Consider the following 72,089-nt stretch of genomic DNA (forward strand, 5'->3'; position numbering starts at 1 on the left):
TTGTGTCTTTCTACTAGTCCGGCGCTCTGAGCATGTCTGGCTGAATGGAACCATTTGTCAATTCGTAATGCTGTACATATCTGTAGAATTACAGGGGCGACAAAATGTGGACCATTGTCCGACCAGATAACACTTGGCAAACCGAACCGTGGAAAGTATTCTTTTAACATGATTTTTGCAGTAGTCACAGCTGTAGCATCTTTAACAGGGAAAGCCTCAACCCATTTACTAAAAGCACAGATAACCACCAGTACATATTTCTTATTATCGCATCGTTCCATTTCAATGAAATCAAAGTGGATCACTTCAAAGGGGACAGAGGGTGGGCCAAAATTACCCCTTGGAGTTACTGTCCCCTTTCCCACGTTGTGTTGCATGCAAATCATGCACTCCCAGACATAGCGCTGGGCAATTTTCGAACTTCTGTCATTTACCCAAACCTTCTCTAACATTTTTGTCATTTTCTGGCCACATACATGCGTAGGACCATGGGCCATGATGACCATCATCATGACATATGCGTCAGGGAGTTGCCATTTCCCTTCTACTATGTCCACCCAACACCCATCATCATCAAGTTTCCCCAAGCCTTCAGCCCACCTTTTGGATTCTTCTAACGTGGCATCAGCTTGAATATCCTGTACAGACCCAACACCCTCATCTATTGTATAAGCATCTACAGATTCCCTTGAAACATACATCTCCGTAAGGGGATCGATAGCAGTTTGCCTAGCTATCTGATCAGCGAGGGCATTCCCTTTCCCTATATCATCTGTAATCTTTCGATGTGCTGCACATTTCATAACTGCTAACTGAGTAGGGAGCGCAAGCGCTGAGAGTAGTTGTACTATTAGGGAGCCATGTTGAATTTTGGTGACATGCGAACTTAGGAACCCTCTCTCTGACCAAAGTCTCCCAAAGTTGTGGACCATCCCAAAGGCATACTGACTATCAGTATATATATTTACTGCAAGCCCTTCGGAAATTGCACAAGCTCGGGCCAATGCTATAATCTCTGCGGCCTGCGCAGAATTATGCGTGATTCTCTAAGTTTCCACAACAGTGCTCAATGTAGTGATCGCATAAGCAGCTGTGGATGTACCATTCGGAAGTTTGAAGCAGGAGCCGTCACAAACCAGCTCTCCTTGCGGATTATCCAAGGGAGTATCTTTCAAATCAATTCTACCCTTTGTCTCTTGTTCGGTCGTATACAAACAGTCATGTGGCACTTCATCGCCGCAAGTAGCATCTTGTGGGAAAGGTAGGAGTTCAGCCGGATTAAGGACACAACACCTCTTAATTTGAATGTGAGGAGCAAACAAGATCAATTCATATCTTGTCAACCGTGCAGAAGTGAGGTGTTGCGTTTGAGTTCAGTTCAGTAGAACATCTACAGAGGGAGGCACCATCAGGGTTAGATCATGGCCTAGGACCATTCCCTCACTCTGTTTTACAGACGCGGCAGCAGCAGCGACAGCGTGCAAACATCTTGGCAAAGCACATGCTACAGGATCAAGGGCTGAAGAAAAGTAACCGCACGGCCTATTCTTCCCTCCATGTTCCTGCGTTAATACAGCCAAAGCACATCCATCACATTCATGAACAAACAACACAAAGGCCTTTTCATAGTTTGGTGTGCCCAAAACTGGTGCAGAGCATAATGCAGTCTTAAGCAAGTCAAACGACTGCTGGTGTACCGCGTTCCATGGCAATGGCGAAGAAATGCCCTTCCACAACCTACAGTAAGAAGCCATACCTATCAAGGCTCTAACTTCCTTCTGTGTATTTGGGACAGACATACCGGAAATGTGTTTTATTCTTTCAGGTGTCAATCTTCTTCCCTCCTTTAACAGGAGAAAGCCTAAATAGGCGACATCCTGACAACAATATTGACATTTTTTAAGCGAAGCTTTGTGACCATGCTTAGCTAGCTAGATGAATAAGTAATTACACAGTGCCCTCCTTACAGGCACTCTCAGAGTCAGCAGTTAGAAGCAAATCATCAACGTACTGAAGCAAAGTACAGGTAGAGGGCAATTCAAGGGTATCAAGTTGTTCTTTCAAACCCCTACTATAAATGCTAGGACTCTCTGTGTACCCTTGAGGTGCACGAGTAAATGTAAACGAGCGTCCCCCTAAGTTAAACGCAAACAAATATCTACTATACTAAAGAACGCATTCTTTAAGTCCACAACACTAAAGTAAGTAGCTGTAGCTGGAATCATCGTTAGGATTGTCGTTACATCAGGCACAATTGGAAATTGTGGTGCCACAAATGTATTAATGGCACGTAAATCAATTATGAAACAGAATGGAATTACATTATCGCCTTTCTTGTACACGGGTAAAATCGGACTGTTACACAAACTTCCTGAAATTTCTTCAATCACCCCGCGATGCACAAAATCGGAAACAATACATTTCAAAGCTCACTCGCCCTCAACCGGAATCTTATACTGGGGAATGCGTGGCAGCTCAATTCCATGTTTCAAGACTATTTTGACAAGCTCAATCTGCAAAACACCGACATCATTGTCGTCGACAGCCCACAAGCTCTCTGGTACATCAATGAATTCTGGAGGCAAAGGTCTAGTCAAGAATTGCGAGGCAGAAAATTGCTGTGGTGAAATCGTCAAGCGCACTCCATCAGAAGAACAATAAATCACTGCATTTAATTATTTTAACAGATTCAACCCCAGCAAGTTCTCTCCGCAATCCAAAGTCAACAGAAATGGACAATGGTCCGTAAAGGGACCCAAAGAAATAGGTACCGGCATAGAAACTGGCAAACAACTGGTGTACCAGAAAACCCTACAGAAACATTGGTTTGCCCTGACAGTGGAATGTTTGGAACCCGCGAATGATCAATGGAACACTTCTGTGCTCCATTGTCTATCAAAAACTGATGTTTCCTATTTCTCACCACCATTTCAACGTAGGGACCTTTCTGATTGACGGGAATAGGTGTAGGTGCCAAACCCTGCTTCGGGCAATCCTAACGAAACAGAATATCATCAAAAGGAAGTTCTTCAGATAAATATGCAGCGGAAGGATGATCAAATATGTTCCTGGTGTCCACACTCGGAGTCTGATTGTCCTGCGAAAAAAGGTTGCTGCGGGTCCTGTGTAAAATGACCTCTACCAGGGCCCCTTATGCCCGGGCGACCTATGGATCGCCTACCCATATTACCAAATGTACTATTCGACCTTTGTTGAAGGACGGGGCATTGTGCTCGCCAATGACCCTCTCTACGACAATAAGAGCACTGGTTAATGTTCACAGGACCCAAGGGCCATTCCCCTGCGGGACATACTGACCTCTAACTTGAGAACTACCCCCTCTGGGGACCCTAACAATTTGCTGCAATAGCACTTTAGTTTTTAAATCGCCTTTCCGTTTTTCAATCCCATCTTTTTCATTATTGACACTGTTCTCATAGTACTGAGCCATGTGCAGTACTTCTGATTGTGATTTCGCCTACCAAGCGCTCTCTGAAGACATAATTTGTGACTGGATGTCAGGCAGCAATCCACGTACAAATTTGTCCACAAATAATTTTTTTCCAGACTCTGTGCCTAAGTCTTGTCCACTGAAATCCGAGAATACCTGTTCGAACCGATTAAAGAACTCGGTAGCACCCTCAGACTTTCCTTGGACACAGGCCGTAAGCTTGTCCCAAATAATACTCTTTTCGGGAATTATGGTTTTTAATTTAGCAACAATTCTATCAGGCAGAGTTAATATCACCTCAGATGGTCTTTCGCCTGCTGGCCTTTCCCCATCGAGTCTAGTTATATTCACCCATGTATCTCCCAACCTGGGTACGTCGTCAATAGTTCTAACTTGTTTCCATAAATCTACGGGCAGGAGTACAGGAAACAACAAATCAATGTCACCTAAGGTGAACACTGAGGACTGCAAAACGGATTATATCTCTTTATAGAACCCTGTTAGATTTTTCCTAATATCAGGAATAGATTGCCTAATAGTATTCACTTCCTGTCTTGAGAACGGGACGTGAACGAAAAGCGATACATAATGTGCGGGAATGTTCACAGCAACTATACCCTGTGCAGCATCGGCCGCAACCTCAACTTTCGGGACAAATGTCGGAGGAACCTCTCTCATAGGCAACTGAGAAGTAGGTGACTCCGAACGCTTACAAAGCAACAGAGCCAAGTCGAGCGCTAAAGCAGTCGAAGAAGTGTCAAGTGAAAAAGCTCTCTTATAAATGCTCAATAACTCTGTGGGACAACTAATCTTCCTTTTTACACACTCATCCTGCAGGTACTCTACCATTACCTGTATCACTTTCCTCTGCATTTCTAGCGTATATTGACTATATGTGTCATATACCTCAACTGGAGTTATCGATATGTCTGAAATCCATCTAATCGCGTCTTTCTTACAAATTCGTATTTCCTCCGATATCGGTTTCCGACACGGAAGGAACCGTTTCTGTACATACATATTTTCCTCTTCGTCATCCTCATTCTGTAACTTTTCTAACTCCTTTCTATACCCAAACAACCTCTCGACATGCTCATTTACCTTCTCCACAGTGTCTCTAGAAAGCGCTAGAGTATTTAGATCCCTTAACCCTTGTGGAAAATCTGCATTATTTAATCTTCCCCACATTATACATAACTGAATCCCTAAACCTTCAATAAAAACATTTTTCTCAGGAAAATTATCCGTATTACAAAGTGTGGCAAAAACACTAGCTTGATCATCCTTCTCCATACAATGCTTAGCCCATGCAATTAACTCACGTTTCTTCTCCGGTGGTACGGTATTGCGAGTGACAACCTTTGTTCCTGTACCTTGATCGATTACAAGCGGCTCAGGACCACTTGGAAGAGAGGGAGCAGGCATATTTGATGAAGGTACTATAACCGGTGCGATAAAAAGAGGTGGGGGAGCTGGAGGAAGGGGAACATTAGGCAGAGCAAGAAAAACGGGAACAACAACAGGTGGAGCAGGAATAACAGGAGGAAGAGGCAACATACGAAGGTGGCGCAGAGGCACCAGGCCTTTGTTCATTTAATATTTTGTCAATTAACTCATCAGAAATATGAAGATCTTCAGAAGGATAGATTTTCTGAATACTGAGTGAAAAAGCCCTATCCATATTTTTAGTCGCCTCAGACTGTTTGTCCTGATCATATAACAACGCTTTTTCAGCATTTGTTTTATGACGGCATGCATGTTTCTCTCTACTTTTAAGTTGTTGCAACGCTTCTTTTTTCCAATTCTGCAAAACATCAATTGCTGCAGGTCTAGCCTTTTTCTTTAATAGAATTGACTCTAAATACTCAATACAAGGGATTTCAAAACTACCATTGATTGGCCATTGAAGTTCGGCTGCATGTCTGGTTTGTTTGTGCCAAATGTCATTAAATACTATACTTCCAATGCCATGCTTACAGTACATAGTACATGCCGGCGACCCCTCCTGTGGTGCGGGACGGCTAAATTCCAATGATTGTCTATCACTGCGGAATAATGCCCTAAAGCAGGTAGACAATTTCCCAGGCATATCTCAAATTCTTGGTGTTACCTGGTCAATAATTGTGTCTGCAGATGTAACGCTCACCTGATTCCCACAGAGGCGCTGATCCCGGCTGGGCTGCTATCGTTTCTTCAATTGAGAAGCGTAGAGCTCGGACGACTCTCAGGACTGGGCTTCCTCTTATCGAATGTCTGACTTGCAGGGTAAGTTTTCTGGAGGTGGAAGAAAAAGGGTTAATCACCGTTTGATGGGATTCCTTCTCCCACCAATCGCCAGTTTCTCCCACAGCCTAGCTTTCTACTTGTCTCGGCGAGCTCTCACCTTAGGCGTATAAATGCTGAGCTCTCCATCCTGCGTCTGGTCCAGGGGTGCATGGATTCCAGTTACGTCACTGGATGAGTTCAGTGTTGAGGCTCAAGTCTTTTGCGGCCTTAGTTGTGGCACTGGTGCTGGGATGCCGAAGAGCGATGCCGCCGTTACTGCACGAGCGGATGCCTGTAAGTATACTGTAGTCTGTAGGCTTTAAAAGATGGGCACCTCAATAATGTCCCTTTTCCTTTGTTTCAGGCCTCGGGATGCTGTGGGCGTAGTTTTCCGTTGCCGCTGCACGTGCCGATGCACGTAAGTATAATGTTCGTTGGCCGCTTTTAATGGCACCGCTAATAATGTCCTTTTTCTAGTTTTCAGGTGCCGGGATGCTGCGGGCTTTATATCCGTTGCCACTGCATGTGCCGATGCACGTAAGTATAATGATCGTTGGCCGCTTTTCATGGCACCACTAATAATGTCCTTTTTCTAGTTTTCAGGTGCCAGGATGCTGCGGTTGATGCGGCCGCTTCTGCGCGTGCAAAAACTGGTAAGTTAAGATGAATGAGACTGCCTTCACCCGAACCCCTTTTTAATTATGTCCTTTGCCTTTCAGGTGCACAGAAGCTGCCGAAGAGAAGGCCGTGGTTAGCTCCGTTGCAATCACGGATGGATCAGGTAAGCGGGCGCGGCTGCGAGCGAGTTGCACTTTTCTAACCTTATGTTTATTCTTTGCAGGTTTTGCCGGTGACTGGATTCCGGGATCTGGTAAGTATTGTTCTGTGTCTTTCTTCATCCACAGGTTGCTGCGCGGAAGCTGAAGATGACTCTGGACCTGGAATGCATGAGCCGACTCGGTGAGCGTCCTGCTGCTGCTGCAGAATAACGCGAAGCACAAGTTTTCCATCGGGCGTGGTTTAAATAGCAGAGAAGTGCTTCCAGTGTGTGTTCTTCCACCGGTTCCACCCAGGTAAGAGAAGAGTTCCTGAATGGAGGGAATAGTTCCTCGCGGCCCTGATGGCTGGGGACTTCAACCAGACTGGATTGTTCTGGGTAAATATGTAGCATGGTCTGCCTCAGGTAAGTCCACCCAAGCATTATTACACTGTTTATCAATATGAGCCTTCATAAGCCTGGCGCCAAAGGCGCCAGGACACGGTCCAAAGGCCCCCTGTAGGGGTCTGCTGGGTCCGGAGTAGTGGAAGACGGGTCTGCTTCCGAGGGCGCTGGGCCAGTCCTGGCCCCTCGGGAGTAGCGCCCATGACAGCAGATACAATGCGCCAAAATTCAAATTGTCAAAGTTGAATTAAGAATCGGGTCACGACTCACCTGACGAAACCTAAGGAGGTCCGATCGGATTTCTAAGAAACTTACCTAACTAATCTTACCTCGTGTATGGTGATTTCGGCAAATCTGCCCGCCTCGATAAGTGGACCCTCATCAAGATGCCGTCTCGGACCACACGCTTATCGTCCAAGGATCGGGTCGTGCAGCGCTGCTGAGGTGTCGCGTCTCGTTCAGGGGGCCCCTTATGTCACACCGTCCGATCCCGGTCTGATAGCGTGCGTCAACCTTCAACAATCCGGCATCAATCTTGAGGGTCCCTATTCGGGCTCCAACTGTGAAAACAGAATCAAAATATCGAGGCTGAGTACCCCAAAAGGAAATACACTGAACACGGGTTACAATGGAACATACAAAGTACTTTATTTTATACTGAATCCAGTTACAAAAACAAAGCAAAAATCAGATAGCTATCGGCTCTCAGTACAACACAACGAACTCCAGCGTGGTTCAGTGTGTTCAGTGAGAGATGTTGTACATTAGAATGCATTCGCTTTTTATACACTTGGTGGGCGCGATGTCCAGCCCCACTTCGGGTTAATATTCCTTTTAATACATCACCGATCTAGGGTTTGTGCCAAGTCTCAAACAACCGCATATAACTGGTTTGCCTTTAATACATGTATCAACAAGCCTATGCAATAACTGTGTATTCTAAGATTTTCCATGCAGGCCTTATTAAACATTAATACAATGTAGTTAAACAGATGTTCTTCGTTCAGTATTTGAATACATTGTCTCAACATATGCTTGTGGATTAGTTTCATTGCACGAGTAATCCTTCTACACATAGGTCAACGAAGGACAAGGTCTCAGCTCACGACCTCAACAAGAGGCCTGCAGGCAAGTTACACATTAGCTATGTACAGAGGTCAAGACGGCCATGTTGTATTCTGGAATGACATTATCCACCATTTTAACTCACAGGGTGACTTTTACACAACGAATCCTAAAATGGCGGTTTGACCTAAAATGGCGGTTTACATGGAGTTAAGGTCAGGACCTTGCAACACGGATTTCTTTTTTAAGCCACTTTCGAACAGCTTGGCGTAGGCCAATATTAATATATTTATTACAATTGGAGGCACGATATATTTTCTCTTTCGACAGTCCAAAACACCTGGAGAGCCAAAGGTTGCAGAACCCTGACCTAAATATAATAGGGGGGTATAATTTACTATTGCTACACCAGGCCTAACCATTTGGGGAATATTTGTTTTGATTTTGGAACCCTGTAGGTGGAGCAAAATGTATTTTATTGTTCATTTATAGCGCTCTAAATACCCGCGAGTGGTTTCTAAGCACAGGATTGGGTTTCAAACCTGTGCTGCTCCGTGTTGTCTTTCTTCCACTACGAACGCATTGCCCCTGAGCTATCCTTCCTCCCCATGAAGCGCCATGGAGGGGGGAGGTGAGAGTCTTTTGTGAGAATACTTAGACCAACTGCTCCAGCACTGGACGGTGTGTATTTACAACCCTGCCAGCCATTAAGCGTGCATTACTCTGCAAAAGAAGAAAAAAAAGGAAAGAGGAGAAACCAGCCACAGAGGCCTTCATTGTGTGCAGGCTCCAGGGTCCAAGCGGGCCCTCGCAGATAGGCCCTCAGCCTGCTGACCATCCTTGCAGCCCGTTCAGGAGCTTACTTTTCCATTTTGGGACTGTTATAGTTTTGCTTAAGAGAAACCATCATTGGGGCTCATTACAAGTATGGCGGTGTTGGAAAGATTTGGCAGTAACGGAGTTACTGCAACTTTTCCCGCACCGCCATACTACGAGTAAGGCCCTGGAGTGGGGGATTTTCCTCCAGTATCAAGCCGGATGTAATTCCTCCCATTTTCCACAGAAAATCTGCAAAAATTGGTGGAATTACTGCAGCGGTAATTCCAACTGCGGTAATTCCACCAAAAATACTGCATAGAGTGCAATGGACTCTAAAAAAATAGGGATTAACTCTGCCACCGTCACTTGTAAGCCGACTGTACTTCCGCCGGGCCAAGTGGCGGTAACAGTAATTCCGCTGGGTGGTATTCTGGTGGATTTACTGCCACAATACCACCCAACTCCTAAGGAGGCCTATCATGCCTTTAAACAAGGGTCAGGGCCAAACTGAGACATAAAGGCGATGCACAGCATTTTCTGAGGCGGACAATAGTTCATGAAGTGAAGAAAAAGAGCCAAGAAAAGAAATATTTGTTACTATTTCAACTCATGTAATTGAGGTTAAGGTAAAAAGTTGTAATATATGTATTCTTGTGCCCTTCTCCTTATTAATGGTTATTTGTTCATCCTATGTTTATGAAGAATTATGAAGAAAAGGTGACTTAAAATTCAGTCAGGCACTTTTATAATATGTCAGTGTTTCCTGTGATGCAAGGGTTAAGTCTTTCTGGTGCGTAATGGAGGGGGGGAACTATGTGTATGATTTTTACCCAGAAGGTACATAATAATAATGATAAAACCAGCTATTTCACCAGTGATAAAATCAGGCTTACACTGAAGCAGAAACAGGGGCGTGTTGGCTCTGGTGATGTCAGGCTTGGTTTACGCAAATGCGCTCTACCAAAGCCTTCCTTTGTTCCTCATTTCTCGCCTCCAAATTCTGTAGAACGCAGCCGCTAGTCTTGTAAGAACAACTGGTCGCATGGACTCTATCTCTGCAGCGATAGTGTCTCTTCATTGGCTTCCAGTCCACAAACGAGTGATCTTCAAAGCACTGTGTATCACCCTTTGAGTACATACGAGTGATCGTCAAAGCACTGTGTATAACCCCTCGAGTGCAAAAGCGTGATCTTCATAGCAATGTGTATCACCCATCGAGCACAGATGAGTGATCTTGAAAGCAGTGTGTATCACCCATTAAACACAAATGAGTGATAATTAAATCGAAGTGTGTCCGTGATTGAGTAGAAGCAAATGATCATTCAAGCAATGTGTATCACCCATTGAGCACAAATGAGTGACAAACGAGTGACCTTCAAAGCAATGGGTATCACCCATGAAGCACAAATGAGTGCTCTTCAAAGCTATTTTATCACCCATTGAGTAAAAAGGAGTGATCTTCAAAGAACAGTGTATCACTCCTCCAGTGCCAAGGCGTGATCTTCAAAGCAATGTGTATCACCCATCGAGCACAGATGAGTGATCTTCAGAGTAATGTGTATCACCCATTAAACACTAAAGAGTGATCAGTAAATCAATCTGTGCCCACGATCGAATAGAAGCAATGGATCATTCAAACAATGTGTATTACCCATTGAGCACAAATGAGTGACCTTCAAAGCAATGGGTATTGCCCATCAAGCACAAATGAGTGATCTTCAAAGCAATTTGTATCACTCATTGAGTAAAAAGGAATGATCTTCAAAGCACTGTGTATGATCTTGAAAGCAATGTGTATCACGTATCGAACACAGACAAGAGATCTTCAAAGCATTATGTATCACCTATCAAGCACAAATGAATGATCTTGAAACCAATGTGTATCACCTATCGAGCACAGACGAGAGATCTTCAAAGCATTGAGTATCTCCTATCGAGCACATACGATTAATCTTGAAAGCAATGTGTATCACCTATCGAGCACAGATGAGAGATCTTCAAAGCATTGTGTATCGCCTATCGAGCACATACGATTAATCTTGAAAGCAATGTGTATCACCTATCGAGCACAGATGAGAGATCTTCAAAGCATTGTGTATCAGCTATCGAGCATAAACGAATGATCTTGAAAGCAATGTGTATCACCTATAGAGCACAAAACAAATGATCTTAAAAGCATTGTTTATCACCTATCGATCATAAATGAATGATCTTGAAAGCATTGTGCATCACCTATCGAGGTCAGACGAGTGATCTTGAAAGCATTGTGTATCACCTATCGTGCACAAACAAATGATCTTGAAACATTGTGTATCACCTTGTGAGCACAAACGAATGATCTTGAAAGCGATGTGCATCACCTATCGAGCACAGATGAGAGATCTTCAAAGCATTGTGTATCACCTAGCGAGCACAAATGAATGATCTTGAAAGCAATGTGTATCACCTATTGAGCACAGACGAGAGCTCTTCAAAGCATTGTGTATCACCTATCAAGCACAAACAAATGATCTTGAAAGCAATGTGTATCACCTATCGAACACAGACGAGAGATCTTCAAATCATTGTGTATCACCTATCGAGCACAAACGAATTATTGTGAAAGCAATGTGTATCACATATCAAGCACATACGAGAGATCTTCAAAGCATTGTGTATCACCTACGGAGCACACACGAATGATCTCGAAAGCATTGTGTATCACCTATCGAGCACAAAAGAATGAACTTGAAAGCAACATGTATCACCTTTCGAGCACAGACGAGAGATCTTCAAAGCATTGTGTATCACATAGCAAGCACAAACTAATAATCTTGAATGCAATGCGTATCACCTATTGAGCACAGATGAGAGCTCTTCAAAGCATTGTGTATCTCCTATCGAGCACAAACAAATGATCTTGAAAGCAATTTGTATCACCTTATGAGCACAGACAAGAGATGGTTAAAGCATTGTGCATCACCTATCCAGCATAAACGAGTGATCTTGAAAGCATTGTATATCACCTATCGAGTACACACAAATGATCTCGAAAGCATTGTATATCACCTACCGAGCACAAATGATCTTGAAAGCAATGTGTATCACCTATCAATCATAAATGAATGATCTTGAAAGCATTGTGCATCACCTATTGAGGTCAGATGAATGATCTTGAAAGCATTGTGTATCACCTATCGAGCACAAACAAATGATCTTGAAAGCAACGTGTATCACCTATCGAGCACAGATGAGAGATCTTCAAAACATTGTGTATCACCTATCGAGCACAAACAAATGATCTTGAAAGCTTTGTGTATCCCCCATCGAGCACAAACAAAAGATATTGAAACAATGTGTATCACCTTGTGAGCACAAACAAATGATCTTGAAAGCAATGTGTATCACCTATCGAGCACAGATGAGAGATCTTCAAAGCATTGCGTATCACCTAGCGAGCACAGATGAGAGCTCTTCAAAGCATTGTGTATCACCTATCAAGCACAAACGAATGATCTTGAAAGCAATGTGTATCACCTATCGAACACAGACAAGAGATCTTCAAATCATTGCGTATCACCTATCGAGCACAAACGAATTATCATGAAAGCAATGTGTATCACCTATCGAGCACATACGAGAGATCTTCAAAGCATTGTGTATCACCTATCGAGCACACACGAATGATCTCAAAAGCATTGTGTATCACCTATCGAGCACAAAAGAATGAACTTGAAAGCAACGTGTATCACCTAGCGAGCACAGACGAGAGCTCTTCAAAGCATTGTGTATCACCTATCAAGCACAAACGAATGATCTTGAAAGCAATGTGTAACACCTATCGAACACAGACGAGAGATCTTCAAATCATTGTGTATCATCTATCGAGCACAAGCGAATTATCATGAAAGCAATGTGTATCACCTATCGAGCACATACGAGAGATCTTCAAAGCCTTGTGTATCACCTATCGAGCACACACGAATGATCTCAAAAGCATTGTGTATCACCTATCGAGCACAAAAGAATGAACTTGAAAGCAACGTATATCACCTTTCAAGCACAGACAAGAGATCTTCAAAGCATTGTGTATCACCTAGCGAGCACAAACTAATGATCTTGAAAGCAATGTGTATCACCTATCGAGCACATACGAGAGATCTTCAAAGCATTGTGTATCACCTATCGAGCACACAGGAATGATCTCAAAAGCATTGTGTATCACCTATCGAGCACAAAAGAATGAACTTGAAAGCAACGTGTATCACCTAGCGAGCACAGACGAGAGCTCTTCAAAGCATTGTGTATCACCTATCAAGCACAAACGAATGATCTTGAAAGCAATGTGTAACACCTATCGAACACAGACGAGAGATCTTCAAATCATTGTGTATCATCTATCGAGCACAAGCGAATTATCATGAAAGCAATTTGTATCACCTATCGAGCACATACGAGAGATCTTCAAAGCCTTGTGTATCACCTATCGAGCACACACGAATGATCTCAAAAGCATTGTGTATCACCTATCGAGCACAAAAGAATGAACTTGAAAGCAACGTATATCACCTTTCAAGCACAGACAAGAGATCTTCAAAGCATTGTGTATCACCTAGCGAGCACAAGCGAATTATCATGAAAGCAATGTGTAACACCTATCGAACACAGACGAGAGATCTTCAAATCATTGTGTATCATCTATCGAGCACAAGCGAATTATCATGAAAGCAATGTGTATCACCTATCGAGCACATACGAGAGATCTTCAAAGCCTTGTGTATCACCTATCGAGCACACACGAATGATCTCAAAAGCATTGTGTATCACCTATCGAGCACAAAAGAATGAACTTGAAAGCAACGTGTATCACCTTTCGAGCACAGACAAGAGATCTTCAAAGCATTGTGTATCACCTAGCCAGCACAAACTAATGATCTTGAAAGCAATGTGTATCACCTATCGAGCACAGATGAGAGCTCTTCAAAGAATTGTGTATCTCCTATCGAGCACAAACAAATGATCTTGAAAGCAATGTGTATCACCTATTGAGCACAGACGAGAGATGTTTAAAGCATTGTGTATCACCTATCGAGCACAAAAGAATGAACTTGAAAGCAACGTGTATCACCTTTCGAGCACAGACAAGAGATCTTCAAAGCATTGTGTATCACCTAGCGAGCACAAACTAATGATCTTGAAAGCATTGTGTATCACCTATCGAGCACAGATGAGAGCTCTTCAAAGAATTGTGCATCTCCTATCGAGCACAAACAAATGATCTTGAAAGCAATGTGTATCACCTATTGAGCACAGACGAGAGATGTTTAAAGCATTGTGCATCACCTATCCAGCATAAATGAATGATCTTGAAAGCATTGTATATCACCTATCGAGCACACACAAATGATCTCGAAAGCATTGTATATCACCTACCGAGCACAAATGATCTTGAAAGCAATGTGTAGCACCTATCGATCATAAATGAATGATCTTGAAATCATTGTGCATCACCTATCGAGGTCAGACAAATGATCTTGAAAGCATTGTGTATCACATATCGAGCACAAACAAATGATCTTGAAAGCAACATTTATCACCTATTGAGCACAGATGAGAGATCTTCAAAACATTGTGTATCACCTATCGAGCACAAACAAATGATCTTGAAAGCTTTGTGTATCCCCCATCGAGCACAAACAAATGATCTTGAAACAATGTGTATCCCCTTGTGAGCACAAACAAATGATCTTGAAAGCACTGTGTATCACCTATCGAGCACAGATGAGAGATCTTCAAAGCATTGTGTATCACCTAGCGAGCACACATGAATGATCTTGAAAGCAATGTGTATCACCTATCGAGCACAGACGAGAGTTCTTCAAAGCATTGTGTATCACCTATCGAGCACAAACGAATGATCTTGAAAGCAATGTGTATCACCTATCGAACACAGACAAGAGATCTTCAAATCATTGTGTATCACCTATCGAGCACAAACAAATTATCGTGAAAGCATGTGTATCACCTATCAAGCACATACAAGAGATATTCAAAGCATTGTGTATCACCTATCGAGCACACACGAATGATCTCGAAAGCATTGTGTATCACCTATTGAGCACAAAAGAATGAACTTGAAAGCAACGTGTATCACCTTTTGAGCACAGACGAGAGATCTTCAAAGCATTGTGTATCACCTAGCGAGCACAAACGAATGATCTTGAAAGCTATGTGTATCACCTATCGAGCACAGATGAGAGCTCATCAAAGCATTGTGTATCTCCTATCGAGCACAAACAAATGATCTTGAAAGCAATGTGTATCACCTTTCGAACACAGACGAGAGATCTTCAAAGCATTGTGTATCACCTATCGAGCACAGATGAGAGCTCTTCAAAGCATTGTGTATCTCCTATCGAGTACAAACAAATGATCTTGAAAGCAATGTGTATCACTTATTGAGCACAGACGAGAGATGTTTAAAGCATTGTGCATCACCTATCCAGCATAAACAAATTATCTTGAAAGCATTGTATATCACCTATCGAGCACACACAAATGATCTCGAAAGCTTTGTGTATCACCTATTGAGCACAAATGATCTTGAAAGCAATGTGTATCACCTATTAAGCACAGACGAGAGATCTTTAAAGCATTGTATATCACCTATCGAGCACACACGAATGATCTCGAAAGCATTGTGCATCACCCATCCAGCACAAACGAATGATCTTGAAAGCATTGTCTGCCACCTATCGAGCTTACTATGATACAGGATCTGTGTTTTTCTCAACAAGAGGTTTGTGCATTACTGACCGGACTGAAAGCTTTTGCTGAAACCGTTGATATTTAAAAGAAGTAGACACGGTCCCAATTAACATATGATAGATATCTGCAAGCTTTGCCTCTCAAGATGTTTAGCACTAAAACTCCCATTAGCACTAGCCAGGTTAGTCAATATCTAGGGAACATGGGAGTTGTAGTCCAAAACATCTGGAGATCCAGAGGTTGCATAATTTAAGATTTACACGCGACCACTTTAAATTGTAGAAGCTTTTAAAGACTCACTTATTCTTAGACCCCGAAACCATGCTCTTGTTCTTATGGTGTAAACATTAGCGCCGGGAAGGGACTCAATCGTAATCACATGTTACAAAATCTAAATAATTGCACATAATAATTGAAGCAATAATAATAAAAATGTGTGTTCTTATGTAGAATGTCTTATTGGATGCGCTCTGCTTCTAGGCACTGTAATTATAAACGTTACTACCCAATGTAACAGTACTCAGTGCATCAACCTCGGAAAGATGTAGTCCTGACTAGCATTGGAATGGAGAAGGATCTTCATCACCTTTGCAAAGCACCGTGCTCAAAATGGTTAGGTTGTAACAATATGATATGGGTGCTTGCAGGGCACACCCATGCCAACAAGGCCTCTTGGAGCTGGCAGTGGTCCTCAGCACAACTGCTGGCTGGGAGCATTTAAGCCTTCATAGCTTAGTTCTCTAAATCAAATTAAATAGTAATTGTGTTCGCATAAAGACGTTGCAGGCAACGCCGTCCGCTGAACGTCTGCAACGCAGGGGGTTAACTGGATGCAGATGTTGGCCTGGGATGGTATTCCATACGCCAAAGCTGGCCTGCCTCTAAATGCAAAGAAAATATAAAGAAATGTACAAATTGGATGAGTTAGGATGAAAAACAGTGCAGGATTCCCGGAACAACCCGTTCTGCCTCCATAAGGAGTGTACACAAGGACAGACCGCAACAGAGAAACCACAGCGGATATTTGGGGGGTAGCCCCCCTCAGCAGGCTTCCTTCAGTCCCTGATGCCTATTTATTTCAGAAACAATGAAGAAATATAACTTTTAAATGGTGTGATGTGGGCTGCCTGCTGTGGCATTTGTGGTAGACGTTGTGTCACATAATACTGTGTTTCCCCTGCTCATTCTGGCTGTGCCTTCTAACCCACTGCAGATGTCCTTGGACATCCCTCCTAATCAAGGGTGTTTCTAGGTCTGGAAAAGATCTGGGCTGCGCTAATGTCGGGACGGTCAGGAATCAGGGCTCTCTTGCCTTTTGGTTGCAGCCCCTGAGCTTCTATCCGGGATTAAAACCAAAAGACCGGGGCTAAAGCCCCCTAAATTCCCCCAACCCCCTCTGCCCTAGCATTGCCTCTGCTTCTAATACTGCCGGTGTTAAAGTGCTCTTTAGAGGTGGTGGGCACTGTCAATAATAATAATTATAATAACAATGTATTTCTTATATAGCGCTGAAATAACAGAAGTCATTATTATCCCACAGAGTGGTACTCAATTTATCGACCTCAGAAGGATAAAAAGCTGAGATGACCTGCCACAGCATGCTGCGCACATATATCAATGGCAAGCGCGTAGCTCGCTGTGCTATCTGACCACCTATGTTGGCTGGAAGGTTGTGTCCTATTTTAAGGGAATCTGGGTATGATCCGCCAGGGATCCCTTGGCTTTCTGTCAGGGTTCTCATGTCCACCAGATTGTTCAGGAGCGCGGTTTGATTTTATTCTTCAGATTCGCAGGCAACCCCCTTGATCATCGTCTCCTTCCTCTCTTCTGTCATTGTTTTTCCCCCTGTCATGCCCTCCATCATCAATTGCCTCTTGCACGAGCTTCACAATGCAAAGAGTTCTTCGACCCACAGCAGGCCATGGTCATGCTGCCTTCTTAGGCTATCATGGCAAGTGGCTGTGGATCAAACCATACAGCGTTCAATTATCGACAGTCATTTTTTCAATGGCCGGAAAACCCATCAAAAATGATAGGGGGTGTGGGAAAGGGTGCATAAGGGGTGGGGGGCGGTAATAGTGTTACATTAATAGGGGAGGGAGATTGGGTGGAACCCCTCCAAAAGGAAACATTTTTCAAAGGGTTTTTTGCAGGGAGGAAAATTCAGCAGAAACCCCCAAATTACTGACTGTGTTGCTGGAAATGCCTTATGGAGGGACAGGGCCTCCTCTCCTTTTCCTACCACTTCTGTGTATGTGTTTTCTTTATGTTTTCTGCCACTGATGTCCCGCCTGGACCTCTGGCAATGCAGCTCTTCATTCTTATCTTTTGGTGAACATTACCCATGGGATACCCTTATGGCACCCATGGGTGGCGGTACACCCGTGTTCCCCTTATGCATGTTTTTAGGCACCTGTGTGTTGCCCAGAGAGCAGGGTATGGGCTGGTGTCAGCTACATGCTGTCTTGACAGTGGCTCCGAGTGTCCTCCATTTTTGGGACACCCAGGTCCTGCCAATAGAATCACTGGATTCCTGTTAGGAGGCAAAATGGCCCCTGTGGCCTCTTGGGTTCTATTGCCTTTTACCTTGTTTTCCCAAAGTCCTGGGAAGCCCTGACTCTGTCCTTTCCCCCTGACTGGCTGTTGGGTGGAAATACCATATATGGCTCTGGGGCTTCCCACTGTCAGACTGACAGTAGCCTTTCCAGGTGTTGTGTGTTGTGGGTACATCCTAGGGGTGGGACCTGTTTGAATAGAGTCTGAAGTGAACTCACATTCTCTGGTGTGGGTGTCTGGTTTCTGTGTGTGTGACACAATGAGTGAGAAAGCTCTGCCGGAAACTGAAATGAATCCAGTGTAGTTTGCTGAAAGGCTGGGTACTTGCTCCAATCCACATTCCTCTGTTATGGGTGTATGGGTGAAGTGAATGGCCTGAATGCCTGTGTGCCTTATTGGCTGCCTGCCTGCATGAATACCCTACTGTGTGATTGGCTGACTGAGCCTGGCTCGGGCAGAGTGAATGAGGAACAGACATGTATATCTGGGGACCTCTCACCAATTTGTGCAGAAGCTGAAGCCGAAGTTTAGCAAGAAGAAGCTGCTCCTTGAAGTCCAGCTGGAAGAGAAGTCTGCTACTGAATTTCTTCAACAATTTCGAAAGCTGTCGTGTCTCCCAAGGACTGATCAAGAGAAGAGACCTCTCCCTGAGCTACGAGGAACCATCGTGCAAAACTGCTAGTCTTCATCAAAGTATCCTGGTCCTGTGTGCCTGCCGTCCGGAGAAGGAGTCTTCGAAGTCCAGAATAGGCGTGCCGGAGATCTCGAGCTAGAGAAGTCCATGGGTATCGCCCTAGGTCTGGAGGTACATTTTGTGACTGCTGGGAGCTGTTGCTGTCTACTGCCCAGAAGAGAGGGTACCCTGGCATAGTGCTGCTGGACACCCAGAGCTGTGAAAGTTCCAAACTCTAAGAACATTTGACATCCTTGCAGTCACCACTGATCACTTTTTCTCACCAGACAAGCCCAGAGTCATTGGGTGCCGTGGATGGTCCGCCGGTGGGTTTCCCGCCACCAGAAGCTATTGAAGTCGTCCTGAGGGTCCAAACTTGGTGAGGTTCAAGGTCCACTCCAGTGGTCGAGTCCAGGTCACCAGAAGCTGTCCAGATGTCTGTGCTGTGGCTGCAGCACTGTAGAACCAAAAGTTGAAAAACCACGATATTCCGAAACACGACACCAAAAGTTACCTATGCACCTGTCACTGCCAGAAGTCATTGAAGGGTACCAGGGGTCTTATCTTCATCCACTAAGCCTTTAAGGAGACCACAGCAAGTTTCTTCTTCACAGGACTTCTACAGTCAGAGAAATCGTCGACCAAAGGTGAGCAACGTGAAGAGCCACACTGCTGCCATTCCGAAAGACATTGGTTCCTTTTTATTCTTGGACTCAGCTTCCCAGTGGCTCCTTCTCCCAAAGGGGGTCCATCCTCAGAAGGAATCATTGAGTGAAGCCGAGAAACTCTGCCACTTCACCTGCCAAGGCACCAAAGGTACTGTGTTGAGGAAGAGCATCTTCTAGTCACAGGAGTCATATAGGGGTCCCAGATTTGTCTTGGATCCTGTTCTCCTGTGGACTCTCAGGTACTTTGGGGTGGTAGAACCCTTTAAAAGAAATCACAAAGTTATTGAACAATATTGGACTGGGCTGTAAAAGACAAATAAATTACTCCCTAACTTTTCTTTTACAGCTTGCCCAGGTGGGTGGATCCTCACTCAGAATTACTTGTCTAGTCTAAAGAAAGTATTCTGCCACTATCCATAACTAATCTGCCTTTCTTTCCTATTCTATGCCTGTTACACCTTATTTAAGAATCCACCTTCCATTTAAAACTGCCTGCAGTTAGTGCAGTTCTCACTAAATGTAAGTAGTGGGTGGAACCACCTACAGTGTATATATATTTACCATTCTCTGACAAAGAGTTATTATTTATATGTATGTTTGGTATAGGTAGCAAAACTTATTTTATATAAAGACGCTGTGTTATCACCTAACATAGTGTGTGGACATTCATTTGTGGGGGCTTTGGGGAAACACTGTGCTTAAGAACCTGCCTGCATCACCTCCTGAAAGCCTAGGCCTGGCCTCACGTCCATAGCTACCAAATTGAGAGCCTTGCTGGGGTTGTTCTGTGCCTTTAACCTAACATACAGGGGGCAGAAGTACAGATACCCCCTCCACTCTTTACACTGACGATAAATGAACATAGAACTGATCAAACAATAAAGGGAATTACCTAGTTGTCTCAAGTTCTTAGCTAGTACTGTATCTCCAACGCCGAGCGCTGGCTCCTGTGATCGTCCCTTCATTCTTTCTGTGCAGTTGTGCTCATTGCGCCTTGTCGTGCACCTATGGGTGTCACGTACTGCGGACACCCAACTTGGGCCTCTCCTAAATAGGAGGCAGGCTAAAGCCACTCCGGTGGTCATGTGAGGAGTTCTGCTATACTTTCCCAAGAATTGAAAAATCCCTCTCTGGGGCAGCTTGATGCTCTGGAAGATCTTGTTGAGTGTGTGCATGAAGCACTCCAAGTCCCTGTTGCCTGGAGCCAGCATGGTGGAAATCTAGGGTGCTGGATGTTGAGGCTGTCTATGAATGACCTTAGTTCACCATCTTGGAACAGGGCACGTCATCTGTCTTCATGGATGTTGGCAGGCCATGAGTGGAGAAGACCTCTTCTAGCCTCAGGATCACAGCACCAGCCGCTGTTTAGGGGGCTGTTTCCACCTCGGGATAGTGGAAGAATTCCATGCACTACAAGTATGGTCTGTTGACCATCAGGGGAGTGAGCCGAAGTCTGCGCTGACATTCTCCCGGGGCTTTTCCCCAAAGGGCATGGAGCTGAGGTGGGGCAGTACCGGTTGCCTGACACGGGATGCAATGTGCTACGATAGCTTCGACCGCTTGTTCCAGCCCTAGGAACCCTACCTTGTCAGAGGCGGGTCTTTGTTTGGCGTGCCCTTTCATCCCCGTAGCAGCAGCTGTTCCTAAGGGACCGAAGGCTCATCCCTTTGACGAAAAAAACTCTATTTGCGGTGTTGTGCAGACAATGTGCGGTGTTGCTATGCCTTCAGGAATCCGTTCCACCGTGCAGTAGCTATCACTCCCTTGATGACCCAGATGAACTTATGACGGTTGTTTGCCTCTTTGATCGCTTCAATGGATAGGGCTTGTGGAACATTGCCTGTGGCTATCATAGTTTCCTGCTCTTCCTGGTACATGGCTGTCTGCACCTTGCTCGCTGTGGCTTTGGTTGGTTAGATAGGAAATCGGCAAGTTCCTCGTCACTGAGTGGTATTCAATGGCAAAATTCAATGCTTGTAGCTGCAGCACCCATTTCTCTATCCGCGGTGGAGGGTGCAGGGATGACCCATTGAAGATCGGGGTAAGCGGATTGTGGTCAACCAGAACCTTGATGGTTCGGCCGTAACGGTACAGATGAAAGTGGCGGAGTAGGGGAGAGCTCATCGAGACTTTCAGAGGAAATAAAATGATGGTTAAACTGTTTAAGAATAATTCATGGACCACATGGTAATAAAAAGGGTAAACTGGAAGACGAGGAGCACCTGCATGTTAATTTCTGTACACTTAAATACCCTCTGTGCAATTTTGGTTATTTACATTACGTAGTGAAAGAAAAAGGGGTAATCCTAGTGAAAACAGGCAAGTACACTTTTTTGCACTTCGCTGTGACAAAAGTGTAACTCCCTTCCACAATGTATGCTTGGGGGAGGCAATTCCAATTTATTCCCATTGGATCGGTCTGCTTTGGATCTGTTTCCCTGCAAACCGATTTCATCGCAACCCATTGGCTTGGGACCGATTTCCACGCTGTGGGGAACCATATCTTAATTTCAATGCCCCTTCTCTCTCCATTTCAAAAGTGGGAGACACCCCTGCAACTCCCGTTCATTCCCTTGTCCCTTTCCTACCAGTCCCAGTCATCCTCTCAGCCCCAACCCTGTTGCGCACACCTTTTTACGACACACACAGGCCTGACATTCTTACCCACTCACATGTACGACATACCATAGCTCCCAACCTTTTGTAGCACCAAGGCCGTTGAAAACATCCGATTTTCTTTTTGGCGGGTGAGAGCCCATCGAAGTGAATGGGCGTATGAGGGACTTGGCTGATGATTCAGCTGCTTGCAAGGCAGGTGACACCCGCCAAAAGCGAGTGAGTTCAGAGCTATGACATACACACATATACGCACACCGCTACCCATCTCCCAAATCCCTCCTTACCTCACTTCCGGCTGCCTTGGATTTCCCTCTTCCTCTTTAGCAGTGAACGCATGCGCAGTTCCTGAGAGGCTCCCTTTGGATGAAAGCGGCCTGTCGGTGAATTGTTTTCGCAGATTTCGGCCAGTTCGTCTGCTTTGTGCGGATACTAAAAATAGACGGATTCCATGGGAATCCGATGCTTTTACGCTAATCTGAAAATTACATGCTGGTGGAAAACACTCAGATTATGCATGGAGAGCGGGACAGGCAGGTGGATAGGGTAATAAACTCGGTGCCCACACCACACCTGAAAAGTTGTGAAATTGCTGCAAAAAGTGGTGTTGAAGTAGGCGTAACACATTCATGCCTGGTTTTTGCATTACTGTGCTCAGCGAACTTTAAAAATGAGCGCCATAGGCTTCATAGTCAGAAGTGCTATTTTAAGCACACAGCACCCTATGGGGGTCTCTGACTACATTTGAGATGTTGTGGGTCTTGCTCAGACCTTAACAAACCACTGAGAGGAGCGTAATGACGGCACTACCTATATTTTTTCTTCATTCTTCACTTATAGGGAGTGGCATGACCGGTGCCCCCACAGCCCCTGCGATATGGGGGCCCCATGCTGCCCATGCCCAGTGGGGGCCCAGTATGCAGTGGGGAGGGCAGGTGGGGCGGCCACATTTTGTGTTACGCCACTGCTTATAGGCCTTAAAGGCTTGAATGAATTTGTGTACGTAGGAGTGTGTCTTCAAGGCCAAACGCCCTTCATTTATGGGTGAACGCCCTCTTCTCTCACCCGTATTTTCTTTTCTGTGGTCTGCCAGGCTCTGTTTTACTCCAGCTCTCTCCGTGCTCTTTCCGCTTCGCCTTTCCTGTCCTCTTTCTTAAGTGCTTGCAAATACTTTACGAGCGTGGTTTGGCAGTCCCTGTGCTTGTCCCGGATGGAGTATGGGATTCCCACACGTTTCGGGAACAGGCGGTCATGACTCATCAAAGTCCTTGACCAGAGCGGCCTCAATGATCAGAGGAGGTGGAGCCGGCCGCACGTGAGAACGTATTCTACTCCGCTGCTTCACCCAATACTTGGTATGTCACGCAAGAAGGAACACTCCAATGTACTGAAGAGGACGTTTGACTTCTCCTGTAAGGACCTGGAAACATCTGGTCCCAAAGGTCTCTATCACTTACCGTCCTACTCTTCCTCACAGTACTTAATACGCAGAAGACACCTCGTAATCGCACCAGCATCTACAAAGCCCCTTTTTATTTCTTAGTTTCTGCCAAGCGCCCACCCACATCTTGGTATATTGTAGCTGCCATGCCTCAGCCAGTCTTGTAGCCTTCATCAATGGGGAGACTTGTATACCACAGCCCCCAGTGTGGGCAAGGTGGGTGTAAGTACTGTGACGAGGAAGAGCATGACTAGGGGTAATAAAGGTTACCAGTAAGTAATATAGACAGTACCCCCCACATCCCTCTTCCTCCTCCCGCTAATTACTATTCTGAAATGTACTAATTACTAGATCAATCAGCCGTTAAACCATGAGCACATCTACACAAACCACACTTGCACCTGTGCGCGGCACACCGAGTGAAAGCTTTATTAATGTTCGCCTATTGATCAATGTTGTTCAGCAGCCTGCAGGACGATATGCGCAAATGCCTGACCCGCCTGTCCTGGGACATTAACGTTGTGGTGGACCATAAAGTTGGAGGTAGGCACTGAGGTTGCTGCTCTACAGCTATCCAGAAGACTAGCCCCCACCTCTCGCCTCCACCCTTGAGTTTGCCATGCCCTGTGTGCAGCATATCTGATCACCGCTCAGGAGTGAGATCACTTCGTTCAGTGGCCTGCAGATGGACAGATTAGATGCCTTGCATCCACTTCCCATTGAACCGTGGATCACGAATAGGCTGCCTGAGGTCCTGTGAGCAGCCAACATTTCCACATACAATAGAAGGATTTTATACACATCCAAACCCTGCCGGAAAGAGACCAGGGGCATCCCGGCACTGGCAATGTCCGGAGGGAGGTGAAAAGTGGGGGAGACCTTAGGCCAACAGTGGGATCACAAAGCCAACGCTAAACTCTGGCTTAAAAATAACGACCGCTAAAGGCCCCAACTATACCAAATACTATGTATATTCATTGCAAACATCTTACTTATCTATACTGTAAGTCATCCGGCAGTGCTACATAAAAGATTCTGATGTAACATATCTCTCTTGTAAGTAAAAAAGCCTTGTAAGTAATGCTCGACATATGAGCCTGTAATATATGATGCTGTAACCTAAGAAATGTAATGCAACTGTAATATATGATCCTGTAACCTATGAATTGTAACGTATTCATGTACCTGTAACCCAAGATTTATTTCACTGAAAGCGCCGAGTTGCTTAACGGCCAGGCGCGCTCTATAAATAAATAAACAATACAATACAAATAAGGAAGGGAACAGACCCAATCTTCTCTGTCCTTCTTACAGATGTGATGGATGCCAAGAAAACTGCCCTTAAGTGTGAGGAACTTGAGAGTGGCAGGATCTAAAGGACCCTGAAGTGACATAAGAGTCAGGGCCAGATCCCAGGGAGGGATGAGAGATCTAATCCTAGGGGAATCCCTTTAACACCTTGGCCACCAAAGGGAAATCCTGCTCCAGACCGCGGGTGCCTGATTGCCCCAATGGCCGCCCACTCTGCATGGAGAAAAGTGTAAGCAAAATCCAAATCAAACCCATCCAGAAAGAAGTGTGAAATAACAGGACCCCCACATTCAACGGTGGGGACTTTGCTGGATCTGCACCTGGTGAAGTTCCCCAGTGTCTGTGGCAGGACACTTCTATGGACCCCTGTCTTGACCCTTGGATGGAAGAGGGGCCACCCCTGCAAAGATGTCAGAGAACACTCCTTTACAGGGACCATGCTGCCCGACACCAGTTATTGTTCTTCTGGCTATGATCGAGAGACACCACGGTAGGGAAATATTTGAGATGAGAGCCGGAGTTGCTTTTGCCAAACTGAGGAGGAGGGCACACTAGGTTCCCCGGGCAAGAAGGGAGTTATTAGGAGAACCCTCCAGATGGAATTCCTGAATTTGCACAGGAAGCATAAAAGTGACCTTCCGGAAAACGTCCGGGTGAAGGCAGAGACCTTGAGAAGATAGGAACTTCTGATCTGACTCAGTTCATCCATGCACCCCAGTCTCTACACCTCTGATATGGGAAGCTGAGAGGGAGACCACCCAGTTGAGAGAGACTGACCGAGTCCCTCCTTGACGATTGATGAATGTTATAGTCGTGGTGTTGTGCCCACAACCCAGTGCTCAAGCACTTACAGTCTACATCAGCCGTGTCCCTGTTGCTGCTCTTTACCTGGCTGGCATTGTAGGGGTTTCAATGATAGAATATTATTTACCCATCTACAGACTACTGTACCCCCACATTCCTGCCCAGAACCATGCTGAGGCTCACCGGTACTGCAAGCAGACCATCCTGGGCACCCCCTTACAGTTGCCCAACCCCTTGCCACCCCTCTTCTCCCAGCCTTTCTCCTTTATCCCCCTCCCCCTCCCCATCCTTTCCCTGACCTACCCCCTTCCCACTGCACTTCTTGACAATGCACTTGCATGATCTGAATGTCACATGGCCTATTGGGACCGTTACTGTTGTTTTCGCCTATGCCCACCCCCCTCCCCTCTTTGTCTTGTGGCGCCTGGAAACACCTTTTGCTGTATAGGCACCATACAAAGGTTCAATACAAGAACAAAATGTACTAAATCACACAAGCCAATGTCATTACTCCCTGATCGCTAGTGCTGATCGAAGCTCCTCTCCCAGGGATCTGCCAACTTACCCGGGCGAGGTGTTGGCCAACCTACTATTGCACCCCTGCCGGCAGGGGCCGAAGGACATCTCTAAATAATGCAGGAGCTCTTCCAAAGACCTGGGCCCAGCTGGCCTTTCTCAGCGATCTTGCTCAGAAGCATTGAAAGCAAAGAAGGACACGGACTGGTACAGGCATGACCTCCACAACACACCCAGATGTGTGAGGCGCATCTCAAGAAATGAGAAATAAAAAAGGGTTTGGAGATGCTAGTGGAAATTGTACCAGGGCAAGGAAGTGGGACATGGGGGTAACATTTCGGACAACAGTTTACCATATGTCAAAACAGTACAGGTCACTTCCAAGCAATGTCAGATCTTGTGTTATACACTTTGGTCTCAAAGCTTACAAGCGCTCCATAAATGGTTGGAAGGTTGCGAAGACCTTTATCGGGAGAGCAGACACCCTATGGTTTGATCACTTCTTTGCCACCTCTCCTAATTAACATGGTGCCTCATTACGAGGTTGGAGGTAGTCATGGCGCTACTAGAGCCATGACTACCTCCAATACCGGTACCGAGTCCGCCCTCGTTCAATGGGGACTTACCGGTCTATTCCGACCTTTCCGGGACCGGTAAGTCCCCATTGAAAAAGCCATTCCCCATTCCCATTTCAGCCCCCATAGGGCTCAATGGGAAGGGGGAAGGCGCTAATAACGGTACCGCTGCAGCCATTCAGGTGGCTAGAACACTAAGCCCTTGTGGGCAGAAAGAGATGGAGTGCAAAAGCAGAGAGTCCCATTGCATGGTAACATTTTACCCACCCCTAGTTCTAAGGGCATGACTTTGCCTTTTGGCAAATTAAGCTTTCATCTTCTAGACCCATTTTGGGGGCCACCTTAATTATAGCTTATTTCTCCAGCTTGGACCTTTGTATCATAAGTAGATATGGACAGCCTCATAAGCAACTCTTCCTAAGTATGATGCATGAATTTTCTGCACAGCACCGTTCCCCGAACCAGAGCCCGTGGTACCACACCGGTCATTCTATAGCTATGAATACCAAACGGTCTTCAGCTTCTTAAGAACTTGGTCGGCAAGTTTTACTGGCATGTTGTTTCCCAGGTGAAACCATGTTACCTGTTATTTTGAAGTGCCAGTATTCCGCTGGGGTGGCGTGGAGGTAATAGAGATGAAGACAAGAGTTACCGCTTGAACAGACAGGCTAGCAGGGATCTTGGGGCGCTCTAGTGGGGTTTGGTTCGGTTTAGTTTGAGAGCAATAGTGTTCTTCTACTCCTAGTGGAGGGTTGGTATGTTCTGGCCCAGATAAGTAATTCCACTAACCGCTTAACTGCAAACATAAAAAGCAAAACGTAAGGTATACCATCTGGCCCCATGGCCTGTGCCAGCTTAATCTTTGCAAGCTGCAACAGAGCTCTTTCCTTTGCAAATGGAGTTATATGCAGCTATAGTTATATACAGCGCAGGGGACCCTAGCCAATCAGGAGCTGCAACAAATTCTGTCCCTCTGATTGGCTGGAATTCCCATGTGCCCTTATTGGCCGACGTTTTAAGCGTCTTTGATTGGGTGCATTTCTTCACAATTATAGAGGCTATTGTTGGCCCAAGCACACATTCTGCACACCAGATAAAGTCGTCAGACTGCATGCCCAACCCGCCATTCTTCATTGTTGCACTTAGTTGTGAATAATAAACAATAGTATTAATTCAGCCACTTTCATTTTTCATAGTCAGTCGACACTTCTTACCTTGGGAGCCATATGTCTGAAGGACAGGGGAGGTCTAGGCCACCGGTGAAACCCAGCGCGCAAGGCTTCTCTAAAGTCTCTTCTAGATCACACCGGCAGGAGACACAGCCGGCATTGTCAAACTATTCCCACGCCACAATTTGATGAACCCAGTGTACAAGTGGATTCCAGAGACTCCCTTCTAAACCACACCAGCAGTAGTCGAAGCCTGCATTGCCAACATATTCCCACCACACGGATTCCACTGACGTGAGTGAGGGCGAAACCTGCCTATGGACTCTTCTATCTGAGAGAACCAAGAAAAGCACTGGGCTGTGGTCCGGTAATCGGCACAGCTTGGTATTCGTGCAGATGTTCTATTCTGCCCATTGTAAAGGCACAGGCATGAGCCACTGAGGGGTGCTTTAGGCAAGCCCAGCAAAGGAAGATGGCATTTGCAATGCTTGGTGGATCCATCAGTGCCCCCCACCCTTACCTGGTGCTATGATTGTGGTCTTGGGCTCTTTGGCATGACTCAGAATGAACAGAAGTGATATCGCATGCCCCTTGATCATCATACAATGGGCAAGGTTTGCTAGTGGGCCACATGGTTCCTAAGCGGATAGGGAGTATAATAGAGATTGGAAGGCATGTGAACACCCCAGCCTCAATAGAAGCTTTGAGTTTAACAGCACAGGAAGTACTACCATTGTTTGCTTTCTTGAAGGACAGTCAGCGTGGGAATGTGTAGGCTCCCCAAACGGTGGAAACCCCTTTGCTCAGAAAGGTCAACTAACATGTCTTTGGAATGATGTCCCCTAACACAGTTCTAGAATCCTGTGACAGCTCTCTCTGTGCCTTACAGGAGAAGAAATACCCATTTGCATGCCAGTCTGATGCTGCCCTCAAGCACAGGCTGGCACCAAAATGCTGGGCATGTTTCCTCCAAACAAGACCACCCAAACCAACACCAGTCGCATATTCCTGCCTTGATGGGCATCAATAGTGAAGTTCCCCGGGGGTGCAGAGTCTTTCCAGGTGCAGAGAGAAATGGGTCCACATTTGGATACCCTTTGGCATGCGAGGGTGGCACCCCCAGTGTTTCGATATTTGCCAATAATGTGAGAGTCCTGCTACTGAGAATACCCTGTACTATGGGATGGTGCACAGTTATGTCACGTTTGAACTCTGTGCCCTACCAGAGGAGAACTGTCCATTGCCATATCAGTCTAAGCCCGCCCACAGGGAGAGTCCATTCCATCCCAGGGGTGTTCTTGAAATTATTGCCAGCATGTTCAGGGCAGTCATTTGTTTCCTCTTTTACTTGTATGAAGAATGTGGCCCTGTGATTTCTTCCCCATGGATCGCAACAGTGTGGGACTCACCTGTACTGAATGTTCAGTCTGTAAGTTTCAGGCATGAATCTTTATGTCCCCCCAAAAAAACATTTGGCTCCTTCCGGTGTACCTTCAGTTCCTTGGTTTCTTACAACCGTATATTCTAGAAATCTTTTTTTTGTTCTTGATATTATCACAATTTACAAAAAAAACTAAAAATTCTCCTTTTCAATCCATCAAATACAAGCAGCATACAACAGTGTCAACAAAATATAATACAAGTTAAAAAAAGAAGAAAGGGTAACGCAAGTAATCCAATGAGAGATCTTGCAAAAGCAGAACATAGCAAAACAATCAAAACATCTCATATTGTTGTAATGATACAGAATATCCAAACCCCACTTTACACACGTGTCCCCGCACACAACAATACACAAACACACAACACAAGAAAAGACAGGACAAACAACATGAGCAAACACTAAATGCAAAAAGGGATGAGGTTGAGCCAAACCAACGGATTATTATTATCATTCATTCAAGATTCCATAACAGTGATGTTTTAAGCATATAAGTCATTTAGAATGTTTGTTTGTTTGTTTGTTTGTTTATTTGGTATAGCGCAGAACCAAACCCGAAGGGGTAGCTGAGCGCAAACAGTACAAGATTGCTTAAGAACTTAGTTACAGGAGAAATACACGTTATGCAGTTTGCAATTAAATCAAGAAAAATGCAGTTTATACAGTTCATGTTAGATCAACGAAATAAAGAAATGCGGAACTACGGTTCAGTCTAGTTGATCGGATGTCATTCAGCTGGTTGCGGCATCTAGTGTCTATGTGGGAGGGGGAGGTCGAGCTAAGTGTCATTGGCACGGATCCAATTGAGGACTTTTCGCCTGAAACTAGAGTAAGGTTGGTCCATTCTGAGATCCAAGGGGAGTTTGTTCCAAGTTTGCGCAGCTATGATTGGGAAACTAGAGCCGGCGGCTGTACTCTTTTTGAATCTAGGCACCACTAAGGTGAAGGCGTTAGTCAGTCTAGTGGGACGGTTAGAGGTTCTCTTGTGGATTCTGTTGGCCAGATAAGGGGGGGCAATGTTGTTGAGACATTTGGATGTGAGGGAGAGTATTTTGAGGGTGATCCTGTTTTAGGATTAACGAATTAACTAATAGTCTTCAACCACATTTATTTTAGCATATTAAACTTTTTCCCTAGCAGCCAATAGCAACATACTTTCCTAAAGATTGCTTTTATAGTCCTTGTGTGAACAGTGGATGCTGGTACTATCAACAGTCGTTCCTGCCTGTTTCTAGCAATGCTTGACATTCCTTGTGGCAATGGTTTTCAAGGCTTCCTGGAGTTGCTCTCATCCACTTTCCCCCACTCCATGAAATGTTTATGGTTTGGGCCAGCACTTAAAACTGGAAGTGAGTGGTTATCTAGGACACTCAGACCTTTATACCGAGGCCTGCCTCATGCATGATAGGTCCATCTTTGTATTATTTCATATTGCACAGAGGTTGGGAGTATCTCTCTGACCAGTACTGATGCCACTCTACTACCCTTGCTGTTGTTCCCCTGCCACCTTCTTTGCCAGGTTTCCCCTCTCGGGTTTGACTAAGGGCTTTGCTTACTGGGGTTGGACATGTCAACCAAGATGGCCCTTACAGATCATTCACCAATCAGAACACTTGGAAAATCACCTCCCCAGCAAACGTAATACACATAATGGAAGGGACATTTGCCAGAAAGAGCGACTCAATCACAACCAAGAGCCTTTGAGAAATGTTTAATTCGGCAAGAGCGCCGCACAGACACCCTTGTCATTCAATGAGCTTTCCATCTGGCTCATGTCCTTTACAGACTCCTTTTGGAAGCATGCTTTCTCAGTCATCCAATGAGCAGTTGGACTGTAGGCCTCCATGATGCCTCTGGCAATGGGAAACCTCACGGTCATCCCCTATAGTAACATCATGGTTCCAAGCCAGCAACCAGAACCCTAAAATCTATTGGTCTAATCACACATCCATAGACTTCAATGCCTCAAGACCTACTACCTATAGACATGCCGTGCCCCTCCCGCCCCAGAGTGCATGATCCAATCACGAGTCGGGAAACACACGCTATCTTCTCCATCTCCCAGACTCAATAAGATCAGAAGCAGCATTGTTGCGCAAACTGGACCTCACAACACCAGCGCACAACTGCTCAACCCATATCCCGCATTTCAACTTATAATGGCACCAAAATCCAAAGCATTCCATGCTGGTGACAATACAACTGCTGGTGTATAGTCAATAGAAGGCCCTGCCACATGACTGACAGTCGTAGGGTAACCTCACAAAAACCAGACACAGAAAGAAGAACCCACAAGGGAAAAGGGAAAAAGCTCAAAGCACCCTATAATGAGAAGAACAAGAGCTTTATTTTGTATGCAAAAAGGGAAATGGAGACAGGATCTTATAAGTCCACTGCCACCAAGCTCTCTGTCTTCATCAAAGCAAACATCACATTATAAACGTAAAAAATCATCATTCATGACACAATCGATATACAGTGTTCTTCCTCCACCCTCATTGGCTACTGCCTATTTACATGCTAATATTCACATATAGACGCCTCTCCTATTGGCTGTATCATCTTCTCGTCCACCTCTTCCACATGTGGGTGACGGCCGCTTCACCTTGGGTTACTGTAAAATGATTGGTTAGACTTTAAAATGCAGCACCCTGTCCTCAGGCCTAATGACGTGATGTGCACCCGGCCGTCACCATGAGCTTGGCAGATAACTTCGAGGTCAGCCTGGTCCTTGCAAATGAAGCAACTCTTTTCTTATCCCAGATACGCAGGCGCCCCCATCATGCCTCCCCGCTGCAATCTTATAAATGTTGGCATCAACCATTGCTCTCACTGCTGAAAATCACAGAGCTTGTTGTTCTCTGCTCCCCCTTTATCTAGGGGTAGGCCTGAAATCCCTACATGTCCCACTAATCCATCCAATTCATGAAGGATTTAGGAGTCTTCTTCCTGGACATCTGGTAGTTCAAATGGAATGACCATTATTGTGGGGGGGTGCTAGTGTCCTAAATCTCAGCTCGTGTTTTGACCTCTGCCCCTTCATACTGGGCTGAAGCCCTAGTCCAATTTGGCTGCTCGCATTCCTTTCTAATTCTACAAAGTTCTAAGTGGATACATTTGTGTGTGTGTGTGTGTACATGTGTGTTCTTTGCCGCGCCAGGGAATTGGAATGTAATAATCGAACAATAGAAGGAGAATCTTTGTTCTGTGTTTCCAACACAGCCTGCAAGGATTCAGGCCTTCTCTTGACTACAATGTTAGTTCATGTTATAGATGCAGTGTGCATGCAATGTGTTTTACACGACACTACCGCAAAGCAAATGCTTTGTTTCATACGTCTCCCGCCAGTCACCTTCACCCACACAATTCCCCCCTCCCTCCTACACCACCCTCTACACATTCCTCATGTGTTAATATATTTTCGGCAATCTAAATCATTTGGGAGGGGCTGGAATCTGAAAGTGTATCCCTACACAGTCCACGGTCGGACCCCTTAGAGGAATAGGGCTAATGCCCACCCAACTAAGGGAAAAGCTACTTAAGGTCAGGTAACATAAGTGGTCTTATGTAGAGCCCTTCTGCCAATAGTGTTGGCCTTGCAGTTCAGCCAATCCGGGGCTGGATGTTCTAAAGCAACTTACGACTTAATGCGCACAAATCCAAGATCCTACTGCTCGGGGTGTCTACCATAAGCCGCTTGCCTTTCACCTGCACATACTCCAGGGGCACCCCACCACACCAGGGAAGTCGGGCAAAGAATCGAGGTGCTTTTTGATGCAAATGTCACTTCACCCCGCCGGGTCAGTGCAGTGTCTAAAAATACCCACGACCATCTTCGCATACCCCCCAGGGTTATCCTGCGTCTCATTATCGGCAAAAGAGCGGAATATGTTATGGCATAAGTGATGAGAGGTCACATGCACATGTGTTTGTGCGAAGCTCCCAAGGAATATTCCCAAGCAGTTCCAATTGGTTGTGAATCTTGTAGAATACCTTTTGCAAACGATCAGGAGACAGGATCACATCACCCCAGCATTGACATCCGTCCACTGTCTCCCTATTGAGCCGACAGTAAACCTTTACCCTTAAAACCATTGAAATCCTGTGCAGAGTAGACTGTGTGATCTGGGATTCTTTGTACATGGACCTATTAATCTTGCTAAAAAAAAGGGGCGCTGCTGGCCAAATACAATAGGCGAGCCAGCCTATCGATGTGTCCAGACACAAGTAATACCTATTGCATTGTGCACTCTGTTTTTCCAACACTTTTCAGCTATCCACAATTCAACATGAAACCGTATTACAATACTGAACCAAAGCCATGTGTGCCAGTATCAATGCGCTTGTACAGGCAATAAAATAGACCAACCATTTGTGGTTTCTGTGTAAGCTCAGACATTCAGCATGAGATCGATAGACAAGTGAGGTTTTTTTTATTTATCTCCTCTGTAGCAATTTTCCCCTTTGCCAACACATGTTTCGACCTGTGTGGTCTTTTTCAAGGAAAATTTAAAAATGAATGACAGTGTCGCTCAAAAATAAACCACTCGGGGTCTTGAGGTGCCAATATGCAATTCTATGGCTAAGTGCCAAGGCGCAGTACATATTTCGTCTGTCAGGCCCAAGCAGTGGAACTCCCTCCCAGAGAAGTTGAGACTTTGAGAAGACCAATTTCAGTTCAGCTCAAAACCTTCTCGTTCTATGAGCATTTTCCCATGAAGCGGCTGCATGTTTCTTAAGCTCTCATCGTCCCCTCCCCCAAGCGGGCCATCATCTGGCATGATGTTCCCTATAGATTTCAATGCTTCTCTTTCAGTACCTAGAAGTCCGTATATACCAGTAATGGCCTGCGATCGCCACACCTTGGGCACTTGTATCATTGTCTGAATGTAATGACAAGTCAATCGTTGATTGGGTGCAGGAATACAAAGGTTGTCCGAGCTTCACGCGTAGCACACGTAGCAGACGTAGCCACCCTCTCTTTCCCACCCCCTCTCCTTTACTCACACCCTGCTCCCTGTAGATTGTCCACTTGCCTGCTGCCACTCGTCTGCTTTATTCCTCTGGAGCGGAATGTTTCAGCCTGAGGAGTGTTATAAAACACTCACATAAATAAGAGGATTAGTAAATTCTCGCCCCCCCCCCCCCGAATCAACAGGGTGCATGCATGTATCAATAAAAAGTGGATCAGGGTTGCACATGGCATATTTTCTTTTTGAAAGACTGAGTAGTACCCGTCAGGCAGTTTTTTGGGTAAAATGTGTTAAAATTGTGAATTTTTCATATAATTCTTTTTATTTCTGTTTGTCTTGTATAACAATACAAAAAGCAAAACTTGGGAGGCCCCAACATTGTACACCCACAAGCAGTGTTACATACTCTCTTACATTTTGAGACATCCCTGAAAGTCCTGATCATCAGGGGTGGGGCCAGTGAGAGCCACAAGTCGCGACAGTTTCGTCATTGCCTGGCCCGTAGAAAAGGAAAGAAATCGTTAACTGCAGAAAAACCAACACCTCTTTTCCGGTTTCCATTTCTTAAGCAACTAGAGATGGCAACTCAGCTTTCCAAAGATAATCTCAATTCTGTATATTCTCATTGAGCCATATTTTTCAGGATTGACATAGGTGCTCTAAACCTCTTCTGCCTTTCACAGACCACAAACGACCCTCCACTCTTTCGAGACCCACAAGAGTATTTCTGAAGCGTACCCATACAAGGTAAAATAGCTCCTTCTCCCTTTGTTAATTCCTCCCTGCCCATTGAGGTCAACTGAGGGTTCCATGGTCGTGTTATTTACCTCCCAAACTAAGACTCCTTCTTCCTCTGAAACATCTACAGGTCTAACCTCACCACTCATGAAGCTATGCAACTTTCCCCGAATAATCAAACCAACCAATGTAATTCTAACTAAGCGCCTCTGCAACAACTAGCTTGGGACATCCATATACTAGGGACGAAGACCATCCCATTTGTCCTCATATCAAACATCAACCAACAGCTTTGTAAATCAGATCTTGTCACCATCTCTAGTCCCCTCTTCGGGAATTGATTTCAAAAGATCCTCTGCTCTTTCAGCATCCCAAAAGATGTATTCCTTATCTTCCCAAATTACTCTTAATTTAGCCGGTCTCAGCAACCCTGTTTTTACTACTCGGTCCAGGAAAGATTACTTGAGAACATGTCTGGGAAAACGAGAATCTTCCACTGGTTATGTTCGAGATTCCCCTTAGCTTTTGCTGCTGATAAAATTCCCTCTCTATCTCGTTCATCTGAGAGTTTAACAATAAGAGTCTTCCCCTCTAGAGACTCCTTCTTCCCAGGGACAGAGGACATCTTAATTCAATATCATTTATCAACATATATGGGGTCATCCTCTGTTTCCGATTCAAGGAGCTGTGGAATCCAAGTAGAGGCAAAGGCCACTGGATCGTCACCCTCAGCAACAGGGGGGAACCCCATGACCATGATTAGTTTTGCTCAGAATGCATTCTTCAAATACTCCAGTCTACTTTCCATGATGCTGTTTCCCCTGATTGTAGCTTCTAGCTCGTTCTCTAGCTGATTCACAACTGGGAGCATCTGTGCACACTGTTGATCCACTTCATTGGTCCTCTGCCCAAGGGTTCGAGATTCTAGCGGTGCTACCTTCTCAGCCATTTTGTACAATTTGTTCTCTGGTTGTGTCATCGACTTTTCAATCCATCCGAATGCAGCAGTCACTGGGTCTCGTGCAGGGGAGGGCATTCTAGATCCTTCCTGACCTTGCGGCCTGCTAGATAAACTGTGAAGTGTAAAGAAGTAGGAATCAGCAGATGTGTTCCTTCTTTTTATTCCCCCGCCACCCCTGTTGCATTGTTGTTCTTCCTGTCCTACTTCTTAATCTACTTAAATTTAGGGATCCTAACTAGAATCTGTATGGGCCTTTCCTCTCTCTTCCTAGTACATCAAATGTATTGTTTGGCCTCCACAACTTCCCTGACCGTTTAGCCGGGGCGGGTCCCTCTGGCCGGGTGTTATCCCCGTTTAATTCTTTTCTGTCTGATTGAGTCCAATCTCGTTCTCTTTCTACCTTCCGCTCTGAGCCTGCACCTCTGACATGCGGGGTCCCTCAGCAATCTGCTTTGTCCCCTATTCTATTTATTGCTTATATTCAACCTTTGGTTGGGCTCATCCACTCCCACGGCCTCCGATACTACTCCTATGCTCACGATACACAACATTTTTGAATGGCTTAATCTGTCTCAGCCTGACACTGCTCTTCAACTACTGAGTTGTCTGGTGACGGTGGGTTGTTGGATGAGCAACAACTGGCTTAAATTGAATGGGGACAAGACCAAGGTGCTGGTGATTGGCCCTCCTTCTGTTTCGTCTCTCTGGAGCCCTGCTTTTTGGCCTCCTGCTCTTGGTTCCTTCCCAGTCCAGGTGTCATTGATTGATATTGATATTGATATTTTATTTCTATTGCGCTCGTACACAAGTGTTTCAGAGCGCGACAGGGCAAGGGAGGGGACCAAGGGAGAACAAAACAGCGATCTTACTAGGCCCAGTGACATTGAGAACGCGCAAGTGCATGGGAGAGGGGGAAGGGAAAAGTGCATGGAAGAGGGGAGAAGTGGAAAGTGCGAACCAGAGGAGAAACAGATAAATAACAATAAATAAATAATAAAGTCAACAAACAGTGGTAGTGCAGCCAGCAATTTGCAAGTGCTAGGTTTAAGGCCGCAGACAGGGTAGGTCTCATAAGTGCAGGAAGAAAAGGGGGGGCTGTAAGGGTACAGATAGAGACCCCAGTACAAGGGGTGGCCCAGAGGCAGTGCGGGAGGGTGGCAGGGTGAGCAAGTACCTGGGCCCGGAGGACAGAGGGTGGCCAGGTGCACGGTGCCAAGAGAGAACAGATCAGCAGGGGAGAGGGTGAGCAAAGGCAGAAGAAAAGAGGAAGGTCTTGAGGTGCTTCCGGAACCGGAGATGGTTCTCCTCAAGTTTTAGAGTGGCAGGGAGGCTGTTCCAGAGGGAGGCCCCGGCCAAAGACAGAGATCTACCCCAGCTTGTTTCTTTGAAAATCGACTGACCCTGAGGGAGTTGGAGGTAGAGGAGCGAAGAGCTCGAGATGGCAGGTATTTGCGGAGGGATAGCTGAAGGTATTTTGGACCCAGGCCTCAGAAAGCCTTGTGGACAATGCAGAGGGTTTTGAACTTAATCCTTGTATCCATTCACTGGGAGCCAATGGAGAGATTTCAGGGCTGGAGAGATACGATCCCAGGGCTTGAGGCCAAGGAAAAGTCTTGCAGTCCTGTTCTGGATTAGTTGCAGAGGGCGGAGAGTAGAGGCAGGCAGATTTAGAAAGAGGCTGTTACAATAGTCCAAGCTAGAGAGAACCAGAGCTTGAGATACCACGAGCTTCCGGGGGAAGGAGAGGAAAGGCAGAGTACCTTTGAGGAGGTGCAGTCGGAAATTTGACTTTTTAGAGATCTCAGAGATGTGGGCGGAGAAGGAAAGGGTGGAGTCAAAGATGACCCCGAGGTTCTTAGCCTCGCAGGTGGGGGTAGGAGGAGGGCCAAAGGAGGCCAGCCAGAGAGTGAGGGGAAAGGATGATGAAGGTGTGCCGATGAGGAGGATCTCCGTCTTGCTGGCATTCAGACAAAGATCATTGGCGGCACACCAATCTTGAATGACAGTTAGGCAATCAGAGATGAGAGAGGGAGAGGAAGTGGCAGAGGGCAGTCTGAAGATGAGTTGAGTGTCGTCAGCGTAGCACTGGAAATTTGAGCAGAAAGTGGCAATGCAGTGGGCGAGAGTTGCCAGGTATTGGTTGAAAAGCCAGGGCGAAAGGTTAGACCCCTTGGGAACACCACAGGTAGAGAGGAAGATAGATGAAAGGAAGAACCCAAGTTGGACCTGGGAGGTTCGATCTGAGCGGAAAGAGGTCAGCCAGGCCAGAGCCTGATCAGTGATACCCAGGTTTTCATGGAGACGGTTGAGCAGATGGTATGGTTGACTGTGTCGAAGGCAGAAGAGAGATCGAGGAGGATGAGGACAGAGGGAGTGTTAGAGTCAAGGTTGGACGGCAGATCTTCATGGATGTTCAGGAGAGCAGTTTCCGTGCTTCTGGCAGCTCTGAAGCCAGACTTTTGGTCATGGAGACAGCCAACAGAATTGGAATGAAGGTTAAGATGAGAGATGGCCAACTTTTCCAGGAGTTTGCACAGAAAGGGAGTAATTGAAATTGGGCGATAGTTAGCTGGACAAGAAGGATCAGCTGTGGGTTTCTTGAGAACAGGATGCACAAAGGAGTGCTTCAGAGGGGAGGGGAAGGATCCCGAGGTAAAGGAGTGGTTGCAAAAATCAGCAAGGGCCAGAGCGAGGGTGTCAATGTGGTCCTTGATGGTTTTAGAGGAACAGGGATGAACCTGTTTTGACGAGGCTTTCATAGATCAGACTTGTCTAGCGACCTCGTCAGGGGAGAAAAGAGGAAAGGACGAGAAGAATGGTGGGGGGGTAGCTAAAGGAGGGTCAACAAGCACAGATGAAGAGGGGAGGGGAGGGGTATGGGTGGAGAGGGTGGACAGGATGTCCTGGGTTTTTGAAATGAAGTGAGAGGCAAGGTCATTGCAAAGAGCCTGAGAGGCAACAGGAGGGGTAGAGACTGCAGCAGGGCTGGCCAGCTACTTGCAGATTTTTTATTTTTTTTTGTTTATTGGCAGGAGGTTAAGACAGGTCCAGCACAGTTAGCATGTTAGCAAAAGAAAACCAATATAACAACAACTATATGTATTACATCACAGCTAATATCGGCATCACACTTTTGAGGGGGTGAATATTGTGGAATAGTGTGCATGAATAGTGCATCAAGAAGAGTTAGGTTGGGTCGGTGAAGGGGCGGAGGACCAGACGACCCCATCCTTGCTGTTCAGGTAACTGCAGAATTCAGACCACACATTTCCAGGGCGGGAGGGCGTGGGCAAGGAACCGATGTTCTCCTCCACGTGAGTGCCTTCAACCAAATGTCGAGGGTAGGGGGGGAGCGGCGCCAGCATTGTAATATACTTTTTTTGGTGACAATAGCACTTACATACAAGAATTTTGACATTTTCCTTACATTTTCTCCTGACCAAATGCCGAACAGCAAGGCTAGTGGGTCCATCTCTACAGGGGAGCCAATTATCTCTGAGAGCACCTCCGTCACCTCCAACCAAAACTTGTGAAGCGCGGCACAGGACCAAAACATGTGAACGCGGTCTGCCACGTTTGATTTGCATTTCGGGCATGTATGTGTCGAAGTGAGCGTGAATTTTGCAACTCTGTACGGCGTGTAGTAGAGCCTATTAAGTAATTTGTATTGAATGCAGAGGAACCTGGCATTAAGTGATACTTTGCGCGTGTGAACACACATTTTGCCCCACATTTCGTCAGTGATCACCGTTTCGAGCTCCCTGGCCCATGCTTCCCGTGGTTCCGGGGAAATATTCTCTAGTTTGCCCATCTGTATTTTATATAGGGTGGATATTATGCCCCTACATCTATTGGAGTTTGCTATATACCAGAGTTCAGGCGAGTCTGGATGCTCCTGGGGGAAGGGGGGCCACATAGCCCGCACCGCTGCTCTCAACCTATAGTTCTGCAGAAAGTCCAGCGCAGAACTAGGATGCCCAGGGCGCAATGTACGGGGGCGATAAATAAACCATCAGGCTATAGGTCCGTCAGGGCCCGATATCCCAGGTTTTCCCAACGTTGAGAGAGGTGTTGGTCATGTGTAGGGGTGAGGCTGGGAAATTGCCATAAGGGGAGCCACTTATAGTATGGGCGCTGTTCAGGAGTGGGGATAGGATGTTATTCCATGCCCGAATTGTGGTAGCCACCGGATCCCATGGGGCATCCGCACGAAAACCATAGTGTAATAGTAGGGTCATGATGTGGATACCATCTCCCGCCATTTTTTCCAATTTAACATTTGGGGTCGGGTTAGGTTGTGTATACCAATGAGTAGCATGTTGGGCCTGAACAGCAGTCCAGTAGAAAGTTAAATTAGGGGCATTTAGGCCCCCCTTTTCATAAGGGAGGGTCATATGTTGCCACTTCTTGCGGACAGTGCCAGAGTGCCAGAGAAATTGAGCAAACGCCGTGTGAAGGCTCTTGAAATATTGCTTGCCTGGCCAAACTGGCACATTCGCAAAAATATAGAGAAGCTTGGGGACCGCGATCATTTTTATTAGGGGGAGTCTGCCCGCAAGGGATAGGGGGAGATTGCGTCACTTAAGCATCTTGGATTCAATAAGGTGTGCCGTTGCTTCGTAGTTGTCTGCCAGCAGGGAAGCTTTAGCCAATGACACCTGCACCCCGAGATACTTGATCCCAGCCGGGGACCAGCGTAGGGGGAATTCACAGGACAGTTGCTGAGTTGTTTTAGTGAGAGGGAACATTTCGGATTTTGAGTAGTTTATGGTGAAGCCCGAATACGTGCCAATTTTTGTTAAATCTCGAATGATAGGGTCCAAGTATGTGGAGGGTTTTCTGACGTAAAGGAGCACGTCATACGCGTACAATGAGATGATTTCCGGTGTGCCCTGCAACCGAACGCCCTTGCGGGTGTGTCGATCTCTGACATGATCGGCCATGGGTTCAATAGCACGCGCTCAAAGAGGATGGGGGAGAATGGGCAGCCTTGACGGGTGCCCCTGTGTAATTCAAAGGGGGAAGAAGGGATGGAGTTAACTAGCACCCTTGCCGACGGTCCCGTGTACAACAGTTTTATATAGGAGATTATATTTGGCCCTATTCCCATTTTCTCCAAGACAGCCCATAAGTATTGCCATGATACCATGTTGAACGCCTTTTGGGTGTCCAATGTGACCGCTACCACGTCTGCATTAGGATCAATTCTGGACAGGATGTTAAATAACCGCCGGATATTAAGTGCCGTAGAGCAGCCAGGGACAAACCTGCTCTGGTCGGCATGGACTAGGTGGGGCATGAATGGGAGGAACCTATTGGCAATGACTTTAGCAAAGATCTTCATGTCGGTATTAATGAGGGACAAGGGCCTGTAGGAACCACATTCGTCTGGAGGTTTCCCTGGTTTGGGAAGGACAGTAATTAATGCTTCTCTTAAAGAGGGGGGAAGGACGCGTGAACGGAGTGATTCAGTCCAGACCCCATGCAGTATGGGCGCTAGTATGGCAACATGCTCTTGATAGAACTCAAATGTGAGTCCATCGGGGCCCAGGGCTTTGCCCTTAGGGAGATCTGAGATCACCTGCACTATCTCGTCCAAGGAAAACGGGGCATCAAGCAGTTTGCTGGTACTTTGAAAGATTAAGGTCATAGGGATGGATTCTAATAGGTCGTCGAGGTCACGGGCTGTGTGCTCTGGTTGGGGGCCATATAACTTGGTGTAAAAACTGGCGAAAGTGTCAAGGATAGCATGGTCTGACCAGTGACTCGACCCCTTTTCATCAATGATACTATCTATGCGAGTCCTACCTCCCTCAGAACGGACCAGTTTGGCCAAGGTTCTGCCCGGTCTGCCTCCCTCACCATATCTTCGGGCAGCCGCAGTGCGGGCGTAGTATCTCACTTCGCTAAGGGCATGTGCTTCAAATATCTCCAGTTCCGACCTAATCTTCGCTAGGGTGGCAGGGGCTGGTTCAGAGGTGTATTCTTGTTCTAAGGTTTTAAGCTTGGTTTCGGAGAGATTTAAGGCCTGCTTTATGGCCCTGAGGACCCCAGCCTCCCTAGAGATGCACATACCCCTGATGTAAACTTTGAATGCCTCCCAGCGAGTCCCTTCGGATGTATCGGAGACATTGTTGTTTTCGTAGAACAAGTTTATGTCGGCTAGTATCTCAACCCTAAAGACGATATCTGATAGGGCATCGGATTTAAAGCGCCAGGTGGGGCGAGCCCCAGGGGCGTGCCCTAGCTGGATCTGTAGTAGAACGGGAGAGTGGTCAGAGAGTGTGCGCGCAAGGGTCGTAACATCAGAAACCCTGCCCATCAGGCTACCGGACAGGAGGAATAGATCTATTCTCGAGGAACTATCGTTTACCGTGGAGTAAAAGGTGTAGTCCCTCTCCTGGGGGTGTAGTACTCTCCAAGCGTCGTGAAGGTTCAAAGAGCCCATGTGAGTAAGAAGCCGTTTGGCCGCTCGGGTCATAGGTCTACGGGCAGAGGTTGTTCTATCTAGAGCCATATCAAGTATGAGGTTCATGTCTCCACCCCATATAATGGGGATGTCCACATATTTCATGAGAATGGAAGGAGTCTGTATCCATGAAATCGGGAGAATCAATATTGGGAGCATATGAGTTCGCAAGCAGGCATTCTTCGTTAGCTAGGGTACAATGTAGGATCACAAATCTGCCTTCAGAATCAATGTGAGATGTGTGAAGCGTGAACCCAACCGATTTGTGGATGAGCGTGAGGACACCCCTGGACTGAGTGGAGTACTGAGTATAGTATCTGCTGGGGCCCCAGGTCTGTGCAAGGTTTGATGACAAGAGTTTCTTAGCGTGTGTCTCCTGCAACAGGAGAATCTTGACCCCATGCCTCTGTGCATAAGCAGTAATTCTGTGAGATTTGGTAAAATTGGTCAACCCCCGGACATTCCACGTTAATATTCTAATAGCCACACTAAAGAGTTAAGGAACATCCCAGATGTGGATTATCACTCCGAGTATCAACCGAAGTGCTGTGATGAGGCAGACCTGCCACCCCGCCGCACCAGTCAGGACCATCCCGCCATTTTGTGTAAAACAAACCCCAACTGTCCCAACCGCCACCCTCACCGCACGGTAATGACTAGCAGTGAATAGACAACCACCCTGAACCTAAGCTGCGTGCCATCCCCAACTCAACAGCGCCTGAGAAGTAGCCCAAACGGGGCTTGAACACAAACCCATTGCCATAAACGGCATTGCAGCTGCAGTGGGGGCTGCTGCTGCCGTCGAGCCCACCAATGTTAAAACTTTGGACGAAAAAACAACATTCTCATTTTTCAGCATTGATCGACTATTGAAGTAGAGGTTACAAATAAAGGATCACCATGGTTTCCAGGATAGCATGGACAAAATCGGAGCTACCACAGGTCAGTGCATAACAGTGCGGCCCAGTCTCTGGAGTGCAGGCCCGGGTTGGCAACAGAAGCATGAAGTATAGGGAGACAACTCCAGCAGGAGATGAAATACTAGGGAGATCGCCAAGGGCCCAAGGCCGGCCAGCAAATGGGGCGTCAAGAGGGGGCGGGCCGCAGCATGCCAGGTGAACAATCTCATGGTCGCCCCGGCCGCCAGAGGTCAGCGGGGGGAGCTAGAGGGTACCGGATCAATCGTCGTCCATTTGTTCCTCTGGGGGGTTCACAAGTGGGACCTGCGCTTCGATAAACTTAACGGCCTCATCCGGGCCCGTAAAAAAATAGCTTTTGTTGCGGTAAATGAATTTCAGACGAGCAGGGAAAAGCATAGAGTACTCAATTTTCCTATCTCTCAACAACTTCTTCACCCCGCTAAATCGGCGTCTCTCCAAATGGACCCCCACCGAAAAGTCAGGGAAAATCCTGATGATCTGAGGTTCAAGCCTCAGCTCCCCTCTCTCCCTGGCCAGACAAAGAATGTGATCCCTGTCCTTGTAGCTCAGTAATTTCGCGATGATCGGCCTGGGGAAATCACCTGGTTTAGGGCGGGGTGCCAGAGAGCCGTGCGCTCTTTCAACTGTAAAGAATGGTGAGAGCTCAGGGTTACCAAGGAGATCTTTAATGAGTTGCTCAAACGCGAGCTCCATGCAACCCTTTAGTGCCGACTCCGGAACCCCCACTATGCGGAGGTTATTTCGCCAAGACCTCGATTCGAGGTCATCTTTCTTGGCTTTGACTTGTTTCATGTCACGGACAAGCTCTGTAACTGTGTTCTGAAGGGTATGAATGTGATCCTCGTTGGTACTTATCTGTTGCTCCGTCACCGTGAGCCTGGTCCCATGCTGGTCAACTTGGGCACGTAGGGAGGCAACATTAGCATTGATGTCATCCAACTTTTCATGAAAGGATGCAAAGTTTTTTGCCATGGACTCCATCATGATGGTCAGGTCTGGTTGAGGGGGATCCGGCAGAATCTCGTTGTCCTCCTGCGCCGCGGATGAGGATGCAGGCTCCGCATGAGAGGCGCCTTGGCAAACTTGTCCATAGCGCCCACTTTGTTAGTCCCCCGAGCTCAATTGGACATTACGGCTGTGAAGAGACCCTATCAAGTCTGGCGGAGTCAGAGGTGGGCAGCGGGTCAGGAGTCGCGGGGATAGATGAAGGCGGGCCAACAGCCGTCGGCCATGGGTATTGTAGGTCCCAGGATAAGGACAGTATGCCGACAGGGTGGGGAAGGCGGATTCCGACGTGGCAGTAGAGATAAGGTAGGCCAGCAGGGAGTATGCAGAATCCAGCACCGTGCGGGTCCCATGGGGAGCGCAGGCCTCACCGGTTGAAGAAGCTAGGTGCCCAGAGTATTTTGTGTGAGTAATGGCTCACCCAGGTAGGCTTAGGCCCAGAGCACAGAGATGCCAAACAGCCGACACAGAGACCACAGGCCGCCCAGATAGTGGCACCACAATCAACCAGTCAGTAAAGCGGGTAGGGCACCTCCCCTTACAGTGAGACCCCGAGGCGTGTCAGTTCACTATGGCAGCCCCGGCCCGAAAAAGATCCAGAGCAAGATGTGGCGTGGGGCGAGGTAACGGGCGCACGGCGACCACCGCTATGTAGGGCGCCGCGCCGGAGGCGGAGCAGGATGAAGGAGCCACGCTCCGCAGGAGAAAAGACAGGTGCGGGTCGAGCCCCCACCCAGGCAGCTCCACAGTGGGCGGATAGAGCCCCAGGCCAGAACACAAGCAGCCAGGTGGGGCAGCAGGGGTCTGCACCAGGAGGGAACAGGGGGGATGGGGCGCAGCCCCAAGCACCCACCTCACAGCCCCAGGGGCGGTTGGAACGGCTCGTCGCCTGTAGGCCAGTGGGTGCAGGTCTGCAGCTGGCAGCACCCCACCGGCATGATCCACTGGAGCGGGGGGATGAGGAGGGCGGGAGAGGTCGTAGCACCGGAGGCCTCCAGATAGCTTTGCGGGCCTCCACCCTCCGCGGGGGAGTGATCGCCCGCAGACGCGAGCCCCTCAGCCAGCACGGCCCACACAGTCTTAGGAGCAGCGGGAGGTCCACGCTCACATGGAGAGGCGGCGGGGTACAGAACAGTCACGGCGCACGGAGTCCACCAGTGCGCCCCACCCCCGCCGCAGCCAGGATCCAACAGCGACAGGGCGCCCACCGCCAAAAAGGTGAAAGGGAGCAGCGGGGGACCGACACCCCGGGCAGCAGCAAGGAGGCCAGACACAACAGCGGGGAGACACCGCAGGGGGTCACGGGAAGCAGCGTATGAGGATCAGGAGCCACAACACCTCCGGCGGCTGCGATGCAGATGGAAAGAGGCCCCGGGGTACGTCCACCCAGGGCAGCAGCAAGGAGATCCAGCACAGCGGCGAGGAGGCACCGCAGGCAGCCGCGGCCAGCAGCGCGGGAAGATTGGGAGCCACAGGACCGCACCGCGGCGGCAACTCAGAAGGAGGGAAGCCACGGGTACGGGCTACCTGGGCAGCAGCAAGGAGGCCAGGCACAGCAGCGAGGGAGCGCAACAGGCGGCCGCGGCTAGCAGCATGGGAGGATCCTGAGCCGCGGCACGTCCCGGCGGCGGCAGGGCTGGGGCCGCAAGTAAACGCGGGAGGCCGCGAATAGGTCCCAGATGTCGGAAGCGCGGGACCCAGGCGCCGATTCAGCTCAAAGTCACAGGAGCGGGTAGAGGACGATGTCGGCCAAAAGATTGTGGCCGTGGCTGTAGCAGGCAATGAGGATTAGCGCCGATATGGCAAGGATTCAGGTGGGACACGACGGAACTCCAAAGCTAAGCGGCCATCTTGCTTGGCTGCTCAACAGCGCCCCCCAGCTACTTGCAGATTTTAAAGAGTTCAGCTGAGTTGTTAGATGCTGCAGAGACAGGAGCTTGAATGTGGATTATCTTCTTGGTGAGGACAGAGAGTCGGTATTGCCTTTGTAGCAGGCAACAGGCCAGTTTGTCAGAGGATGAACAGTAAGTCCTCCATTTCCTCTCAGCTGCCCTACATTTACGTTTATCTGTAGCTAGGTCAGAGTCATACCAGGAATTGCACTTGGCTTTGGTCTTCAAACGGATCCTCGTGACAGGGGCAAGAGCATCAAGCGTATCATAAATTGAAGAGTAGAGCAGAGACAGGGCTGTGTCAGGATGTGAGACAGCCAAAGGTGGAAAGGGGGGGTAAGAAAGTGGCGGCAAAAGCCTCAACTGACACACGCTTCATGGGCCGGATGTCCGAGAAGGTAGGTGGCAGTGTTGGGGTAGGCTTGGCCTGGGGGGAAGAGAGGGAGAGATGAGAGGAGAGGAGGGATTGATCGCTCCAGGAGAGAGGAGTGGTCAGAGGGATGGAGAAGGGGAGGTCAGAGGAGATCAAGACATCGAGTCTGTGTCCTGTAGAGTGAGTCGGGCCAGAAGGGAGGATGGACAGGGAGGGGGAGTCGCAGAGGTCACGGAAGAGTACAGAGGAGGAACAAGGAGAGTCTAAAAGTATATTGAGGTCACCGAGGAGGAGGAGTTGAGTGGTAGAGGCCAAGAGGGAGGAGGAGAGGGCCGCCCACTCAGAGAGAAATTAGGTGATTTGACCAGGAGGCCGGTAGATGGTGACCACAGTAAGAGAATGGGTAGGCGAGAGAGAAAGCCTACAGACAAGGCATTCAAAAGAGGAGTAGGTCTGAGTGAGAATGATAGAGGCAAGAATCCACTCAGGAAAGATCAGGACTACCCCCCCCCGACCGGACCGGGTGGATCTGGGTGCTGAGAGGATCTTGTAGCCATCAGGTAGGAGAGTGTAAAAGCACGTGACAGAGCTGGCCGTGAACCATGTCTCAGTGAGACCAAGGACATCAAGGTCTAGTTCTTCAAGGAGGTGGCAGATGTCAGAGGAGTGTTTGACAGCAGAGCGAGAGTTGAGAGTGGCAATATGAAGAAGATTGCCAGCCTTAAAGACCTTCAGGGGAGGGGTACAAATCAGTGGTACGCTGTGAGGAGGAGAAGGGGAGGAGGAGAGAAAGAGCAAGGTAGCCAAGGGGAGAGAGGAGGGGACAGCAGGAGATGAGAGGAGATTTATGAGGTGAGGGAAGTGCCTATCAAAGAGGAGGAGATTGGCCTGAGGGCCTTGGACCATGACAGTGCCATTTAGGTAGACATTAATGATGACTTTAGAGGAGTCAAAGGAAACCATGAGAACTTCCCAGCGAGTTCCACAATTAATGGGAGAGGAGGAGATAGGGCAGATCACAGAGACCATGTGAGGAGTCCATAGATCTGGTGAAGGAACGACAAAAAGGATGTCGGTGAGGGTCTGTCTGGCGGAAGCATTGGAGTAGGTGTCGGTGATAGGAAGACCAGAGTTAGAGGCCAAGATATCCTTTTTGAACTTCTTCCTATCAGACCTAGTGAGAAGGGAAGGATAGTCAATGGAGAAGCAGTTGGAAAAGACAGGGGAAACAGAAAGCGCCATTGGGGTGGAAGCGAGGAGAGGATGGAGATACTGGGGGGGCTAAGGCAGGTAGGTGTGTGACAAAAGAGAGTGGTGAGGTCACTGGGCTGGCAAGTTACAGAGAAGCAACAGTATACAAGCAAAATACAGAGAATTTTGCAATGGGCAGCAAGATTTGACTTTTTAGCACAACGCAAAAACAGCAAAATTTGACTTTTTAGCACAAGCAAAAATAGCAAGATCTGACTTTTTAGCACAAAGCAAAAATAGCAAGATTTGACTTTTCAATCTTGGAATCGGATGTTAGCAAAATGTTTTGGGAAGTACTGTGCATCAGGATGACAACATGGGAGTAACAAGCAGAAAGAACAGTGATAGTAAAAGGTGGTAGGAGTGAGTCCATAAGGAGGGAACTAACCCATAGTTCTGGAGGAGGCAATGTCAAGGCAGTCCGGATTTCTTAGAGAAGTGAGGTGGCATCATCAACATGGGTGACAACATGGGAGTAACAAGCAGAAAGAACAGTGATAGTAAAAGGTGGTAGGAGTGAGTCCATAAGGAGGGAACTAACCCATAGTTCTGGAGGAGGCAATGTCAAGGCAGTCCGGATTTCTTAGAGAAGTGAGGTGGCATCATCATTGTGGTTAAGGTGCAGGGAGGACCCCAATTAGCGTTCCAGAAGCGGACAGGGAGCAGACAGGGGCCTTGGAAGTGGGCCTTTGCTGAGAGGGTTGGCTGAAGCCTGACAGTCTCTGATGAATGGAAGAAAACACTCAGCAACCAATGGGAGTGCAGCACAGGGAGAGGTGGTTCAGCACAGCCTTCCTACACAACAAAGAAAACCACAGCGGCCATCTTGGAAGGGCCAAAAAACAGTCAAATAAGCAGGCAATAGTGGGAAAAAATGTGTGCTTTCAAAATAGCAAGGCATCTCCAGGTATTGAAAAGCTCATCAAATGGCAGCACAATGAAAATGCCAAATAAAACAGTCCTTTCCAACAATTTTATGCACATTTTTTTTTTTTTTTTTTCTTCTCTTTTTTTTACAATTTCGATTTTTCAGGTTCAATAATTTCCCTGGAGGTGCAGTAATGCACAGAAAGTGCATCTACCTAATGGAATGGTCAGCAGCCAGGCACAAACACCACATGTGCAGGAAAACAACAGATGGCCAGGAGGGTGGAAACAGGACCTCACTCTCAGTGAGAAGCAGATCAGTGGGGAAGGATTTAGATGTCAAGCTATCAGCTTCTTTATCACTTGAAGTGCATATTTCCTCCATCTGTCAAGTGGGACATTTTAAACTCAGAGTGTTGCGGAAAGTTTTACACTTCTCACTATCTCAGCTGCATGCGCCTTTGGTGGCCTCATTGGTCCTGAGCAGGGTTGATTACTGTAACTCCTGAATTTTGGCCCAGCCATTGTACCTAATGAGCTGGCTGCAAATTATTCAGAATTCAGCAACTAGAGCTGTTAACTCGTGTTCCTTTGCCCGCCCATATGACTCATGTTCTTCGCCAACTACATGGGCTCCCTGTATCCGAACAGATTTAATTTAACTCCTTGTGCATCGTGCACCAGGCCTTTTATGGCATGGGAGCCCAGTGCTTGCAAGCTAGATTACACCCTTATGGTCCAGAGCACTCGCTTTGCTCGCAGGAAGCCCATCGTATTCAAGGGCCATGTACTAGATTGCCCTCTTTTGGGGGTTGTGCTTTCTCACTTCTAGCTGCTCAGCTTTGGAATTCACTTCCTCTCTCACTCCCTGCTACAAAGAATCGTATCTTTTTCTGATATTCTTTAAAAACATTTATTTTCCAAAAATAGGGAAAGGTTTTTTCTGGTTATTTTGCTGCCTTCTTTTTTTTTCTTAGCACCAAGATGCCTTTGGGCAGACGTGGCGCTTTATAAATTGATCATTGTCATCATCATCATCATCCACAGAGCCACCCATCGCAGAATTTTAATAACCTGCATTTCGGTTTCGACAGCGAGTTTGGACATGTTGAGGCGCAGGTGAGAACCAGGTTGTGGTGGGTGTCTACACGGTTGGAGACGCTCATACACCTTTTTTTTTGTTTTGTTTATTTGAGTCATTTGTATCGCGCACCGGACGAACTAAATCGTATTTGGGCGCAGATTGAAACTTTTGCTTTTGGAATGTCTTTCTCCAGTATGATAAGTAAATTGCCCTTTCTTTGCCCTCGCCAGCTATTTGCCCCTTACCCTCTCCAGAACCTAGTTTGATCCAGCCAAGGCACTATGGCGGATTGCGCCAGGCATAAATAACATTGGGGGTGCTGTGAACACTCAGCAGTGCGCTTTGCGGACTCCTAGTCCCCATTGGCATCCAGGCTGTGGAATTTCTCAGTACGTCTACTAAGCGGTGACTCAGGCAGGCGTGTTGGACCCCGCCCCCAGAGAACCTGCTGTCTGCAAGACCCACTGTCACCACTCCCTTCCTTGCACCGAAGACCCCCCAGATACTCCATGGTGTGCTGGGAGGAGCTGTATCATTGAAGTCCCGAGCCACAACGATCCCCACCAGGTGCAGTCACCAGCACCCAGACATGCCGGTGGTGAACGCCCACTCCTAGCCAGGCCATCCGCTGTGACAGCAGCTGGATCTCTAAAGGTTTCAACCCCTCGATGGGTCCCCCGGTGCACAGGCAGTGAATCCTAGATGTGTCAGCGGCTTCCTGTCTCCTGCTGCTGGGGTCTGACCATTCGAACTGCCATCTTTGGCATAGACAGCTGAAGCAGGGTCCTGTTTCGGCTTCCAGGCTCCCAGTGGTGTAAAAACCAGAGGTGCCACAAGAGGGAATTTACGGGGGCTATAGCCACAGGTCTTTTGGTTGTAGCCCCAGATAGAAGCTCAGGGGCTGCAACTGAAAGGCTAGCTAGCCCCGAGTCCCGATAGTCCCGACATTAGCGTAGCCCCAGATCTTTTCCAGACCTAGCAGCAGCCCTGGTAAAAACCCCGGTTGTCCATGATTTAATCGAATCAGAAATTTCCGAAGGAGCAAAAAACGAAAGTCATTTGAACGAAAATGACTTTCGTTATTTTCTCCCGTGGCCATTTCTGGTAACCGTCACCCCTCCATCCCCTTACTTAACTTCGCTGTGTGCTGTCGACTCCTCCATCCCTCTGCACCCCCGGTTCCCTTCTTTTATGTGCACGGGAACCGTCGCTGGAGGGTGCTGTCGACTCCTCCATCCCTCTGCACCGCCGGTTCCCTTCTTTTATGTGCACGGGAACTGTCGCTGGAGGGTGCTGTCGACTCCTCCATCCCTCTGCACCGCCGGTTCCCTTCTTTTATGTGCATGGGAACCGTCGCTGGAGGGTTCCTTTTTCTTTTTACTTCATTTTTTACAGAGCTTGTCACACCCCTGCAACTCTCGCTCCCCTTGTTCACTATAATGGCACTGAATGGGATATTTATTCAAAATGTTCAACTGTTCGAAATTTTCCTTCAGCCGAAATTCGAACATCTATACCATTCGTTTTTTTTTTGTTATCGTTTTTTTCTACAGATTCCAAAACCCAAGCTCACCAAGACCAGAACTCTCATGGGAGTGCACGCTTTCTGGGCACTCAACAAGCCCTCCCGAGGGGTCCAAGGGGTCCACACAACCCAGGCGCTGGGCACATATTTTGTATTTTAAAGAATACTTGTTCAGTAATACTGTTCAAAAGTACTAGCTGCACATTGAAATAACATCGAACTGTCCTAAAAGCTGCCCACGCCAGCATGTTGTGCTGGCGCTTCGGGCAAGGTTATAGGTCTTTCCATCGAAAACTTTCCAACGAAATTAAAATGCATCGAATGTTTTCCCACTAAACATTTTCCATCGAATGCATTTTTTTGTATTTTTGTTTTTTATTGGGGTTCCCCCAACCCCCTGTTTTTTACCCTTAAAACCCCACCTCAAACAAAATTAACCCTTTACCCCACACACATATGCATTCGATGGAAACATTTTAATTGGAAACTTTTTCGATGGAAAGAGTGCATCCCTTCGGGCATTGCCTTATTGCCCTGTGGGCCAGTCCAAGCCTGCATATCACCTCACGTACCTCCACTTTTGGCGAAAGTAACGAACGTCATTAAAACCAACTTTATTTAAAATATTGGGTTCGCGGACTGCACTCAAAGGCATGCTGCGATGAGGGAGGGAGGTGCAGAGAGACCCTCACGTTCTCGAAGGGTTAATGCAAGCGGTCATGCTCAGGGAGTAGCATCCTGCACGTGAGCCTTGAGCTTGACAAATCCTTCAACGAGAGCAGCTAATGGTACACTCCAGAAACACTGCGGCTGGCGGGCCTCTAATGCCCTTAGTCCCCCTCCCACTCTCCCGGCTGCAGATTGCCTCATGATCTGAGCAGGCCGCCCTTCGCTCCAAACCAGCTGCAGCCTTCAGGTCAATCATTAAAATACCAACCTCAGGTTATGGCTTCCTCTTTGTTGCTCTGACCGCAGAAAAGCAGGAGGAGCTGGGGTGGGGGGTCTGGTGGAGAGGGGAATGTATTTATGTGGGAGCCCTTCCAAGGCCCCAGCACTGGAGGGATCACAGCTAGAACAGTTGAGCACACATCCACACACACTCCCACACACACATAAACACAAACATGCATGCACGCATGTGCTCACACATTTAAGTGTGGTCATATAAACTTGGAATGGGATTGCATGGCTCTGGAGCCCCTCACCCTTTGCCAAAGGACAGTGTGCAATATGACCACACTGACTAAATGCAACTCACAGCTAGAGGGCCAGCACACTTTGAGTGGTCCTGGTGCAAGAGTTCAAGCTGCAACAAAGTTCCATTTTGGCTTTCCCACCTTTGCAGTTGGGCCCAACTTGATGTTTGGGTTTAAGGTGTGACGCCCCTTTGTGCCGCTTTGGTGGTTTAACTCTAGACATTAATATATTTTCAATCTCTCTCTCTCTCTCTCTCTCTCTCTCTCTCTCTCTTTCTCTCTTTCTCTCTTTCTCTCTCGCTCTTCCTCTCTCTCTCTCTTTCTCTCTCTCTCTGTTAAGAAGGATTTCTGAACTCTGTCCAGGAGGGGCAGAGGTTCAGAAGTCCAACCTAGTTTCTTGGAACAGGGTAACCTCTGGAAAAGCCAGACCAATCAATGAAGCTATGGCAGGCGGTCAAGACTATGTCTCAGGAGGGGTGAGGGTGTCTGAACGACCTCACTGAGCACACAGAGCAAGGATACTTACAAATTACTCCAGACAGGTGTTATATTAAAAATATAGACACATTTATTACAAGGCCTTTGTCAATACAATATATATACAAGACCAGGGGGAGGGTTTAAAAGGGGGACTGCACGAAATATGTCTCCAACCTAGATGGGAAGGAAACAGGCAGTGCAGTTATTCTTTAGGCCCAGTTCAACATCAGTTATTCACCTAACTAAGAGGCAGTCCAAGCCCTAAGAAGAGGGGAGCCCTGTGCTCAATGGTACATGTAATGCAAACGCACACGGTTGTTCCCATGGGCAAAACAGGGTCTCTTCAGGGGTCTCTAGCAGCTCGGGAAGGTGGATAAGGCGATGAAGAATATGTTCCCACTATTTAAGAAGGACAAGGAAGGGGTGTAGGGGAGCCATACAGCCGGGTAAGTGGAGCCCCCTGATGAAGGCTAGTGATAGGGTGATTAGGAGGAGGAGGAGCTTAGACGGATGCATGATTAGGGTAATGTGTCGGTGGGGGGCAGTTGCAGGTAGTGTTGCAATTTAACTAGCAGTGGCCCAGAAAGAATATAAACAGGGTGGTTGTGACCAGACATGACAACTAAATAGATTCAGGGCCGGTGCAAGGAGTTTTGCGAGCCTGGGCAAACTGTCAGATTGATGCCCCCCCCCAATCTAACCGTCCTCCTTTTGTTAGTGATGGCTATAAACCCATTACATCCATGTCACCAGAATGAGGAAACAATGAGGGGCTAGTTTGGAAATCGAAAACACAACCTTTCATCCACTTTAGTGTGCAACAAAAATGCAGATCATGCTGCGCGAGAGGCAAGCCTGCCAGCGCAGCCAGGTTCACCGGCCGCATCTGATGACACACGGAACTACAGGTGGAGATGCTGGTGTCATGGCTTCCCAGCGGCCCGTCTATTCAGAGCAATAAACCTGGGCGCTACCCTGCCATAGTCTGCCCCTGATTATAAATGATGCCTCATGAATACGCCAAAGATGCACTGGGCTGTGGCATAGCGGTACCTGCCCCAGCCGTGCTGTAACCAGAGGCCCTGCCTGGAGGTCAGGAAACCGCAGTCGGAGATGCCTTGCTCCCAGCAACCTGGAGGATGGGAACATCCAGTCCAGTCGGTGTGACAGCCTCTGCCCCCTATACACACCGCCCCCAGACTGCCTCATCTCCAAGGCGTTGCTACCCAAACACGCCAGCGCTATTCGGGCAGGCCCTCTCCTAACCGCCTTGCTCTGTCTGCTGAGGTGAAGGTCAACATTCTCATGCCCATGAGGGGTTAATTTATACTCATCAGATTAGGGTCTGCCAGTCAAACTGCACTACAAAGTGCAGTCTATCCCATATACCTCTTCTACACGGTGCAGCCTGCCCTCAGCCTATGCTACTTTGTGCAGTCTACCCTCACACCTGCTCTAGAGAATGCAACCTTCCATCAAACCTGCTCTAAATAAGACAGCCGGCCCCACCATTGACCTACAAAGTGATGCTGAGTGCAGTCTGTCCTGCAGACCCGTTCTACAGAGTGCAGTCTGTCCTCCACTCTAAACTACATGGTGCAGTCTGCCTCAAACCTGCATTAGAGCCCAGTCATTACTCAAACCTGCTGTACAGCGTGCATCCTACCCTCAAACCTGCTCTATGGCGTATAATCAGCCCTTCATATCTGCTCTACTCTATAGAGTGCAGCCTGCCCTCATGCCTGATCCCCAGAAGATGTCTGTACCTCACATTTGCAATACAAAGTGCAGGCTATCCCCTGGACTGCCCCTTACACCTGCACCAGAAAGTGCAGTCTAACCCCGACACCTGTTCTACACAGCGCAGTCAGTCCCTGACACATGCAACTCCTCGTCATGTTGCTTGACTTTTCATGGACCCTTTTCATTTATGTCAGTTCTTTGTTGGTATTTCTTTTCTACTCTCTCTCTATTGTGTCCTGTTGTTTACTGCTATCAGATCTTATATTGTACCAAGCCATTCATTTTACAAAGCGCCTTGCCGTAAGGCGCTATTGAAATAAATAAACAAACAACACACTTGCATTTTAGAGTGTAGTGTTCCCAAACACCTGCTTCACACAGTGCAGCCTGCCCTCACAAATACTGTGCAGCCTAGTGTGCTCCTTAAACATGTTCCTGTGAATGCAGTCTTGTCTTCTCTCACACTGGCTTTACATAGTGCAGTATAGCCCAACCTTTTACCCTATAAATTGCTGTCTACTCTCCCCCTACACCACTGAATATGGCGTGTTCTCTCTCTCTTACTCTGCAGTGTGATCAGCTCCTCACACCCGCGCCCTATAGGGTAGTGTGTCATCCAGCTCTCCTACACAAAAGTCAGCTTGCCCCTCACATCTGCAGTACAATGTGCAGTTTATCCCTCAAACACATTCTAGGGAGTGCAGTCAGAGTTCAATGTGTTCCCAAAACTGCTCTACAAACTACAGTCTACATCCTACCCCGTGCTCTGCAGGATGCAGTCCACCCTCACACCAGCTCTAAAGAGTGCAGACGGCCCTCGCATCTGCTCTACTGTCCAAAGTGTTACACTCACCTGCTCTACAGAGTGCAGTCTACCACTCAAACCTGCTCAACAGAGTGCATCTGCCCTCACATCTACTCTACACAGTGCAGCATGTCCCCAAATCCAGTAGTCTACCACTCACATCCGCTCTTCAGAGTACATGTGCCTCTCACACTCGCTCTTCGAGCCGTCTGCACTCCCGCCTACTCTACAGAGTGCAGTCTGCCCACTCTATGGGGCAAATTCTGCTCCTCACTCTGCTCTTGAGTGCAGCCTGCCCTTACAAATGCTCTGCAGTGTGGTCTCAGCCTCACACCCAAGCTACAATGTGCAGTCTAGCCCAAAACCCGTTGTCTAGGGTGCAGTCTACCCTTACACCCGCACTACAAGTGTAGTCTATCCCCTAAACCGGCTGTACAGAGTGCAGTCTGCTCTTACACTTTTGCTACAGAGTCAAGTCTGCCTTCACCCCTACTATGGACTTTAGCCTAATGCACATATCTGCCCTGCAGAGTGCAGTTGACCTCTTTTGTCTGCTCCAGGGTGCAGCCTGCCATGCCTACAACTGCTCTACAAAGCGTAATCTGCCCCTTACAAATGTGCTAAATGTGACACCCTGCTCCTCACACCTGCTCCTCGGAATGCAGATTGACCCTTATACCACTGTGCAGCATGCAGTCTGCACTGCCCTCACACCAGCTCTAGAGAGCACAGTTTTTTCTAGCAACTCTGGTATAGAGTGCAGTCTGACCCCCACAGCTGAGCCCCACAGACTGCAGTGCACTTTCTCACACTTCCACTACAGGGAGCAGTGCACATTCACAAGGGCAGTCGGCAGTGCCCCTCACACCTGCAATGTGCATGCAGCCCTTCCTTTACACCTGTGCCACAGAGTGTAGCCTGCCCCTACGACTGCACTAGCTGCCTAACACACTCTTGATACACACTGCGGTCTGCTCTTTGTATCTGTGCCACAGAGTGTGTAGCCTGCTCCCGGAACCCTGCTCTTCCACGGAGTCTAGCCCCTCCCGCAGAGCGCCATCTTCTACTCTGTTCTAATGAGTGCAACACCACTATTAAACCATAATCACAATTGTTCTCCTAACCCCTCCATGCTCCCATGAGGTGCAGGCTCCAAGCTGGCTGCCGCCACACCACACAGAGTATCCCCATCCTGCTCAGCCCACGGGCCCATGTGATGCCCCCACCCCACGAACATGGAGCCCCAGGGACGGGTGACGGCGCTGAGCCTGGCGCAGGGCTGGACCTGGTCTCGCTGGCGGCTAGTGCTGCTCATCACCTCCATCTGCACCACTAGTACCACTACTTTACTTACTTGGTCAGCACACAGCAGTAGTTGGCATGGCCACGTCCTCGGTCCACCTGTCCTGCGTCGCGCGGTTGCACCAGGGACGGCACTATCACTGGTGTTAGAATATGTAACGTGAATGCAGCATTCACTGACTCATATAATACCATTGAGTCAACGATCGGTGGAGGGGGCACGTGCAGTGCTTGGTGGAGTGCTAATGCGCATTGCGCAGGTTCCAGCGCTGCTACCACATCCATGCCACTCGTGACCCTGACCCGACCCCAATCACAACTTTCACAGTCAGCGCCACCTGGTCTGCTGCTGCTGCAGGCCTGCAGACAGTGTAACAACAGCAGGACTGGCGCATTCACTACAGGCAAGGCAGTAATTAGTGTGGCGGTGTTACCGCAGCATTTTCCTGCTCTAACATTTCCAACATATAGGCAAGCGCCTAACCTTGCCTAGTGATAGCACCAGCGCTGAATAGATTTACACACAAGATTAGTAGCCAACAAAAAAAACAGTTAAACAGGCTAGAAGCAAATAACAATAAATGCACTTTAAACTAGACGAGACCAAAAAAGATTTAGACAGGTCAGTAGTAGCCAAGAGAAGTAGCATTCTGTAGATTTAAATAGGGTGCGAGGAATTAACAATGCATAAAATGTAGCCATTAATGACCAAAATGTTTTAAATAGGCCAGTAGCAACCAACAATAAAAATAGTTTAGGCTGATGGCTTCAATAAAAAAAAATATTAGTAGGTGGACAGTGACTAACAATCATTACGGTACAGGACAGTAAGACCCCAAAGCATGTGTGAATGCACCCCCTTGTGAATACAAGATGTGCCTTTGCATCAGTGGGACACACCCTCTATGCTCAGCCAAGTGTCCAGGGAAACCATGTATAGATAGGTAGGACCACCACCTAATAGCAAGATTAGCAAAAAGGCTAAAAGGAACCAAAGTTAATACCAGAGACCTAAACGCGATTCAAACCTGTGCTATCTTGCTTACAAAATAAACATGTTGCCCCTGTGCTGTCCTCCTGGCCCAGAAAGGCAAGGAAGATAATCTGGCCGCCTCCTTCCTGCACCCCCGCTCCCACTTCTAGCATCTGCTGGCAACATGCCCAATGGCTTGGGAAGCTGCTGCTCATGTTTCTAGCCTTCCTTCCACCTCAATTATCTTTTACTTTCTTGCATCATCTCTCTTTTCCTATATATTTGGTACTCACAGAACATCTCCCAACATCTCACACCCTTGTAGAGAAGGAGCCAAGTACCCTCACCTCAACCACTTCGCCCATATTGCCTATATGTTGGGAACCAGAGTGTGAGACATGTGCGTTACCAGTGAAAATACTGATACCTAAGAGAATCCTGGAAGTAAGGTTCCCATTGAGAAAGCCATACCTGCACACAAGACAGTATGATGGCCATTTGAATGAAATCCCTGAAGAAGCAGGAGCCATGAATGGAAGGGAAGAAGGGTGATGTCACCACCACCACGGTCCCATGAAGCTAAGCTGACGTACATGGAAGAGATGCAGAGATAAGAGGATGCAGATATTCTATAAGGCATCAAGAAGGTATCAAAGATAAGTGACATCTTGGGATCAAGTTGAAGAAACGTATGCTATAGAAATGATGAAGATATCAAGTTATTTTACACGTGTACAGATGCAAAGAAACGCAATCAGACGAAGTATTCTTGAGGCTAGGTTTATAGTGAATAGATTGCGGCATGCGCCAACATATACATATATTGAAGTGAGTGAAGAATGGATATTTCAACTACGTATTATAACAGAGCTGAACTAAAAGAGGAAGGCCTCTTTTCCAGTGTGTCGCAGTTAAAAACAATTAAACGAATTAACAGGAATGAAACTCAGAAAGGCAAGGCTGGACGAGCCCCAAGAAGCCAAGGTCTTATCAGGCTGGGGTGAGTAGACATTGGATACAAATCATGTGAAAGAACGAAATTCCTGTTCAGAAGACATGGACAAAACAAGGGAGACATTAGAGGCCTATTAGAAAATAGTGTTTTAAATGCTCTGAAGCTCAATTTTGTGGTCTTCAGTCACGTGGAAGGATGAAGTTGGATGAGCACGATGGTCACACCTACGCATGGGGCAAAGCGTGCCTTCACGCCCCTGAATTCTCTACAGCAAAAGAACACTCCCAAGGACAAGTTCAAAGCCTTAATTGACAGCAGATCACTGAGGTGATGATAGATGAATATGCTAATTGGTGGATAGCTATGGTTAAGACTAGCTCACCAGCACCTGGAAGGTCAGCCTGCATGCAGCTAACGTGGGTGGAAAAGTACTGACGGAGGTTAGAATGCCAAACAATGGTAGAGGGCTGCGTGATTAAGGGTCCTATAGTTTATGTAACCAATGGGATGTTGTGTATTTAGTGACGTTCATAGCGACCTGTTTAAGGAGAGGGCTTAGTGTTGCCCCACCTGATGTTAAGAAACCTATCACTTTTCTTCACTCTCTTAGATGAGTATGGATTGTATGCTTAGATGTTCCCTCCAGTCCAATCACTTTCTTCAATAGGTGTTTGTAGTTTGCCACATAGGATGACGTTAGTAATACTTAGGTTGACGTCATCAATGATGTTTTTTGCTATAAAAGAATGCTTTTTTTTAAGATGCATTAACAGATCTTACGCTGAGACGTCTGTTGATGTCCGTTGTTATCCCTGTTTTAGATAATTGATATTAAAACAGTTATCTTTTTGCCAACTACCTGAGTCGTTTCAATTATTGATGTTTGAGTGACTTCTGCATCCCCATCCATCCAAGGGTATTGCTAACTCGTCTTAAAGGGATGGGGTCCACCAGTTCACCCTGACCACACATACCAGGCCAATGAAGTCTCTTGGTGCTCCCTCCCGCGCCATCCGGTAGTTGCTTCCACCATATGAAGCCGGTTGTCATCTTTTCTGGGGATCAAAGGATCCCATTTTCAGTGGATCGCATTCCAAGTGAAAGGCACCAGGGACACCTTACTTTGCTGCTCACATCTCTGAATTTGGGCAAAGTCTTTAAGCACTGAATGCACGCCGCACAAGAAATTGACAACACAAATGAGTAACACACCACCGGTGCCCACCTGCAATAGATGGAAACCAGTGCCTGAGCATTGTCCCACTCTCATTAGAGCACATCAGAGACCAGCTTAGTCCAAACAAAAGTAGGGCACCAGTGTGCACTAATAATATATAGTGCTACACACCCATTGGTCTCAGAACACTGAAAAAAACAGAAGACATTATAATCCCAGAGAGTGGTACTCAATTTATCGACCTCGGAAGGATGAAAGGCTGGGTTGACCCTGCCGGGATTCAGACCTGCCAGAGCAGGCTGCACACAGATATCAGGGGCGAGCACTTAGCTCATTGTGTGATTTGACTGCCTATCAGAATCCTCTGAAGCTTAAATCATGAAAGGCAAGGGCAAGAACTCTGGGTATGTGCCCATTTCAGGTGGAGAGCATTGAGGTCCAAGGGCTGTCTGGAAATAATGCTTCCTATCACTGAGCAGATTGTTGCCCGGTGTCAGGGTAAGGACGCCTGTGCGCATGCGCCGTTCCCAACGCACCGACATCCTACGAGATATGCCATATTCCAAGCCCGTCTGGCTCTCTCCATCAGTCTGCCTCACTCTTTGCCTCTGTTTCTTTCTATGTGGATGACAGTCAAGTTGTCAGGTGTATCTTTGTTAGAATCTGCCCAGCTGTTGCTGACAAATGCGTGACAAAAGGAAACATTAATCAGATATCTTGGGGTGTGGGGGTTAGGGGCGGGTGGTGGGCAAAAGGCATCTGCATTATTTGTAAAAGGAGCTATTAATAAAACATAGTTAATTTTACTAACATAGTAAATGTGTTCTTTTTAAAATTGTATAAGATTAATTTCTAATGATAATTTCCAGTATATTTTTAGCAATAAGAATAATGCACGTGTCTTACTAAGCAAAGGTACATTATCAAAACATAGAACACCACATTCATTATTTTCTGATAGAACATTGCCATTCCAAGATAAACAGTCTGCTACGCTCCTATTTTACTCTTTCAAAATACCAACATGAGAAAGGGAAGGGGGACAAATAACACCAGTGAGGGTTCCAGCCTGCTTTGGATAAAATTAAATAGCATTTTCGGAACATAATAATGACCACATATATATATGACATATATATATTAGATAAAAAAAAGTAAAAAAGTACATAATGCACACTGGGCTTAGTAACCATTTTATTTTTCACCCTATTCAACCTAACTTTAAAATGTTTGCTAGATTAAACCATATACCTCAATTGGATGAAACAGGAGAGTGCGGACATTGTGGGGAAGCAGAGACCGTACAGTTATAGATATACTGAGAGAGGATGCAAGTGGAAAGGAACATAGGAAGATCAGGCCATTGTGTGATACGTTGCTGAAATGGGGAAATGGGGAAAATTGTAATGGTAGGCTAAACCAGCCACTAGAGGGCGCACATCATCTAATTCTTGGACAGAAATCGCCCTGCCAAAATCTTAAAAAGAAGACGACAACTTCAGCATTCGGATGTAAGGATGCAATCTCTGTGATATCACGCTCTTCCTTGGATCGCTTTGCGGCCGTTTGGCTAAGCTCAAGTTTTGTATCTGTTCCTGTAATAGCCGGCCACATCTACTTTTAGTCAATTGTCTAGACTGAGGCCTTCACCCCTGGATTTTCACTGGCCAGCGTTTAGGCTGCGCCATCAGCTACGTAGTGAGCATGGAAGTCTGACATGCGAGGCGACTCCATTGCGGGGTGTCCAACCGAAGGCACATGCATGTCAAGAATGTTGTGGACACGGCTCAGGAATGCTTGTGAAGCCCACAGATTATGACAACATGGACACGACCCCTAAATTCAACCGTGCTAGGAACACAAAGTACCGAGATGCGGGTGTTGGCCAGGGCACGCCTGAAAGGTTCCAAGGGAAACACAGAGCAGTGGTGAATCCATAATGCCCGCGGGTCTATGCAACAGGCGAGAGAGTGAGTCAAAAGTAAGGGTACACTTTGATGCGTACCTGCCAATATGGCAGGCTTAAGGAACCTAGTATGCTTATAAAATGGCTGACGCTTGCCTTCACTGAAGGGCACTTAGTACCAACAGCGGTGTGATGGATGGGGCACACCCATGCGGAGTAAAGTGGAGCGCCCATGATCTGCCTACTGACCAGAGATGGGGACGTGTGCAAAAGCCAGAGAACTTAGTATTGGCTGGGATTGACTGACTCCACACCTGCACAGGAACAGTGTGACTTATGTGACCACCGGAACTATGTGGAAGGTGCCTGTGGGAGTTGCTACCTGAGACAATTGTGTGTGATACCCATGGGGTGTGCAAGCCGGATGCCCGAATAAGCAATGGTGCCACAGACTTGAAAAAAGGGCTGGTATGTAAATGTGTGAAGGCCGTGGGGCTGCAAGCCCGCCAGATGGGGGGGACCATGGAGGGGCAAACGTGGGCAAGAGGCACAGAAGATCTGAGAGACAGACTCTGTCGGCCTGCAGATGGCATGGCCACATGCATGAGGCCCTACCATGTGTGAAATGAGGAAAACCTTTTTTTGGATGTGGTGTCAATTGAAAAACTAATCAGCCTATTCCCAGGGGTCCACAGGTGCTTTCCAAATGCAGACTCTTTAGCTGGGTCTCACAGTAATGATATCTCTCCTTATGCCCAGTAGGGTTCCATGTAATAATGTCCCCTCAAAAATATCCCCATGCAAAAATGTCGCCGAAAAATTGCCGTTTTTTGGGGGGAGATTATTTCATGGAATATGCAGGGGACATTTATTTATTTATTTATTTATTTATGGTCACCCATATAATATCACCACAACCTTTTCCCGGCGATATTATGTACGGCGACCATATATATGGGGATAATATTACCTGATACCCTCAGTAGTGGTAGAAGTGTACCGAAAAAAGTAGCGGAACTGTGGTCTCGGCAGGGGAGAGGGTAGGCGGAAGCATAGTGCAACACGTGACATGATATTGCGGCCGGGGCATTGCAATTGTCTAAGTGACTAGTAACTAAGGCTCCTATTACAACTTTACGCATGCACAGGGACTTGAATGGACAAATCCTCTGTATAGAATGGTGAATATGGTCGTAAAAAGTAGAGGAATGGTAAACAGAAAAAAATAAGAGTGGTGGATCACCGCTCCCGACCGTTCCCACTCACTTCGATCACTTTGATCACTGTTGCCCAGACACCCTAAGAAAATGATATGTGTAACCTACAGATACAAATTGGCTTCAGTTTGCGTCTATGTGCAAAAATCATAACCAATTGAAAAAAGATGGCATATTTATAATCCATTGAATACGTTCTTGATTTTTTTTTTAAACTTTATTTACACAACATCCATAATAAATCCCAATACAATCAGCGTATATCAAATAACACATGAAACAAAAACCACAAGAAAAGCACTACATTTTACACAGTACTATGTACACAGCGAGATATACAATACCCTAAATCCCCAACATCTCAAATACATCTCTCAATTACCCCCCACCCAACAACTAGAATGTCAAGTTAAAACAACTGCAAAAATCTACCCCATATTTTCTCAAACAAAACCAATTTACCAAGTCTCCTATACATCACTCTCTCCATATTTGCCAATTCATGCATCTCAGACAACCACGTCTCCACATTCAATGTCAAAGCATTCTTCCAGTTCCTCAATATAATTCTTTTACCAGTCATCGCCCCTCTGAACAACCACTTTTTTTCACTTTGAGTGAGATCATCCAAAGACTCATCACTCCCCAATATGATCACACTAAAATCCAAGACCGGGAGACCAACAATCACTTCATCACACACACGTCCAATCTCACCCCAAAACAGTCTCACCAGCCTACAATCCCATACGTTCTTGATTATTATATGTCGAAGGTCTAGGGGGGGCTTGGGTGCTAGAGCTTTCCCCTAACGAGCTGCTAATATTTAGGATTCCCTTAGGCCAATTTCTAAGCAGATGGGCGACCATTTTGGCTTCCGAAAACAGGATAAACCCTAGTTATTTCGATCTGCGTTTTCTCACCTTTTGCCGCTATGGTCAGGATAGCGCCATGACGCCCAGGTACGCTCAAAAGGAAGGCAAGTCTGTGTCTTTAAATCTCACTCTTTCCTTCTTTCTCAATTCAATAAGGCTTTGTTGGCATGCCTCATATTTTTGCAAGCCTTGCCAAAGCTTTTTAGATTCACGGTTGTTGTGACTGTTTTAAGTCCGAGTTTGTGATGATATCTCGCTCTCGCGCTTTACTGGCGTGATAAACCAGCGAGGCCCAGCCAAATACAACACCCTGAGTACATACAATGATACTTGAATTAGAGCTCTGCTCTTTTTAGTGGCCTGCTTCATTGGCAGAGCCGTTATATGTGCTGCCCTATCACGTAGTTCCCTGCACCCTGAAACCTCATCCCTAACCCCATTCCCCCGCCACCCATCCTCTTTCCTTCCTTTGAAGTGAAGGTTTGATCTGCTTTTCTGAGAAGTTCAGCATTAACGTCTTGGGAGAAAACATTTGGCGGGACGTTTGTTTGTAAAGTGTGCAAGTCAACTCAAGATGGGCTCTTTTCCTCGTAGAGGTGGGGGGGCCAGAACATTCATGGGTAGAGCTGAACCAGAGCCACGCCAAACATGAGCCAAGCCAAACACGAGCCAATCCAAACACGAGCCAAGCCAAACACGAGCCAACGCCGAACCAGAGCCACACCAAACACAAGCCAAGCCAAACACGAGCCACACCAAACACGAGCCAAGCTAAATATGAGCTGAGTCAAGCCGAACCAGCGCCAGGCCAAACACGAGCCAAGCCAAACACGAGCCAAGCCAAACACAAGCCAAGCCGAACCAGAGCCACACCAAACACGAGCCAAGCCAAACACGAGCCACACCAAACACGAGCCAAGCTAAACATGAGCCGAGCCAAACACGAGCCACGCCGAACCAGAGCCAGGCCAAACACGAGCCAAGCCAAACATGAGCCAAGCCGAACCAGAGCCAAGCCAAACCAGAGCCAAGCCAAACAAGAGCCAGGCCAAACACGAGCCAAGACAAACACAAGCCAAGCCAAGCATGAGCCAAGCCAAACCAGAGCCAAGCCAAACCAGAGCCAAGCCAAGCCGAACCAGAGTCAAACACTAGCCAAGCCAAACACGAGCCGAGATAGCAAAGAAAGGCTACGTAAATATTAGAATGGAACACTGTATATGGTGCAGGATTTAGGCACACATGATACATCCTCCCCACTAAACCCTATCTGTCCATCCTGCCTCCCCACACCTCCACAACAACATCACTACCTGGCATCCATGCCTCCCCTCCTGCCACTCCCCCAACGCCCGCCTACTACCTGACATCTTGCACCCCACACCAACCACGTTATCTGGAGTCCTACCTCCCACCTGCACAATGCAAAACTCTTACCTGGCATCCTGCCTCCTCATCCCAGCACCCCAACTGATATATTGCCTCCTCAACAAAGGACTCCTACCTGGCACCCTGCCACACCAAAACCCATACAATGGACAGCAACTTGGCATCTTGCCTATCCACCCCTACCACAACAATACTACATGGCATCCCCGGGACTTACGTGGCACCCACCCATCCCCTGCAAACCCTCCCACCCCCACTACCACATGCTTACCAGGCGTTGTGCCTTCCCAAAAAGTAATCAAAAGAAAAGACCCCCCCACTACCTCAAGACATTCCAAAGAGCAAAGGAAATTTGAATCCCAGGGGATACCAGACATACAAATTACCCCAGCCCCATTGAGATTCGGGCTGGAGCGGAGCTGAACAGTGGTAGGACCACAGCACAAACCCAATTTGATTGTTTTCATTTGGACGAGCAGCAACAAACCAACCCCCTGTAATGTGAATATGGTGGGGCAGGCGGGGATGGGGGAAGGTGGGAGTGGATTAGGAACTAAAAAAGGTCCAGGATTTTTTTCCACGTTGGCCCCATATTACACGGTGCAAAATAGCATCTTAATTGTGTGTGCTGCTTGCAGCAATAAAATACATTTGGAGTGGTTCTGGAAATCTCTAGAATTCCCTGTAGGCCGGCCCACCACTGGGGGAAGGCCAGGGAAGTCTTAAAAAGTTGGATGTTTTTTGGTTGTGGACGGCAGCAATTAAGGAGCCTGCCTGCCCAAGTGGTAAAATGAAGCAGGAAGTGGAGGAAGAAATTGAGGTTTGCCTCCCTCCAACTTCCTGTCCTGCCTCCCTGGTCCACTTCAACTCTGAGTTATGAGGGGTGGGACAGGAAGTCAGCCAGACACCATTGCCGCCTTCAGCCAAGTTTAAAAAAAAAATATTAGGTAGTAGCACAATGAGGTGAGCTTGGACCATGTTTTGGCCGGCTCAGAGCTATCATGAGGGGAGGCGGAGGCCGGTAACTACCCTAAGCCTCTCTCTCAGGATGGGCCTTGCAGCTGGGGGTGCCTGATCGCTGTCATTCTGGTGCTGCCATTAACACCATCCACTGACTGTCAGTCGCTGACAGTCAGCGCCGGCGCTGGACATGTGTAGCTGAACTGTCTTTGTGCTGCGCTCATGTGGCCTTGCGTCATGTGGCCTCGCGCAGAGGGGCGCTCCAGTGCTGACCCTCTTTCTTCTGAAAGTAGCTTTCATGGAGCTGCTCTGCAGTTAGAAAAATACAATTATGGTGTCAAGGCTATGGTGCGGGCGCGATGGACTATTATAATGTTGTAACAGTTTTGACCGCGCCGCACATGTGGCTCCAGCAAGGGGTGGACGGGGAACCAAAAGAAGCTCTGGAAACAATGTTCAAAGTGGCCCCATATTACACATTTTCAGCAGGCCCAACCCTTTTCCTATGAGAACATTTGGAAATAAAATAGTTTACCACACACAAGAGGCCCAAGACTCAGAGGCCCACCTGGAAACCTCCAGAGTTCCCTACAGGCCAGTCGAGCCCGGGCTCCAGCACCCACTTCATCACGAGACACTGGCATCATCAAACTCTAGAGGATAAGATATCCTCAGTCTGTTTGTTGGATTTGGAACAGTCACTCGCTCTGTCTGATGGCTCGACCTGGGACCACCTCTAAAGTGATCATGGTAGCTGTGCGAAACAACACCATTTGAGAGCAATGATTGGTTGGCACTGGCTTCTTCAACCTTGATTACTTGGCAGGTCATCAGCACATGAGCAACATTTTATGGGAGAGGGATCGACATCCAGGTAACACCTTTCCCAAATTATAATACACCATCACCGATTTACTAGGTCACAAGCCAGGTGTAGAGGAGCAGCTGTATACATCTGCAGGAGATCCCGCCCCTATATTGGAGACATGAGACCATGCTGTGTTTGACACCAGCTGTCATGCTGATACCTCAGCAAGTGTTTGGAAGAAGATACCCATTAAAAGAACCTTATCGAATGTACCACAGAAGTAATGATAACCTGCAGGAGGAACTCCCTGAAGGAATACGAGAAAGAGCAACGAAGAGGAGCTGGTGACGTTATGAGAAAGTGTGCATGACGTCTCGAGATACTAGCTGAAGATGCTGTATAGATCCTGAACACTAATGACAACGTCAGGATCGAGTGAACTCTCAATTGTAAAAGAAGATCAAACGTGCAAGCAGTGCTGCAGAAAACAAACGTTCAATAAATGTACAGGCGCTGAAATGCAAGGTAGATTAAGCCATCATAGAAGCTAGCTATGAGTAGTGAATAGAATGCAGGCGATGCCACCATTGTACAGAAACTGGACATTGGTATCATGAAGCCAGAAACCATGATGAGTGAATGGAAAGGTTTTGTCGCAGCAGAATAACAGGCTCATGGAACTGCGTGGCGAGGCTGCCTGGCCTAAAGTCAAGATTCTAGAAATCGAGGTCAGCTATCTACTCTGAAGAAGAATGAGTGTACGGATGATGAACCTTCTCACGTTAAGGTGCAAGAAAGAACACAAAAAATGCCAGGTTTTAATTCATTTAGAAGATTTAAAAGCTGCAAAATAGACCACATCGTGGTCTCCTGTCACATGAGCCAAGGATGGAAATAGAGTTTCAACTTGGAGCTCCAGACATGATAGCGAGTGCCCTCACTCCGGTGCATTCTCAAAGACAAGGATACTCCGCAAGGCCAAGTACAAAGACAATTTCATGGCAATAAGAGATGCTGGGCTAATTGGGTGGTGAAGTAGCTACACGTCCTATTTCCATGTAACTGGGTCTGGGTTTACGTGCTAGTAAATTAACCGAATGTTCCAGACATGACACAAGCATGCCAACCAATTGTATTAGTCCATATAACGAAGGACCTTATAGTTTGAAGACCAATGAGAAACTCTGTATCTAATATTTCTGAAATTACATGTTTTTAGAGACACACATACGTTGCCCACCTAATAACGGGCAGCCAATAACAATCCTAGCTCTTATAGAAATCTATACTTAGATGTTTCCCTTAACCAATCCCGACCCTTGATAGGTTTTTCCCTATTGCCATGTAGTGTTACTTCACTCTGACGCATTATTTACTATTTTTATTTTTGAAATGTTTTTATTGGCATTTATATTGGCAGAGAACAGTTAGACATGGATGCATAACAACATCCGGAGTGTCACGAAGTTGCCTAATAAACAGTACAAAACAATAACAAAAAACAAACAATAACTTGACCGTCCCGCCTCCCACCATCGTGCGGGTACCTGCCGGCCCCGCTTCAGGCCTCGCTCCAGACACCATCTGGTTGTCCCTTAGAGTCACAGAGTCAGGGTTGTTGTGGATGTAGCTTTTAAATCTGTCTCGGGTCGACAGTCCATGGCAAGGGATGCACTCAAGGGGGCTTGAAGTCCGTCAGAAAGATCATGTCTCTCAGGAGGGCCTTCCAGGATTCCAGTGTTGCACTCACATCTTCGCCTCCTCGGTTGTTCCCCTCCTCCCAGGCTTTGGTTTCAGCGCTGGTCCATCTCTCCATTTCCCTGATTAATGGTTCATATCTGGGGCCTCCGAGAGGTTTCCACGCCATTGCTATCGTTGTCTTTGTTAGGATGCACGCCATGTCCATTAGTTTCACTATATGCTTCATTTTACTCAGTCTGGGGTATGTGCCCAGGAGCACTCCTTAGGCGTCCACTCGTACCTTTCCAGTCCGGCCCCCCTGCAAGTCCTTTCGACAGCGGACCAGAGTTTCTTGGTTTTGGGGCAGGTCCAGAACATGTGGATTAGGTCTGCGTGCTCGCTGGTGCACCATGGGCACACTGGTAGGGTTTTTCCGCTGAATGTGGATACCCTTTGTGGGGTCATGTAGGTCCTGTAGAGGACATTCAGCTGGATGAGCCAGACCCTGGCGTTACGGGACACTTCCTTCGGGTGCATCAGGGCCCTGTCCCACTCGCTCTCCGTGATGTTAGTCCCCAGGTCTGCCTCCCACCTTTCCCTCAGGAGTGCGCTCCTCGGGTTGCGTCTGTCGTTCAATTGGGCGTACAGTCTCGACTTGGGTTTCCAGCCATCGCTTAAGTTGTGCATCTCTTGCACAAGCGGGTGGGTTTCCGGTTCCTCAGGCCATGTGCTCCAGGTCTTCTTAGCAACCTGTTTCACCCTTTGGTACCATAGAAATTGACCAGCAGCAAGCCCTTCTTTCATCTGTAGTGAGTCAAATTCCCTGAAGCTTCCATCCTCGAACATGTCCCCCCAGGTGTAGAGGCCAAAATTCTCCCACTTCCTCATTGCAGGTAAATCGATGGGTGTCTTGCAGACACCAGCGAGCAAGGGGATTTCAGGCATGTATGGTTGGCTCGGGCCGAGCGATGAGCGTGCCTTGTTCCAAACTTGTCTCCCCAGCCTCACCAGCATGGGCGGGTCAGGAAGGCCGACTTGTGAATTCCATACTACTTCTTTGGGATGCATTGGTGCTATCAGTTGGCGAAGGAGGCCTGTCTCAGCTGTTGGTTCGTCGGACAACCACTTAACAACGTGTGTCAGTTGTGCTGCGAGGTAGTATTTTTGGAATTCGGGCAGCTGGATTCAGGCGTGTGCGTAATGGTGAGTCCAAGATAGCGGAACGCTTCCGTCTGCCACTGAATCCCAATCTCAGGTAGCTCTTCTGTTTCCTTCCCTTGAAGCCCGGCCAGAGGGAAGGAGCATGATTTCTGCCTGCTGAACTTTATCCCGGAGTATTTCGCGAAGTTGTAGAGGATGTCCAATGCTGTCGGTGCATTCATTCGGGGGTTGCGCAGATATAAGAGGACATCGTCTGCATACAGCGAGATAATGTTATCCGTCTCACCCGTTCTGATCCCTGCGTCGAAGAGCTGCTTCCTGAAATAGATCGCTACTGGTTCCAGGCCAAGGACGTACAGCATTGGCGACAGTGGGCATCCCTGCCTTGTTCCTCTTCGGATGTCCCAGGATTTAGACACCACGCCCCCTGTCTTTACCCTCGCCACTGGGGTGTTGTAGAGCACCTTGATCCACCGGATGAAGTGCTTGCCTAGTCCGAACTCCCTCAGTGTCTCAATCAGCCATTCCCAAAATATTGATTCAAACGCCTTTATGGCGTCCAGTGAGAGCACAGCCAGATCTTCCTTGCTTCCTGCGGTTTGAGCTATGACGTGCTGGAGCCTTCTCAGATTGGCTGTGGTGTTACGTCCCGGGACAAAGCCGTTTTGGTCCTCGTGTATTATAGACCCCATCACCCTAGACAGCCTTTTAGCCAGTATGGTTGTTAGGATTTTGCTGTCGTAATTCAGCATTGCCAAGGGGTGGTATGAGTCGCACTCGTCGATGGGCTTGCCAGGTTTAAGCATTGGTATTATAAGTGTCTCTCTCATGCTGCCAGGTAATATGCCGGTCTCATATGCCTCTACGTATACTCCGTGTAGCATCGGAGCTAAGATCTCCTCATAGGCTTTATAAAATTCTGGTGTGAGGCCGTCGGTTCCAGGAGTCTTGCATGTGGAGAGGGACCTAATTGCCTCTGAGATGTCCTCCATCGTGATAGCTTCTCCCAACATCTCTCGCTGCTCCGAGCTCAGTTTGGGGAGACCCACTTCAGCCAGGGTGTCACGAATGTCTTCTATTGGGACCTGTTCATCGTGAGCATAGTGCTTGGCGTAGAGGTTTGAGAAGACATTGTTAATTGCCTGTTGTGTCCTCTGGGTTGCTCCATGTTCGTCCTTAATTTCCTTGAGGGCCTGCCTTGGTTGCTCTTTCCTGCACAGCCAGGCCAGTATCCTGCCCGGTTTGTCCGCCTCCTTGTGTGCCTTAACAGTGCGTGTGGAAAAGTCAAATTTGGATAGCCTATCCCAGGCGAGTCGGCATTCGTCCCTGATTTCTGCCAGCTTGGATTCCCTCTCGCTGGGTAGGATCGGGCTGTTTTCCAGTTGCCTGATCTCCTCTTCCTTAGCCTCAAGTTCCCTTTTCAGTTGCTTCCTAATTCCACCAGCTTCTGCTATCACCTCGCCTCTGGTTACTACCTTCATTGCCTCCCAAAGCGTACTCCACTTCTCGACTGACCCCGTGTTGATCCTTACGTATTCTTCCAATTTTTCTCCTAGGGTGTCCCTGAAGGAAGGATCCATCAGGGTCTCCGTAGGCATACGCCACATCGGGATGGGGGGCCTGGGGCCTTTCAGACTTAGTTGCATGAGCAGAGGAGAGTGGTCCGAGAGCGACCTGCCCAAGTAATCCACGGAGTGCACCTGTGGGACGAGTTCGCCGTTGATGAAAAAGTAGTCTATCCTGGTGTGGAAGCCATGTGGAGATGAGAAGAATGAGTAGGATCTTTCGGCTGGATGAAGGTCTCTCCAGATGTCGACCATCTCCAAGTCTTCCACTGCTTTCCGAAGTGCCCTTGAGACAGAGTTGTTGGTGGTTTGTGACGTCCTAGACCTGTCCATCTCCTCATTCATAACACAATTGAAGTCTCCCCCCCATAGGAAGGTATCGTCTCTGTGGTGCACAATTCTAGTGCATAGTTGTTTCAAGTGGGAGGGTACCCCGTGCTGAGGAAAGTATGAGTTTACAATACATATCCGTGTGTTCTCTATCATGCCCCACACCACTACATATCTTCCGTCCTTATCCACTTCTGTTCCCATTTGGT

This window comes from Ambystoma mexicanum, chromosome 4p (genome assembly GCF_040938575.1).
Source record: "Ambystoma mexicanum isolate Mex_15411 chromosome 4p, UKY_AmexF1_1, whole genome shotgun sequence".
Classification (NCBI taxonomy): Eukaryota; Metazoa; Chordata; class Amphibia; order Caudata; family Ambystomatidae; genus Ambystoma; species Ambystoma mexicanum.